The 72,089-nt window shown below is 42.5% G+C and overlaps 1 long non-coding RNA gene and 3 other non-coding genes across 4 annotated transcripts; 2 read left to right on the top strand and 2 right to left on the bottom strand.

The window, feature by feature from the left end:
* Positions 1-12,325: 12,325 nt before the first annotated feature.
* Positions 12,326-12,463, top strand: LOC119948500. Its single transcript, XR_005456891.1, has one exon. It is a non-coding gene; the product is annotated as a small nucleolar RNA SNORA7 (small nucleolar RNA).
* Positions 12,464-31,412: 18,949 nt separating this feature from the next.
* On the bottom strand, positions 31,413-47,999 carry LOC119947804. The gene is made up of 3 exons (XR_005456588.1): positions 47,920-47,999; positions 32,936-33,044; positions 31,413-31,594 (listed from the first exon to the last, which is right to left on the bottom strand). It is a non-coding gene; the product is annotated as an uncharacterized LOC119947804 (long non-coding RNA).
* On the top strand, positions 37,421-37,557 carry LOC119948628. The gene has a single exon (XR_005457012.1). It is a non-coding gene; the product is annotated as a small nucleolar RNA SNORA7 (small nucleolar RNA).
* On the bottom strand, positions 47,590-47,727 carry LOC119948402. The gene has a single exon (XR_005456800.1). It is a non-coding gene; the product is annotated as a small nucleolar RNA SNORA7 (small nucleolar RNA).
* Positions 48,000-72,089: the final 24,090 nt, after the last annotated feature.

The raw sequence follows: 72,089 nt of genomic DNA, 5'->3' as shown, positions 1-72,089 counted from the left end.
AGTTAGACTCTAAGCTCCAGGTGGGACAGGGACACCATCCAATTTGATTATCTTGAAACTACCCCAGCACTTAGTACCATGCTTATCACATAATAAGTGCTTGACATACTATTATCATTGGCAAAATTGGCAGAATGTTCCAAATGTACTGAAGGTAGATGTTTGCCTCAGGGTAGGTTTTTCCCAGGTGGCAGGAATATGGGTGGAAGGGATAAGTGCAACACCAAACCCATGGGGAAGGCCTGGAGCTAACTGCCTCTCTGGGACCTTGTGACTAATGGTCAATCTCCCTGGAGCCATGAAGAGTAGCTCTTTTCAATCAATCATATTTATTGAGTGCTTACTGTGTGCAGAGCACTGTACTTTTCCCTCCTGATTCTGGAGACAATATGCTCCCTGGCTCTGAGGAGAGAAGCCAGCTAATGGGGACCTCTTGCATCCCAGGTGAACACTTTAGAATCATATCCATCATTTTAAACCACATTTTCCTGGCCTAGGAGGGGACATAGCTCTACTTGCCTGGAAACGGCCCACCTTTGCTAACTGCATCCCCCAGACCCAATACTGCTCTCTAGGTAGCTCCCGGATCCAAGTCTGCCTTAAGGGTAGGATCAGGAGACAACAGGAATGTTCTGAGCCCCCTTTAAGCCACTCAGAAGTGCAGCTTCATGAGCTGGAGCCCTCAGGTTCTTTAAATACCCTGGGCAAAGGCAGATAACCTGACTCAAGAGCCCCAAAGGCTCTGCAAACTCTCCCACAGTGTTGTTGCATTCAGGATGAAAAAGGACAGGGAGTCTGTACACCAAGCAGTGAGAGGCTGTCTCTAACTTCATCCTCCTGGGAAGGCCCCCACAGTTAGGGCCCTGTGCACTAGGCAAGCTGAGTGGGCCAGAGAGTAACACCAGTTTCCAAAGCAGAATTCAATAGCAATATACTGAAGCAGGCTATGCCCATGCCTCATCCCCTTGAAGCTCTGCCCAGAGTCCTCGCATTATGGAAATAGGTCCCGCAGGTTTCAGTGAGATAGTCTGATCCATATAGCACCTATCATCACCAATCCCCTTTGCTCAAAAACATTTTGTGATACCTATTCTAAGGTCGGTATAGAAAAATCAATTGTATTACAGTTAGTCTCAGTTATATAACCTGGTCTGATACTAAAGATTTCACAAAGCTTGCTAGGTTATTAGATATTTTGGTTTCCTGAAGGGAAAATACACAGATAAATTGAGAAACAGCATGGCCTAGTGGAAAGAACATGGGCCTGGGAGTAAAAAGGACCTAGGTTCTAATCCTGGCTCTCCCACCTCTCTGCTGTGTGACTTTGGGCAAGTTACTTGGCTTCTCTGTGCCTTGGTTTCTTCATCTGTAAAATGGGGATTAAGACTGTAAGCCCCATGTGGAGGTTGGACAAAGTCCAACCTGATAAACTTGTATCTACCCCAGTGTTTAGTTCAGTGTCTGGCACATTGTAAGTGCTTAAGAAATACCATAAAAATTGTAACAGTGGAAAATAGAATTATTTTTTACAAAATAAATCATTTTTATAACTTTGCTGGAAAAAGAGAACAAAGAAAGCAATGCTGTTCTAAAAATACCCCCCTGAAAATGAAAGAGGAGAAAAATCCAAAAATGGTTAAAGCATTTCCTGTAGTGGAAATATCTGGGAAAATACTATGTGACCCTTTTATGATGCCACCATCAAGCTTAAAAGCTTGCTTTATTGGTTTTCAGAGTGCTAGGGTTTACCTTTCCATAAATTCACAAATTTCTTCTCCTTTTATGTTTGATTTATAATTGCTTCAATGTGCTTCAGTTAAATTAAATTATTTTCCTAGCTTTGGCAAATTGGCAGGCTCTAAAGCCACTTATAAACAATTTTTCACATTTAAATCATTTGGTTTGTCTTTAAAGACAAAGTGCTCGCAATGAATGTCTGTCAGATGAACATGTGAAATTGCAGCAACCGCTATGGATGATTCTTCTTCAAAGCTGACATAGAATTCAGTGAAAACTGAATCTTTGATCATTGAAATGTTGAAAATATCACTCAGTACAGCCCTCATTGGAGAGGGAAGAGACTCTGTCAACTCAAAGTTAAGTTTTGAGATCTACATTTTGGCAGGAACAATATCAGAGATCTTCAATAAATTGTATTTATTGAGGGATTCCTGTGTGCAGAGCACTGTACTAAGTGCTTGGGAGAATACAGCATAACAGAGTTGGTAGACAAGTTCCCTTCCCACAAGAAGCTTACCATCTAGAGGGGGACACAGAAATGAAAATGAATTATGGATATGCACATTGATACTATGGGGCTGAGGGTGGGGTGAATAAAGGGTGCAAATCCAAGTACAAGGGTGACACAGAAGGGATCGGAAGAAGAGGAAATGAGGGCTTAGTCAGGGAAGGACTCTTGGAGGAGATGTGCCTTCAATGAGGCTTTGAAAGTGGGGAAAAAGGTTGTCTGTGACATATGAATGGGGAGGGAGTTCATGTCAGAGGCCGGATGTTCCGTCCTTTCTTCCTTCATTCATTCAATCATATTTATTGAGTGCTTACTGTTTGCAGAGCACTATACTAAGAGCCTGGAAAGTACAATTCAGCAACAAAGAGAAAATCCCTGCCTGCAACAGGCTCACAGTCTAGAAGGAGGGGGAGACAGACATCAAAACAAGTAAACAGGTATCAATAGCATCAATATAAATAAATAGAATTAGAGATATACATGCACAACAGAACAAGTAAAACCGGCATTAATATAAATAAATAGAATTATAGATATGGGCAAGGTGTAGTTAGCAAGATAGACAATACCAAGGTATAATGAGTAGGTCGGCATTAAAAGTGTGAAGTATGTGGGCTGGGTTGTGGGAGGAAATCAGAGAGGTAAGGTAGGAGTGAGCAAGGTGATTGAGTGCTTTAAAACCAATGTTCAGGAGTTTCTGTTTGATGCAGAGGTGTATAGGCAATCACTGAAGGTTCTTGAGTAGTAGGGAAACATGGAATGAACTGTTTTGTAGAAAAATGATCCGGGCAGTAGTGAAGTATGGACTGAAGTGGGGAGAGTCAGGAGGCACGGAGATCAGCAAGGAGACTGATGCAGTAATCAAAGTAGGGTATGATAAGTGCTTGGATTAATGTGGTAGACGTTTGGATGAAGAGGGAAGGATGGATTTTAGTGATGCTGCAAAGGTTGAACTGACATAAATTGGTGACATTGAACATGTGGATTGAATGAGATAGCTGAATCAAGGATAACACCAAGGTTACAGGCTTGTGAGACAGGGTGTCTACAGTGATGGGAAAGTAAGGGGGAGGACAGGGTTTGGGTGGGAAGATAAAAGAATGCTGTTTTGGACATGTTATATGTGAGGTATAGAAGGGAGATGTACTGAAAGCAGGAGGAAACATGAGACTGTAGAGAAGGCGAGAGATCAGGCCTGGAGGTGGAGATTTTGAATCATCCACATAGAAATGGTCATTGAAGCCATAGGAGTGAATGAGTTCTCCAAGGAAGTGGATGAAGATGGAGAATAGAAGGGGACGCAACTCTAACCCTTGAGGAACTCCCAAGTTTGGGGTTGGGAGGCAGAGGAGAAGCCCATGCAAGAGGCTAAAAATGAGTGAACAGAAAGATAGAAAGAGAACGAAGAGAAGACTGTGTCATTGAAGCCAGGTTGGATAAATGTTTTCAGGAGAAGGGAGTAGTCCACAGTTTTGAAGGCAGCTGAGAGGTTGAGGAAGACTATGTTGAAGTAGAGGTCATTGGATTTGGCAAGAGGAGATCATTGGCGACCTTTGAGAGGGCAGTTTCCGTGGAGTGGAGGGGGAGGAAACCAAATTGGACAGGGTCAAAAGGGAGAATTGGAGGAGAGGAAGTGGAGGCAGTGGGTGTAGACATCTCACTCTTTAGCCAACTTTCCTTCCCAATAGAATACAGTTTAAAAATGTGACGCTCTTAACAGCAAGAAATGGCTGGGAGGACAAGAATTCAGAAAAGAAAATTGACTCTGTTATCTCTTACTAGGTATAAAACTACTATAGAAATCAAAGTTAATGTAAATTAACAGCATTAATGTAAAAGATTGGGCTCTGCGCATCGACTGGTAACCTGTCTACCAACTCTGTTTTATAGTACCCTCTCAAGTGCTTACTACAGTACTCTGAACACAGTAACTGCTCAGTGAATACCATTTGACTGACTGATTGAATGAGGAATGACTTTTCAATACACTGAGAAACAACAGAAACCCAGCAAACTTCATTTTGCAGTAATGTGATGCTCTAAAAGGATTAAAAATGTCCCTTCCAGTCTTTATTTATATGTTTATTAGTGAGGTCTTTTATAGAGGGAGAGTGAATAGGTTTTGTGCATACACTCACTCCCTTGGTGACCTCATTCACTCCCATGGCTTCAACTATCATCTCTACGCTGATGACACCCAAATCTACATCTCTGCCCCTGCTCTCTCCCCCTCCCTCCAGGCTCGCATCTCCTCCTGCCTTCAGGACATCTCCATCTGGATGCCTGCCCGCCACCTAAAACTCAACATGTCCAAGACTAAACTCCATGTATTCCCTCCCAAACCCTGCCCTCTCCCTGACTTTCCCATCACCGTTGACAGCACTATCATCCTTCCCGTCTCACAAGCCCGCAAACTTGGTGTCATCTTCGACTCCGCTCTCTTGTTCACCGCTCACATCCAAGCCGTCACCAAAACCTGCCGGTCTCAGCTCCGCAACATTGCCAAGATCCTCCCTTTCCTCTCCATCCAAACCGCTACCCTGCTCATTCAAGCTCTCATCCTATCCCGTCTGGACTACTGTATCAGCCTCCTCTCCAATCTCCCATCCTCTTGTCTCTCCCCACTTCAATCCATACTTCACGCAGCTGCCCAAATTGTCTTTGTCCAGAAACGCTCTGGGCATATTACTCCCCTCGTCAAAAATCTCCAGTGGCTACCAGTCAACCTGCGCATCAGGCAGAAACTCCTCACCCTCGGCTTCAAGGCTCTCCATCACCTTGCCCCCTCGTACCTCACCTCCCTTCTCTCCTTCTACAGCCCAGCCCGCCCCCTCTGCTCCTCTGCAGCTAATCTCCTCACTGTACCTCGTTCTCGCCTGTCCCGCTGTCAGCCCCCGGCCCACGTCATCCCCCTGGCCTGGAATGCCCTCCCTCTGCCCATCCGCCAAGGTAGCTCTCTTCCTCCCTTCAAGGCCCTACTGAGAGCTCACTTCCTCCAGGAGGCCTTCCCAGACTGAGCCCCCTCCTTCCTCTCCCCCTTGTCCTCCTCTCCACCCCCCCGTCTTACCTCCTTCCCTTCCCCACAGCACCTGTATATATGTATATATGTTTGTACATATTTATTACTCTATTTATTTTACTTGTACATATCTATTCTATTTATTTTATTTTGTTAATATGTTTGGTTTGTTCTCTGTCTCCCCCTTGTAGACTGTGAGCCCACTGTTGGGTAGGGACTGTCTCTCTATGTTGCCAACTTGTACTTCCCAAGCGCTTAGTACAGTGCTCTGCACACAGTAAGCGCTCAATAAATACAATTGATTGATATGTTGCCAACTTGTACTTCCCAAGCGCTTAGTACAGTGCTCTGCACACAGTAAGCACTCAATAAATATGATTGATTGATTGAATGATAGAGGACAGGTTAATTATTATGGCATTTGTTAAGCACTTACTATGTGCCAAACACCATTCTAAGCACTGGGTTAAATACAAGGTAATCAGGTTGTCCCATATGGGGCTCACAATCTCAATCCCCATTTTACAGATGAGGTAACTGAGGCCCAGAGAAGTGAAGTGACTCACCCAAGGTCACACAGCAGACATGTGGCAGAGCCGGGATTAGAACCCAGGTCCTTCTGACTCCCAGGCCTGTGCTCTATCCACTGAGCCAATGGAGCAATTTCTATCCACACTGTGAAAATACAACTATATTTTGCAATGATTCAATAAATGCCCAAGTTTTTTTTACATAGATTTGCAGAGGATCATTCATTTATTCAGTCATATTTATTGAGCATTTACTGTGTGCAGAGCACTATACTAAGCACTTGGAAAGTACAGTTCAGCAACGAATAGAGACAATCCCTACCCAACAATGGGCTCACAGTCTAGGGTTTGGATTTACCTTCTAAACCTCTTTGGCTTTCTTCTCTCTTTCTTCCCATGTTGAAAAACAATCTCCAAAGGGCAACATTCTTACCAGGTAATGTCAATAGAACAGACATAGGTATCAATGAAAAGATGCAAATATTTGTGTATAGTTTCCCTGAGGAGTACTAGAAGTTGTGCATGTTCATCCCATTTATCAATCCCACAAAATCCTTCCAAACTCATTTATTTGTTGTATGAGATGACAGCCCAGCCTTTGAGAAAATTAAAACTTTCCTGTCATTGCATCATATGATTAACGTCACTGCCTCATGAATATTTGACACTTCATTAAATCCAACAATTTCCATCTATCTGACCTTGTTTTCCCAGGGTTCTGGTTAGTGTTATGCTGTGGCAGCTCACATAACTATTTTCTGCCTTGGGACAGGGTCTTTAGCCTCCTGATTCCACCTAATGGTGTGTTCCATTTAACCATGTCTCTCAATTATTCGAGCTATAAGAGGAAATAGGTGCTTCATTACTCAGTGTTTATTTGTTCAGTGGTTTCTCCTGCTACATTCTTCTGGATGAGTTGCTGTAATTTTGACAAGCACTGTCTGACAGAGGCCATTTGATGATCAGTACACTACTCCTCAGTTCTGATCTGGACTATACACATAGTATTAGTGTTTCAAAGGGACTGTGACGATTAGGCTGAAAATGAATTCATTTGAGAAGCAGCATGGTCTAGTGGATAGAGCATGCGTCTGGGAGTCAGAAGAACCTAATCCCAGCTCCTAGTCTGCTGAATGACCTTGGGCAAGTCACTTAGCATTCATTTGGATGGAAATTCCTTAAAAAGGTGGTTACATCAATTTCTTAGAATACTGACTCTCTTGGGAAAAGAGACTTCAGATTTAACTTAGCGCTTGAATAACTGCTGCAGTTTTCTTGGAATTGTTGATGTTTTCAGGTGATTTTGCTCTATGGTAAGCTGAAATGAGGAAACTATAAACAGAGGTAACAAGCTACATTTTAAAAGCACAATAAAGGAAAATCTCAATCAATGTGGCAGAGAGTGGACAACTAGGAGACAGCAGAGGAGGACACAGGAATCAGTTGGTACTCAATAAATACAGTTACTACTACTACTGCCCTCAAGCAAGACATAGAGATTCAGGGCCAAAAGTTTTGCCATCTCCTCCTCTTCCCCTCTTCCAGTCTCTTTCCCCATCTCTTTAACTCTTTCTCGATCGCTTCCTACCCTTCTGTCTCCTCATCCTCTGTTCCTCCCACTCTGTCTTTCCCTCCTCCTCCAACTCTGCCACCTACCCTGGGAAAGTTGCTTAAAGATATTTAGTCAATTTTTCAACTTTGCAAGTAATTAATGGCCAACAATTTTTTTTAAAAAAGGTCAGTCCTTCTCTTGTCCCCTCCACCCTCTTTCTCAGTTATAAAATGAATGAAATCACAATTTTTTTCCACTCACTTGGAACAAGATTCAGTTCTTCCCAGTGAGGAGCCAAATGATCATTCCTTGAGCTGCATCTCAGGAAGCTGAAATTGGATACTGTGCAGTTTTCGGACAGTGTCATTTTTCGTGATCACCCAAGTGAAAGTTCTTGTTATGAAAACAGAGAAATCAAACCACCAAATCTTCCAGGGAAATCACTTAACCGAACATGCTTTTTACACTTTAAAGAAGAATTCCTACGAAACTTGGAACTCATGGCCACAGACCACACAACATATCCAAAGCACTGTGGCGGTGGAGGAAAGACACACCACACTGGAGTGGATTCAATTCAAGTTAAAAAGGATGAATTGTTTCTTAACCATGTAAAAAAGAAAAATGGACCCTGAAAATATGTTTCTCGGTGATGTAGCAAACCAACCAGAGGAAAAAAATGATTTTTTTTTCCATCATCACAGTCAAAATGAATTTTATCAACACCAATGAATCCATAAGGTTTCAAAAAGCTGCTTCTGCATCAACCCTTGTGCATTTTTCCCCCGATCCATTTTCAGAATTTTATTGGATTCTTATATTGAGAGGAGAGGGAACACTGTTTCATCATGAACCTCACCATCCCAGGTGCCAATATCAAATGATTAACTTTTCCATTTTAAAACTGTATCCTGTTACTATGTATCTCGGCAAGGAAAGAGATTGGTAGTGCCTGCACTGGCCTGCAAAATTTATTTCCACTGGAAAATTATTTTTTTTGTTCAAATCTAGACAGAATAAATTATATGTTAGAAGAGATGGTACTGGGAAGATAGGACTAACACTTTTAGCATACTGAACCACTAGTCACTAGGGGACACTCTGAGAGCCACGTGATGGTGTCTTGGCCTGATTGGATGTGTTGGGTATTTTTTGAGTCCCACTTCTATGCCCTCATCTATTGCCACTTGGGATCCTCAGGAGGGAAACGAAGGGGGCATCAACAAGGCAGGAGTGGTCGATTTTGTGGGCTCCTGAGCCAATCTGAAGCCACCCTGTCTACATTATCTCAAGGCAATCATTTTGAGTTCTGTGCTTAAGTGTAAAGAGAAAAAAAACCCACTAGTAACCAATGTTACATAAGGACAAAAGACCATTACTGTATCAGACTGATGGTCCAGCTGATCATGTCTACTAACTCTATTGAATTGTACTCACCCAAGCTCTTGGTACAGTGCTCTGCATACAGTAAATATCATTGATTTATTTTGTGAGATTATTTTTTATAATGGTATTTGTTAAGCACTGATTATGTGCCAGACACTAGACTGAGTGCTGGGGTGGGCACAAGCCAATCACGTTGGATGCAGTCCTTTTCCAACACGGGGCTCACAGGCTTAATCCCCATTTTACAGATAAAGTAACTGAGGCACAGAGAAGTTAAGTGACTTGCCCAAGGTCATTCAGCAGACTAGGAGCTGGGATTAGGTTCTTCTGACTCCCAGATGCATGCTCTATCCACTAGACCATGCTGCTTCTCAAAAAATACAAATAGACAACCGATTATAGCCAACAATAATCAAGAAACCCATACCCTCCCTTCCATGACAGGGCTGGTTGGGCTTTGCTGAGTTTTTGTTGTATAATCTACATTATCAGATTAACTGGACAAACTTCTAACATCTGTGTATACAACTGACCTGTAGGTAAGGGAAAGGAACTGGCCATGAGGTTTAACCAGGCTCCTCATTGTTAAACAAGCTTGTTACACTTCTAGGTTTCCTCAAACCCACCATCACCAATTGTTTATTAAGCACGTGATGGCATAGAGAGCATAGATATGATGATGATGGTGGTCAAATAAAATCGATGGTATTTCTTGAGCACTTGTGTGTAGAACACTGTAATAAGTGCTTTTTTTATCATATTCGTTAAGCACTTACTATGTGCCTGGCTCTGTACTAAGCAATGGGCTAGATACAAGATAATTAGGATGGGCACAGTCCCTGTCCCACATGGGGTGCACAGTCTTAATCCCCATTTTACAGATGAGGGTACTGAGGCACAGAGAAGTGAAGCGACTTGCCCAAGGTCACATAGCAAATAATAGGTAGAGCCAGCATTAGAACCCAGGTCCTTCTGACTCCCAGGCCCATGCTCTATCCACTAGGCCATGCTGCTCGATGATGATGATGATGATGATGATGGCGTTTCCATCAGGAATAATGATGAACCTTGCTTGAGCCAAAGACTTCATGGGCATGGTAATAGATCCTAGGGAAAATAATAATGATGGCATTTATTGAGCGCTTACTATGTGCAAAGCACTGTTCTAAGTGCTGGGGAGGTTACAAGGTGATCAGGTTGCCCCACGGGGGGCTCACAGTCTTCATCCCCATTTTACAGATGAGGTCACTGAGGCCCAGAGAAGTGAAGTGACTTGCCCAAAGTCACACAGCTGACAATTGTCAGAGCCAGGATTTGAACCCAAGGCTCCAAAGCCCATGCTCTTTTCACTGAACCACGCTGCTTCTCCAAAATACCCTGAAGACAAAGACCTACATTTCCTCCTGCCTTCAGGATATGTTTATTTGGATGTCCCATCGACACCTCAAGCTAAACATATCCAAAATGGAACCCGTCATCTTCTCACCCAAACCTTGTGCTCCCCATTAACTTCCTATCACTGTGGACAATACTACCATCCCCCCGTCTCACAAGCTCATAACCTTGGCATTATCGTCGACTCACCTCTCTCATTCAACCTGAAAATTCAGTGTCACAAAATCCTGTCAGTTCTAGCTTCACATCTCTAGAATCTGTCCCTTCCTCTCCCTCTAAATTGCTGTCATGCTGAGCTAAGCACATTTCATATCACACCTCAACGGCTGCATCGGCCTTCTTATGGACCACCCTGCCTCCAGTCTCTCTCTTCTCCAATCTGTATTTCACATTGCTGCCCAGGTCATTTTTCTAATAAAAGTTCAGTCTATGTCATCCCAATCCTCAAAAAACTCAAATGGTTGCCCATCCATCTCTGCATCAAACAGAAACGCCTTACCATCAACTTCAAGGCACTCAGTCAGCTCTCTCACTCCTACCTTAACTTGCTCCTTTCCCACCTCAATCCAGTTTGCACACTTGCTCCTCTGACACCAACCTACTTGCTGTACCTTGATCCCATTTCTCTTGCTGTCAACACCTTGCTCATACCCTTCCTCCTGCCTGGAATTCCCTCCCCTTCATATCTTACACCCCACCATTGTCTCCATCTTCAAAACCCAACTAAAAATCAACCTGTATAGCTTGTATCTACCCCAGCGACTAGAACAATGCTTGACTCCTAAGTGCTTAACAAATACCATCATTATATCTCCTCCAGGAAGCCTTCCCTATCTAGTCTCTCATCTTCCCACCCTCTTCTCCCTCCCTTCTATGACACCTATGTACTTGGGTTTGATACCCCAAGTGCATTTTGATACCCCTATAACCACAGCATGTTTATACATATCCTTATACTCTGCTGCTTCCCTTAGCTGTAATGTATTTCTCTTCAAAGACTTATTGAAGGCACATATCCTCCAAGAGGCCTTCCCTGACTAAGCCCTCCTTTTCTCTTCTCCTTCTCCCTTCTGTGTCACGCTGACTTGCTCCCTTCATTCATCCCCCCCGCCCAGCCCCACAGCACTTATGTACATATCTGTCATTTATTTATTCATAGTAATATCTGTCTCCCCCTCTAGGCTGCAAGTTCATTGTGGGTTGGGAACATCCCTGTTTTATTGTTATATTGTACTCTCCTAAGTGCTTAGTACAGTGCTCTGCACACAATAAATGCTCAATAAATATGATTGACTGACTGATGAGCTGACATTTCCCCATTGGATTGTAAGCCCCTTGAGGGCAATGATCATGCCTATCAATTCTATTGCACTCTTCCACATGCTTAGTGTCCATGGTAAGCACTTAAAAAATACCATTGATTGATTGACTCAATACAGTTAGAATCTAAGAGAAAAACAATGAGCAATCCAAAAAGGTAGGAAAAATTATCTCATAAATGGCAAAAATTGATGGTGCAGAAAGTTTAAAATAGAGTTCAAATGGAAAAAAAGTGAAATTACAGCCTCACATAGACGATTTAACTGTCTATAGTGAGCCAAGTCTTCTCTAGCCAGGAAGGGAAGAGGAGCCTGAGTCATAACCCATATTTTTCATCCAGCAATTGCATTACTTTGGGATTTTCTTTGACCTTTCATGTTAGTTTTATGTTCCCACGACATAGGTATGTTAAAAATGCCTTAAGAATGAAGAGCAGTATTAGTATCATTTACATTGTTAGAAGAACATTGATACCACAGAACGTGATGTGGGAAAAACACACTCATTGAAGGCCTTTTCCAAGAGCCCTTCCCTGACTAAGCCTTTGTTTCCTTTTCTCCCACTTTGCACCCTTTATCCCCCTGCTTCCAAGCCCCATAGCACTTACGTACATATCTGTAGTTTATTTATTTATATCTGTCTCCTACTCTAGACTGTATGCTTGTTGTGGGCAGGGAACGTGTCTACCAACTCTGTTATGCTGTACTCTCCCAAATGCTTAGTATAGTGCTCAGCACATAATAAGCACTCAATAAATATGATTGATTTACTGATTGATTGAACTAGGCACCTGACTGAAAGTTCCTATCAAACAAGCACTTGGAATACTGTGGTAAAACAACAGGAATTAATATATTCTCCCTAGAGACAAAGCTCCCCCCTCAGGATAGCACCTGGAGAGTTTCCAGTACTCTACCAGTCTCAGCTAAGGGAGGGATAGTCAAGCAGAGGCATACCCATTTTATTCCTAGGTTGGCCAGTGGCTAGTGAGTGGAAGGCAATCTACTACAAGTCAAAACTCCCCTGTGCTGGGCAGTAGAAGCATGGGAGAGAGTCGAGGGTGGAGACTCAAGTTTACTGTGTGGAAGAAGGCAATGGTAAACCACTTCCATATTTTTACCAAGAAAACTCAATGGATACACTTCCAAAATGATTGCAGATGGAGAGTGTGGCGTTCTGGGAGAGGCATGTCTATGGTGTTGCTATCGGTCAGAGACAACTCGACAGCATAAGACAAGAGACAGAGCATTGGATATGTAATGACTATGCGTACTTCAGCTGTGGGGCCAGGAATAGCTAACATACCAAAGCAGAAACCACAACAATTTAGGCAGAAAGAAGGATCGACCCTCTTGTGAATCTTTCCAGAGATGGTCCTAACCTCCGGACTAGATTCACAGGCCACTTTACATTATTTTACATATTTTCAGAAAATAAAAATTTGTCCATCTTTCTTCATTGCTTTTCTTCAGCCTGGTCAGAAATTTTCTCATGCTAATGAACACTTTTGTGCACTTAAAATTTCAACAAAAATTCATAAAACCTATATGAGTGAAATGGCATCTAAGTTATATCTTGCATTAATATTAGAAAAGTCTAACATTCCCCAAATGGTTCAAATACGAATGTGTTTTAAATTCTCCATTTCCTCCTCAAGCCATTGATGACCACTTCATGGCGGTGATGGAGTTGTTGCCCTCACAGTTTTCTTAGCTGGTCTCCCAGGATTAATGGTAATAATTTAAAAATTGATTATAGTCAATATTATGGCATTTATTAAGCACTTCTGTGTCTCCCCAATCAGGTTCATACTTCATTTCATTGCCTGGATCATCTTTCTGCAAAAATTTTCAGGACATGTCACCACCCCTCCTCAAAAATCTCCAGTGGTTGCCTATCTACCACCATATCAAACAAAAACTCCTCACCATTGGCTTTAAATAACTCCATCACCTTGCCCCCTCCTACCTCAACTTGCTTCTCTCCTTCTACAACCCAGCCCGCATACTTCGCTCCTCTAGTGCTAACCTTCTCATTGTGCCTCAGTCTCACCTGTCTCGCTCCGACCCCTGGCCTGTAAGGCCCACCCTCCTCAAATCTGACAGACAGTTACTCTCCCCACTTTCAAAGCCTTATTGAAGGCACATCTCCTCTGAGGTCTTCCCAGACTAAGCCCTACTTTTCCGCATCTGCCACTCCCTTCTGCATTGCAGTGGCTTTCTCACTTTGCTCTTCCCCCCCTCCCCACCCCCCTGCAGCCGCACAGCACTTATGTATCTATCTATAATTTTATTTATTTGTATTAATGTGTGTCTCCCCACCTCTGGACTGTGAGCTCATCGTGGGCAGGGAATATCACCGTTTATTGTTGTGTTGTACTTTCCTAAGTGCTTAGTACAGTGCTCTGCACATAGTAAGCACTCAGTAAATGCAATTGAATGAATGAATGAATAAATGAATGAAGCTTATCTCCCCCCAAACCTCATCTTCTTTAAAATTCTTGCTCCTTTTTCATCCCCTTACTCAAAATGTGAAGTTAGCACCTCTGCTTTGGGCAATCACTGCCCTATTGACTTCAATGCAGTCCCAATAAATGTCTCTCATGATGTGAAAAAACACCCTTCCCCAAAACCTAATTTACTATCCGGGAGGATTTAGCTGGATTATAATAGTAATATTTGTGGAGTGCCCATTTAGTTCAGTACATTCTACTAGGTTCTTGGGAAGTATACATTCTACTAGGTTCTTGGGAAGTACAAAATGAAGAAGGGTCACATTTCCTGCCCACCAAGAGCTTACACTGTAACGTAAAACATATTTACCACTAGAGAAGTAAAATAATTGAAGTACAAGTGACTAAACATAAACGAGAGGGTTGAAGGTGGGTATAAATATAAAACATTCATGTTAGAGTTGGCTGATGACTCATTATGACCCAGTCATTTCTCATTAATTAGGATAAGTTCACTCAGTGACAGCTGGAGAGGCAGAGTTGCCTAGTAGTTAGAGCATGGGCCCGGGAGTCAGAAGGACCTGGGCTCTAATCCAGGCTCTGCCACCTGTCTGCTCTGCGACCTTGGGCAATTCACTTAAATTATCCGTGCCTCTGTTACCTCATCTGTAAAATGAGGAATAAGACTGTGAGCCCCATGTTGGACCTGGACTACATCCAACCTGATAAGCTTGTATCTACCCCAGAGCTTACTACGGTGCCTGGCACATAATAAGTGCTTTATAAATACTATTAAAACACAATAAACAAAAAACCTGCTGACCAAGAGTAACCACCCAGATGCACTGTGTTACCTAGTGCCCCTGTTGCTTTCTATGTTGTGAGGGATTCTTGGTGTTTCCAATACAGAAACTCTATGAGTTCCATGTAGAAAATGTTTTTTGACTTAGGGGACATGAGTAGTAGGGCTCAGAGAAGACTTGGTTCAGTGACAACTGAGGGGAATTAAGCCACAAATGAAAGAAAACAATCAGCTAATAAAATTGCATTAGGGAGAGTGTGATACCTACTTTTTCTATTGGAGAAAAATCAAATATTAAACAGGAAAGCATGCTCATGTACATTGAGGTCATCATCACATCGCTTCTCCAATAATTCTGTTGCCACCATCAGAATCCTGGGTTAACCTAAGATGACATTTGCTGATGGTCTTAGATTCTTAGACTCTTATACAGACATCTAAAATCAATTGACTCTCCAGCTATTTCCCTCATCCCATTCCTGTCTAAACTCTTAGAATGAGTTATATGCAACTGCTGCCTCTACTTCTTCTCCAACTCCCTCCTTGACCCTCTACAATATGGTTTCCACCCTCTTCACTTGCCTGAGATTGCCCTATCTAAGAACACCAATGAACTCCTCCTTGCCAAATCTAACAAATTCTTCTCTAGTTTATTTATTTTATACTGTGATATTTCTTAAGCACTTACTATATGTAAAGCACTGTTCTAGGCACTGAGGTAGATACAGTTTAATCAGTTTGGATACATTCCCTGTCGCATTTGGGACTCACAGTTTAAGTAAAGGGAGAACAGCTATTGAAACTCCATTTCAATCTAAGCTCCATCCCAAGCGCTTAGTACAGTGCTCTGCACACAGTAAGCGCTCAATAAATATGATTGAATGAATTTTACAGCTGAGGAAGCTGAGGAACAGAGAAATTAAGTGACTTGCCCAAGTCTAGTCAATGCCTCCTTGACTTCTCAACCACCTTCAATGCTGTGGAACACTCTCTTCTCCTGAAAACATTATCTAATGTTGGTTTTATTTTATCTCCCAGTCCTTCTCTTACATCTCTGGCCAGTCCTCAGTTCTTTTACCTGCTCTTGCTCTGCCATCCGACCACTCTCTGTGGGTGTTCTTCAAGATTCTGTTTGGGTTTCCCTTCTCTTCTCAATCTGTGCTAATTCCCTTGGATAGCTCACTGGATCCCATAGCTTCAATTTCAACCACTATGCAGATGACTCCCAAGTCTATCTTGTTAGCTCTGATCTGTCTACTTCCCTGCAATCTCACATTTTCTGCTGCCAGTATGACCTATCTACCTGAATGTCCCAATGGCACCCCAAGCTTGATACATTCAAAGCCACACTCGGCTTCCCTCCAAACCCTCCTCCTCCACCTAACATTCCCATCAGAATGAACAAAACCACCATCTTCCATATCTCTGAAAACTGAAATCTTAGTGTTATCCTTTATTCCTCCATCTTTTTCAACACCCATATTCAGTCTGTCATCAAGCACTTGGTACAGTGTTCTGCACAAAGTAAATGCTCAATACATACTATTGATTGATCCTGTGGGTTTTTCCTTCACAGCATTTCCAGGTTCCACCCCTTTCTCTCTGTCAAGCCACCAAGCTAGTCCAGCCGCTTACCATATCCCAGCTTGACTACTGCATCAGCTTCCACTCTGGTCTCCCTGTTTTGAGTCCATACTTCACTCTGCTGCCCCAATCATTTTTCTAAAATGTCCTTTTCTACACCCCTCCCTGCTCCTCAAAAATCTCCAAAAGTTGTCCATGACTCTCCACCTCAGTTGGAATCTCCTGATCACAGGCTTTAAGGCAACTTATCAGTTCTCTCATCACTACTTATCCACTTTCATCTTCCAGTATACCCCAACTCACAATCTTCATTCCATTCAAACTAATTTATTGTACCTCATTCTCATCTCTTCCACTGCTGTCCCATTCCTTACACACTTCCCCCTGCCTGGAAGTCCCTGCCTCTTTAGATCCATCAGACCGTTGCTCTCCCCATCTTCAAAGCCCTGGCTGAAATCACATTTCCTCCAGGAAGCCTTCCTGCATGGCATAACGGATAGAGCACGGGCCCTGGCATCAGAAGGTCATGTGTTCTAATCCCGGCTCTACCACTTGTTTGCTGTGTGCTCTTGGGTAAGTCAGTTTACTTCTCTGTGCCTCATTTTCCTCATCTGCAAAATGGGGTTTTAGACTGTGAGCTACACATTAGACAGGGATTGTGTCCAACTCGATTTGTGTGTATCCACCCCAGCACTTATTAAAATGCCTGGCACATAGTAAGCGCTTAACAAATACCATAATTATTGTTATCATTTTTCCCCTACAGCCACTTATACATTTCTGCACCTTCAGAGTGCTTGGGTACTCTTCACAAACTCAGGTAGTCCTTATACAAATATTTTACATAAACACCAACTCATGCATGTACCTCTTTCCTCTTCCTCCTGTTTGTAAACTACTTGGTGTGTGTCTCCCCTGCTAGATTGTAAATAATAATAATAATGAAAATATTTATTAAACACTTACTATGTTCCTAGCACTGTACTAATCTCTGGGGTAGATACGAGATAGTCAAGTTGGACCCAGTCCCTGTCCTAAATGGGGGTCACACTCTAAGTAGGAGGGAGAACAGGTATTGAATCACCATTTTACAGATGAGGAAACTGAGGCATAAAGAAGCTGAGTGACTTCCCCAAGATTACACTGCAGAAAAGTGGCTGATCTGGGCTTAGGACCCAGGTCCTCTGACTTCAGGCCCATGCTCCCAGACTAAGCCGTCCTTTTCCTCAGGTCCCCCTCCCCTCCACCTTACCCCAACTCGCTCCCTTTGCTCTACCCCCACCCCGCCCCACAGCACTTGTATATATATGTACATATCTATAATTCTTCTTATTTATATTAATGCCTGTTTTACTTGTTCTGATGTGTGTATATATATACATATATATACACATATACACACACATATATATATGCATCTAATTCTATTTATATGGATGCTATTGATGCCTGTTTACTTGTTTTGATGTCTGTCTCCCCCCTTCAAGACTGTGAGCCCATTGTGGGCAGGGATCATCCCTCTTTGTTGCTGAATTGTACTTTCCAAGTGCTTAGTACAGTGCTCTGCACACAGTAAGCACTCAATAAATATGATTGAATGAATGAATGAATGAATGAATGCTCTTTCCACTAGGCCTTGCTGCTTCTCTTCAGGGTCAGAATCATATCTACTAACTATTGTACTCTCTGAGAACTTAGTAGAGTGCTCTGCACATAGTAGATGCTCATAAAATACCACTGATTGATTGATTGACATAGAAGGAAAGTAGATATAAAATTGAAAGCATCCAATTAATACTACTGATTGTTTGAAAGGGGTGAGAAAAATCTGAGTTTGGCATTTTGGGTTCAGATTTCTCCTCCACATTGTTGCAGATATTCATTCCAAGTATTTTCCTGGGCTAAAGAATGGAAGTATCCAATAAGATTTTAAAAATATCCAACTTTCATTCATTCCTAATCAAAAGAGGTTAAATGAAGGAATCAGAGCTTTAAATTCTGTCTGGGTGTATGTTATTTAAATTCAGCATTGTGGGTTTAATTGAACCCCTTTCTCTCTGTCTTATCTTACATTTTGCCTAAAATGATCTGGGCTTTGGGGAATCAGTATTAATTCAAATGAATGACAAAGAGGTTCATTTTACTTTCTCAACCAACTTTATTATCTATACTTTTTCTTCATTTGATGGGGTTTTTTTTCTGAGTTAGAGTAGTGCTTTTCCTTGAAAGTCAGAATGACTGCTGGATTTTGCTCTCTTGAAAGGCTGATTACTAGCATGGATAAATGTCAGGATTTATTAAATTAGATGGAAACATTCAGTCCGTGACAGCTTTGTAAACAAGATTTTAAAATTTGGAAATATGTAGAAGGTTAACTTTGTGTGTGCATGTACATGTATGCTCATGTTATTTATGTCATACATGTGAATACTATATAGTATATGAATATGCTAGTATATGTATATACATACATATACATATATATATACACACACACTATACACATGTATACACACATGTATACACACACTGTTTCTTTAAACATTTTTTCTAAATTGTGGGAAACTTTGTTTCAGGATGACCAGAAATTCTCACAGCTAGCTGCCATTTTTTATTCTAGTCTTGTTTGAAAAAGCGACAAACAGTAAATGCTTACTGCCTTGCTAAGCAAATTCAACATTATCCAAAATTGGAGTTTGACTTGGTATTTCCTCACTAGGTTTAATTTTGACATTCCACTGTCATGGATTTTTATAATGCCCCTCAGCTAAGTAAAGCTCACATGAACATCTGTTCACCACTAGAAAAGTTTATAGTGGCCTGCAAATTTGATATTTAGATCAGATAACATTTCAGGTTATAAAGTTTTAGATTAAAAAGAGAAAGCTCAGTGTTTTCAGTGAACTCATGTTGGCAGAACAATCTTCATCCACTACCTTTTACTCTTAAAACCAAAAGCATGCAGTTTTGCTAGCCAATTTCATTTTCCCTATTTGGTACCATTGTTTACATCTGTTATTGTAATACAAATGATGACCCTTCGTTCAACAAGATGCATCTGTTGGTAAGAAAGTTTCCAATCTGCTATTAAAGATGTAAAATGTATCCCCTTGGGTAATATGGTTTCAAGAGCTAGATTCAAATTTCAGAAAAGGTTCAAATCTGCTCTTTTCACATGCCACAGCTATCCTGCATGAGATAGATGATCCCTTTTTCACAAGAGAAGGTTCCTATGACCTAAGCCAGACTCGATCTTTCAAAGCAAGTTGGATAGGGAGAATAGACATAGAAATAGAATAGTTCCCCATCCCCAGAAAGTTATAAAAAGTTGGTCCACATTTTGTTTTTTGCCACACAAAAAATGTTGTAAAACTTTTCTTCCAGACCACAGATGCACAAACACACAAAACGAGTCTGATGAGTAACATTTCAGTTCAAATCTTTAATAATAAACCTGGGAAAGCTATCATGTAGAAGCCTCAATTTTTGAATCCCATAATTAATAAAAAATCATGGCACTATGCTTTTCCATGTTCATTAATATTTTTGAACCTATCCACTCACCTTTTCTACTTACAGAACCATTTTCTCTAAGCGCTTTCCCACCTTGGAAATCAGTCCAATGTATTCAATATCTGTTTTCTTTGATCGCATTTGGGGTTTCCAAAGGTGAAGCGTATCATCACACTGCCTCTACTGAGACTCCTTGCAGCTCAGTCACATAAATTGAGTTAGTCTAGTCAAAAACCAAAGGAAAAAAACCATTTAATTAAAAATAAGCTTTGTACATTTTGCTATTTTGCTTCCTCTTTCCCTTTATAATGTAGCCTTGAGGTGAAGGAGGAAAGCTCTGATAAGAGGGTGGTATCAAGAGGGAGAATAAGAGGAGAAAGAAGCAAAAGAGAAGGCAGAGCTGGTGAAGAGGGAAAGCTGTGAGTGGAAAGTACACAAAGAGAGAAGTGAAGAAGAATCAAAGATAGGGGATTCCTTTCACAAAAATTACAGTTCATTTTCATTTCTGCACACAATTCTCTGTTTCATTGAAGGAATTAGAATCTTGATCATTCTGCGTAAAGTTTATTTTGACCCATTGTCTCCAACGTTTTATTTCATCTGTGGGATCAAGCAAGGAGTTGGGAAGAATAAGGGCATGCAACTCAGCTGTTGGGGAGACCTTATCATTTCAGTGGCATTTGTGTATGTGGCTGTGGTTGAGAGAAGATGGGGAAAGCATTGTGTAGGAGCTTGTGTTAAGGAAAAGAAAAGGAAGAAGCCATGGGATTCCCTTGGGAAAGATGGATTTCCTTTGGGAAATTGGTTGCCATGGCAAACCATCAAAATTTTATTTTAATGCCTGTCATTCATTCATTCGTATTTATTGAGTATTTACTGTGTGCAGAGCACTGTACTAAGTGCTTGGGAAGTACAAATTGGCAATATATAGAGATGGTCCCTTGAGGGCAAGGACCATGTCTATTTTACTCTCCCAAGCATTTAGTACAATGCTCAGCACACAGTAGGGCTCAATACATACCACTGAAGCAATGACTATCCAATTATCGATCGAACCAATTGTTGATGGGGTAAGGATGGTGTCATCCTAGAGTAAGCCTTACCATGAGCCTGCATAAAACCTCACCCATCAAGATCTATTGCAGTTATGGAAGTGGAATTAAATTCCAACTTAATCTGGAATAATGATGACATTCATTACGTGCTTAGTAGGTTCCAGGGACTGTGTTACGCAGCAGTATAGACACAAGATAATCAGATTGGACTCAGTTCCTAAGCCACATAGACTGAGTGTTATTTAATGCCCATTATACAAACAAGGAAGCAGAGTTACAGGGAGGTTACATGACTTTCCCAATGTTACCCAGCAGGAAAGTGATGTAGCTGGGACTAGAACCCAGGTCTCCTGATTCTTAGTTCCGTGGTCTGTCCACTAAGCTGCTACAATTGCATGTGTCACTGACTCTGATAAAACAGAGGGTATTGAAGCAGTGAACAGGCTGTGCTGATCAGATCTGGTGGGCGATTTATCAAGGATGAGGACTGGGTCTGACTTTGTCAATAATAAGCATCTGTCATAGATGGACTTTTTGTTGCTTTAATTTGTAACATCTTTTGCATGGTTTACCATTCCTTTCATGAAATTTCTCTTGCCCTGTGCAGATATGGCAGAAGGTGTTGAATGCCCATTCCCAATTATCATTCTAGCTGAAAATGTATCTATGGCGCACAATCTTGAATAGGATCACATGCATTTAACCAGAAGAAATGCATGTTGAGAATAGATGTAATAGGAGTTAGCTTTACATGGAAACATTCCATCTGTAGCTTATAGAGATAAGGGTCTGTTTAAGGAAGATGTCTGAAGGAAAGAGATCTGGTGTTGAATGCCCATTCCCAATTATCATTCTAGCTGAAAATGTATCTATGGCGCACAATCTTGAATAGGATCACATGCATTTAACCAGAAGAAATGCATGTTGAGAATAGATGTAATAGGAGTTAGCTTTACATGGAAACATTCCATCTGTAGCTTATAGAGATAAGGGTCTGTTTAAGGAAGATGTCTGAAGGAAAGAGGTCTGGTGTCATGTGACGAAGATCCTACAGTATTTTCAGTCATACACGCAAGTGTATACATGATTAAAGGAGAAAATTAGGAAAATAGAGATTGAGGGAAATATATATAGGACATAAAAGGATGTGTACGTTTTAATTTTAGGCTGAGCTCTGGAAATCCTTTAAAGGCTGAAGTATACCTCTGCTCTCAAAGAGGGAGCTAGTGGAAGATCTTTGTAGAGTTTCTAGCTGTCATTAATTTTTGTCTTTCAATGACTAGCTGAGGAATTAGGTCCTGCATTAGTAGGTAATTATGAATTTTTCCACTCCTATTCCCTGGATTTCAGTGTATTTCTTGCTCCTCCTGTTTTTGAGAAACAGATTGCCAATTTCACAATTTGTGGCTGTTATTGAATACTTACTTTGGGCAGAGCACTGTACTCAGAGCTTGGGAGAGAAATAATAATAATAATAGTATTTGCTAAGCACTTACTAAGTGTTGGGGTAATATGAGGTTATCAGGTTGGACACAGCCCCTGTCCTGTATGGGACTCACAGTCTAGGTAGGAAAGAATAGGATTTAATCCCCATTTTACAGATGAGGAAACTGAAGCACAGAGAAGTCATGACTTGCCCTAGATCACCCAGCAGACAAGTACCAGATCTGGGTTTAGAACCCAGGTCCTCTGACTCCCAATCCCATGCTCATTTTTTTTAAAATGGTATTTGTTAAGCCCTTACTCTGTGACAGGTACTGGACTAAGCTTTGGGGTAGATAAAAACTAGTCAGGTTGGACCTAGTCCCTGTCCCACATGGGGCTCACAGTCTTAATTCCCTTTTTACAGATGAGGGAATAGAGGCATAGACAAGTGAAGTGACTTGCCCAAAGTCACAGAGCAGACAAATGGCGGAGTCAGGGTTAGAACCCAGATCCTTCTGACACCCAGGCCTGTGCTGTATCCACTAGGCGATGCTGCTTCTCTACAATACAGCTGGTGCACATCGTCCCTGTCCTCAAGGAGTTTACTCTCTCCCCTCTGTTTATCCTTGCTGTTCTGTCACTGCATCCTATCTCACTTGCTTTGTTTCTATCAAGCCAACCTCCTCACTGTACCGTATTCTCATCTCTTCCACTGCTGACCTCTTGCTCCTGCTCTCCCTCTTCACATCCTGCAGACAACTGCTCTCCCCATCTTCAAGGCTCTTCTGGAATCACATCTCCTCCAGGAACCCCTTCCCCTGATTAATCATGTATTTCAAGACACTTTATCCCCTTCAACTGCCTTTTCAGCACTTCTGCATCGCCAAAACACTTGGGTATTCACACCCGTCTGTTGCATTTATGTACGTATCTTTAGATACTCTATTGCTTCCTCCTACCTGTAATTTATTTTAATGTCTGTCTCCCCCACTGGACTTCAACCTCCTTTCAGTCAGTGACATGTCTACTAACTCTTTTGTACTATGCCAAATGCTAAGTACAGTGCCTTGCACTCTGTAGACTCTCAATAAATACTATTGATTGATTGTATTGGGGTTCTGTGCATCAATCAATCAATCAATCAAGCAGTCGTATCTATTGAGTGCTTACTCTGTGCACAGCACTGTACTAAGTGCTTGGGAGGGTACAGTATAACAGAGTTGGTAGACATGTTTGCTGTCCACAGTGAGCTTACAGTTTAGAGGGGGAGACAGACATTAATATAAATAAATAAATTACAGATACGTATATACAAGTTGGATATTTATGTGCTATGCATCTTGATCTTGGCACAGAATACAGTGGTTTGACATTAATGAAACTTGTAGAGACTGAGCTTTATATAATAGTGTGGTTTTCACTTTCTAAGGAGATTCTACACTAGCCCCTTTACCCGAAAGAAACTAGACAACGAGGTTGAACAGTGTGATACATAGCTTATGGAAGGTTAGTATCCCTGCTCTCCACTATTTAGAGAAGCAGCATAGCTCAGTGGAAAGAGCACGGGCTTGGGAGTCAGAGGTCATGGGTTCTAATCCAAGCTCCGCTGCATGTCTGCTGTGTGACCTTGGGCAAATCACTTAACTTCTCTGAGCCTCAGTTACCTCATCTGCAAAATGGGGATTAAGACTGTGAGCCCCACATGGGTCAACCTGATCACCTTGTATCCCCCAGTGCTTAGAACAGTGCTTTGCACATAGTAAGCGCTTAACAGATGCCATCATTATTATTATTACTCCTATGAGTTTGAAGCAGTGAATGTGGTTACAGCTGAAGAGAAGAGTCTCTTTTCAGTGGCACTCCTGAACTCAACCCCATTTTGTCTCCCAGTTGGGACATTTCTTTCTTTAGCAGAAGGCAATGCATTACATCATTCATAATCAAGGCATTGGTATATAAGTATGGTGAAATCTAGTAGTTAATTACATGAGTACCACTTAAAGTCATCTAATCTTGTTTGAAGATTTATTTATTTGATCTCTCAGACACAGTAGTAATTCCATTTATGTTTAGTTTTCACTTCAGCATTCTAATCTTCCAATTACACCTGTTTGCTGCAAGGAGAGATACAAAGTGGTACATGACAGATCATCAGGACAACATGCAGACCTATTTGTCTTTGACTAAAGAATTATCAGGGCACAGACAGAGAACCTAATAGACTTTAGAAACTAATGCTTTTGTTGGGGGATGGTGCCGGCGGGGGTGGGCAGGGAGAGGCAAGTAAGTAGGGAGGGCAGATGGTACATGCTATCATTTAAATGAAAAAGGCAGACCTTCTAGAAAAGAAGGCTGGCCCCTAAAAATATCAACTGATGATGATCCATTATCCATTATGCATAACCATGATAAGAAACCCCAGGATAACAAATACAGCGTATAGCCATCTACCAATTAGAATATTTCAAGTTTCTGGCTTCAACTTTGAAGGGGGCATTTATCATTTTGTAAATCTTTTTCTTATGTTTGAGGGGAGAGAAATTTCCAACCTTAGCAGAAATTTTCAATAATTCAATTTTCAATTCAACAACAGCTGAATGATATTGAACTCACCACCAGGATTTGAGCAGAGATAAATCAAACTTGCCATCAGCGCTTTATACCTAATTTTCTACTTAGAAGCAAATACCAGAGTCTTCCATTTCTGATCTATCTATTTTCAGTGATCTCCAGTGTTCCTGCACTAACTTACTGATAACAGCCATTACATTTTTTAAATGGCAAACACATCTCAGAGCAATGAATCACTGAGAAATAAATCATTTTGGACCAAAATCTACACTGAAATGCAAGTGGACTGTAAAAATTCATGACACTGAAATATGAACTGTAGGAAATACATTTACACCTTGAGAAAGCATTTGTATAGTGCCACAAAGAACATGGTCAGTCTTTGCTATTGTTTTTAAATCCATAAGGGAATGATTTTGCCCTGAATTGTGAAGGGAACAAGCCAAAAAGTCTTTATTTGATCATAAGACTGAGAAGCTTTCATTGGATTGGTCAGCCCATGACCTCCATGTCATCTAAAGCAAATATAATTCCCCTATGCAATCTCATTCAGTGGCTTCTATCAAGCATATTCTGATGCTTGCTGCTGAATTGCTGTGATGTTTTAGAAGGGTAGATGATTAATAAGTCCATGGATTGCTTTTAAGTGGATCTGTAATTTCTTTTAATGTATTCTCCTCCTCTAGAGAGTACTTTACTTGTGGTCAGAAAATGTGTCTACCAACTCTGTTGCACTGTACTCTCCCAAGCACTTAGTACAGTGCTAAGCACACAGTAAGCACTCAATACCATTAATAAACCAACAAAGCTCTATTGTACTCACAATTAATAATGATAATAATAATAATAGTATTTGTTAAGCGCTTACTGTGTGCCAGGCACTGTACTAAGTGCTGGGGTCTCTGTCTCCCCCTTTTAGACTGTGAGCCCACTGTTGGGTACGGACTGTCTCTATATGTTGCCAACTTGTACTTCCCAAGCGCTTAGTACAGTGCTCTGCACACAGTAAGCGCTCAATAAATACGATTGATTGATTGATTGATTGGGGTGGATACAAGCAAATCAGGTTTGACACAGTCCCTGTCCCACATGGGGTTTCCAGCTTCAATCCCCAGTTTACAGATGAGGAAATTCAGGCACAGAGAAGTGAAGTGACTTGCCCAAAGTCACATAGCAGACAAGTCCCACATGGGGTTTCCAGCTTCAATCCCCATTTTAAAGATGAGGAAATTGAGGCACAGAGAAGTTAAGTGACTTGCCCAAAGTCACATAACAGACAAGTGGAAGAGCCGGGACTAGAACCCACGACCTTCTGACTCCCAGGCCCGTGCTCTATCCATCCCTGCTCCGCCACGTCAGCTGTGTGACTTTAGGCAAGTCACTTAACTTCTCTGTGCCTCAGTTATCTCATCTGTAAAATGGGGATTAAGATTGTGAGCCCCATTTGGGACAACCTGATAACCTTGTATTTCCCCCAGCTCTTAGAAAAGGGTTTGGCACATAGTAAGCACTTTAAAAATACCATCATCATCATCACTATATCATGCTGCTTCTATTCCTAGTACAATAGTCAGCACACAGCAAGCACTCATTAAATACCACTGATCGACTGATTGATTGATCATTTGAATCTTGGCAACACAGAAAGCTTCCCAGTTTTGGGAATTGGCTACTCTTCATAGGGATGGGCAAGGTAAGTATTCTTGGCCCTTGGTCTTGAATGGGGAAATCAAGGCAGTGGAAGGTAGGCAACTCCCCCAGGGAACCGGTTGCAAGGAAGAGGTTAGAAAAGCATGAATTGGCACAGTTTGACAACATGTGTGTGGCTTCTACCACAGTGGTTGCTCCACTGAGTGCTGGTCTCCATAGTTCTGCAAGAGAGCAGCCCTATATTCTTTCTGACCAAGCCTTACTCCCCAAGTTCAATCACTGAGCAGACTCTCCTACCCAATGGGCAGGTCCCTAAGGAACTAAAATGTCTTCCAAGTCTTTATCTCACCCCCACCTCTCTCCAATCAACACCCCCAACCTGAGTCGAGGTTGGGTGCAGACAGGCCACGGGAGTAAGAGTTTGGCTGTGGATGGGGTCATGAATGTGTTTAAATGAGATATTATGGCCCAGAATTTGCAGCTGCTTGATCTCTGGTTATCATAAATTTTGACATGGTGACTGGGCTTAATTGAGACTATGGCTCAGTGAAATCCTGTTCCTGGAGTTGGACCCATGGTTGAGAAGTTGCTGACTCTGGAAATAGAGCCACATAAGAAAAATGATCTCATGGGAGTTTTGATGCTCTCCAGCATAGGCGCCAACTTTACATCTTGAGCACAAAGATGAACTTGAGGAGGGGCTTCTTGGGGACAGGGCAGAGAGTTGCACTCATAAAAATCATCGTAATAATAGCATTTGTTAAGTCGTCACTATGTACCAAGCACTGTACTAAGTCCTGCAATAGATAGAAGATTATCAGGTTGGACACAGTCCCTGTCCATATTGGACTCATAGTCTGTGAGGATATGTAGTCCCCATTTTGCAGATGAGGAAACTGAGGTGCGGAGAAGTTTAGTGACTTGCCCAAGACAACACAGCAGGTAAGTGGCAGAGCCGGGATTTGAACCCAGGTCCCCTGAGTCCCAGTCCCGTGCTCTTCCACTAGGCCATGCTGCTTCTTAGGTCTAGAACTGGAATCCTAAAACAGGGAAACTGAGAGAAAACAGAGAACAAAGCACAACAGAAATAGGTCAATCAATCAATAGCATGTACTGAGTGCCTATGACATGTAGAGCACTCTACTAAAGACTTGAGAGAATACAAAAAAGTCCAAAGACATGATCCCTTTATGTAAGGATCTTACAGTCTAGACAGAAAGATAGATACTGAAATTAATTAGACAGCAGAAACATTGAACATTTCAAAGCAAATACAATATTAGAACCGATACATACAGAGATAGAGACAAGACAGAGACCAGTCTGAAACAAGATAGAGACAGAGACAGAGAGACAAAAGAGACACACCCCCCCCCCCCCACCCAGACCCTTCTTTGATAGGTGCTAATTATGGGTCTTTCATTGACTGCAGCAATGGCAGGTCCTGAATTTGATAATAATAATAATGATGATAATAATAGAATTTATTAAGATGGGTTAGATAGAAGATTATCAGATTGGACACAGTCCCTATCCTATTTGGGGCTCACAGCCTTGGGGGTGGTACTTAATCCCATTGTACAGATGAGGAAACCGAGGCCCTGAGAAAGGAAGTGATTTTCCCAAGGTCACACAGCATGCACATGGCAGAGCCAGGATTAAAATACAGGTCTTCTGACACTCAGGCCCATGCTCTTTCCACTAGGTCAGTTCTCTTCAGTTCATCCAGGATGACTCCTGGTCTTTTCATTCATTCATTCATTCATTCATTCATTCATTCATTCAATCATATTTATTGAGCGCTTACTGTGTGCAGATCACTGTACTAAGCACTTGGGAAGTACAAGTTGGCAACATATAGAGACGGTCCCTACTCAACAGTGGGCTCACAGTCTAGAAGGGGGAGACAGACAACAAAACAAAACATGCGGTCAGATGTCAAGTCATCAGAATAAATAGAAGTAAAGCTAGATGCACATCATTGACAAAATAAATAGAATAGTAAATATGTACAAGTAAAATAAATAGAGTAACAAATCTGTGCAAACATATATACAGGTACTGTGGGGAGGGGAAGGAGGTAGGGTAGGGGGGATGGGAAGGAGGAGAGGAAAAAGGGGGCTCAGTCTGGCAAGGCCTCTTGGAGGAGGTGAGCTCTCAGTAGGGCTTTGAAGGGAGGAAGAGAGCTAGCTTGGCGGATGTGTGGAGGGAGGGCATTCCAGGCCAGAGGGAGGACGTGGGCCGGGGGTCAATGGCGGGACAGGTGAGAACGAGGCACAGTGAGGAGGTTAGCGGCAGAGGAGCGGAGGGTGCGGGCTGGGCTGTAGAAGGAGAGAAGGGAGGTGAGGTAGGTGGGGGCGAGGTGATGGAGAGCTTTGAAGCCAATAGTGAGCAGTTTTTGCTTCATGTGAAGGTTGATAGGCAACCCCTGGAGATTTTTGAGGAGTGGAGTGACATGCCCAGAGCATTTCTGTACAGAGATAATCTGGGCAGCAGAGTAAAGTATAGACTGAAGCGGGGAGAGACAGGAGGATGGGAGGTGAGAAAGGAGGCTGATGCAGTAATCCAGTTGGGGTAGGATGAGAGATTGAACCAGCAAGGTAGTGGTTTGGATGAAGAGGAAAGGGCAGATCTTGGTGATGTTGTGGAGGTGAGACTGGAAGCTTTTGGTGATGGATTGGATGTTTAGTGCAGCCCTAAGTCCTACCCTTAGAACCCGGGAATCCTGGCCTTTGGTGGCCTGCTGGGTTGGGGCTATCTAACTCCATCCCACTCTAATGGGGCTGGCTTTGGCTGTCTGCCCTTCCCCAAAAGCTTTGGGGGTGAAGATAACAGCTTCCATTATTCCTCTGGAATTGGCATCTATGCTCCCTGGGGTGGAAGACCCCTCCTCTAATGCATGGGTCTCGTCCTACTCTCCCTGGGCAGGTGGATTCCATGGCTTTGAGGGGGTGCTTTGAGGGGGTGCTTTGAGGGGGACATCCGAAGCCAGGGCTGGCTTTAGTGGCTTATCTCTGCCAATTCAAAAGACATCAGAACCAATGAAAGTAACAGGCCATAATACCCCATATACAGGTTGAAGCTTCCTAGGACTACTGTGGAGATCTGATAAGCAGGAATGGGCTGCTATAAATGAAGCCTAATAATAATAATAATAATAATAATAATAATAATAATAATAATAATGATGGCATTTATTAAACGCTTACTAGGCAAAGCACTGTTCTAAGCGCTGGGGAGGTTACAAGGTGATCAGGTTGTCCCTCGGGGGGCTCACAGTCTTAATCCCCATTTTACAGATGAGCTAACTGAGGCCCAGAGAAGTGAAGTGACTTGCCCAAAGTCACCCAGCTGACAAGTGGCGGAGTCGGGGTTTGAACCCATTACCTCTGACTCCAAAGCCCGTGCTCTTTCCACTGAGCCACGCTGCTTCTTCTAATATGGTCTAAGCACTACACTTAGCCCTGGGATAGATAGAAAATACCATCTAACTACCTCATTGTCATCTCTTCTGACTCCATCTCCTTGCCCACACTCTTTCTGGAACTCCTCAAATCATCCCGAGAAGCAGCGTTGCTTAGTAGCAAGAGCATGGGCTTGGGAGTTGGAGGTCATGGGTTCTAATCCTGCTCCGTCACTTATCAGCTGTGTGACTTTGGGCAAGTCACTTAACTTCTCTGTGCCTCAGTTAACTCATCTGTGAAATGGGGATTAAGACCGTGAGCCCCACGTGGGACAACCCGATTGCCTTGTATCTACCCCAGTGCCTAGAACAGTGCTTTGCACATAGTAAGCGCTTAACAAATACCATTATTATTAGGATTATCATTATTATCCCAACATCAAATAGACCACAGCTCTCCCCACAGTCTAAGCCCTCCTAAGATTTGACCTTCTCCAACAAAGTTTCTCCAATTAGTTCCCAACACTCTGTCATTCAAACCCTCCAGCGATGGCCAGATTTATGCACTTACTTTTACCCATTCTGAGAACTTTGAAATATATGTTATTCAATTACTTCCTCTGATTATTTGTAAATATTTTCATGTTTGTCTCCTCCATTGGAGTGTAAGTTCCTTGTTGCCAGGACATGCAACACTTGCTTCTTTTGTACTTCCCACATGCATAATTCATAGTTTTTTTTTGTTTTTTATGGCATTTATTAAGCGCTTACTATGTGCAAAGCACTGTTCTAAGCACTGAGTTACTCTTACAACCACTACAGGGAGATAGTGGTTGCTAATAAATCTACTCTCCCCCATGATTTCTTCACACTCCACAACTAAATTTCCTTGTGCTCCGGTTTCTACAGAATACTTCCATCTTCCCCTTCATCTCATTTCATTGTAGTATCTGTGTGTTTGTATGTTCTTCTGAATGTTTATCCATGTAAATGAGACTGAATTAGATAGTGTACTGACGGAAGGCAGGTATGAATTCTGCTTGACTTAATTTTAATAGCACCGAGCCTGGCTGTGATGGCAGGGACCGTCTCTATATGTTGCCGACTTGTACTTCCCAAGCACTTAGTACAGGGCTCTGCACACAGTAAGCGCTCAATAAATATGATTGAATGAATGAATGATGGAGAACACTCACCCTCATGATGAACTCACTATGATAAGGAGGGTGGTACCAAGGGAATGAGATGACTAGGGAAGTATTGGGAAGGGTGTATAGGCAGATGCATACCCTCACTTTAGCTAATTGGTTGGTACTAATTGAACAGTCACGTGGTCATGGGGATAAAAGTCCAAAGACTGTATGTATATGGGATAGGGAGGGTTTTTAGGGCTGGACTCAGTTGGCACTAAGTCATCCCAATTTCTATCAATCTGGTTTTCAGCTATCCAGTTCAGATTTGGCATTGAACGTCTTTATATATTGATATTTTCCATGCCCATCCTCCTTCTGCCAAGGCTCCTGCTGCCGCATTCCATGGCTCGGAAGCTCCAGTGATGTTCACAGGAACCTTCCAAATATCACATCTATCTGACCTCAATACATGATGTCATGTTTATAGTCGCATGTAGATCCCAGGAACCTGAATTTGCTGTTTTCAGCAGATAGATGTGTCTGAGGCAGAAAGACTCTGTTTCCAAGAGAAAGAACAAAAGACGCTCCCTCAGTTAAAGCAGACCAGTTCATGAAGATATATTTATCTGACCTTTTCAGTGTCCTGGGGCATAAAAATCCAACCAGCAGTCTCTAATGACTGAGTTGCAAATATTGAACATTAAAGACCATTAAAGTCATGTCCTTTTTAAGCTTCTGGGCCAGCATCCTTGCTGTTAGTATGTGCCACAGATAAGTGGCAATATCAGAATTCTGTGCTGCTCATTGCAGAGAGTGTATTCTCAAACAAGTAAACCCTTAAATGTGGACCAGAGACACACCCATCAACTCACCCTCTTCCCTAAATTTGTTATTTCCACACAGCTGGGAAAGTGGAATTTTAGCCAGCTTAGGGATCTTGCCAGGGACGGGGTGATCAGATTTCAGTTCAAAAGAAATTTGAACAATGTCAGGAAGTTTGGAGACTATGATAGGATAATGTTGACAAACAGCCAACTACTATTTCCTTTATGATATTGTCTAATTCAACTATTATTTACATATTGGTCTTCTGGCAAGATGAGAGAGGGGCACTTGTTTATTATCCACTGAGAGATTTAGCTGAAGTCCTAGTGGTGGTCAGTCTCTGCTTTTGTTGTTCAGTGGATTTACTTATGTCTGGAAAGGTAGATATCTGACAGTATGACCCAATGGCAATATTAGATTGTAAATTCCTTAGAGATGAGGGCCACATCTTTTACTATTATATATTCCCAAACATTCAGTATGGTGCTCTGCACACTTTAGGCACTCAAAAAATGCTGTTAATAAGGAAAGCACTCATTGAATGTTACCATGGCCAGTCCAGTATTCAGCTGGCCTGGACTCTGTCCAGTATGGACTTAGTACACAGGGCATTCTTATATCAATTATTTAAATTTTCAGGGTCTAGTCTCTCTCTGCCATGGCTTTTATTCCCAAGATCTATGGCTCTTAGTTCACATGGACTAGGAGGGGAACACAAAGAGGTTGGAATGATTTGAAGGTCAGAGTATCCTGGAGAAATATTCTAGGTTGGGGTGAACACCCATAAAATGTAAGCGTATTACAAACACAATGGCACATTGCTGACAGCATAACATGGGTGGTGTTTTTGACTCTGGTTTTCTTGAAGTGCCACTGCTGGCCACCCTAGCGGTGGATGATAATGAGATACAAATGCATTTAAAGGCTAAGTGTTGCAATAGATGAATGGTGATCTTTTTCAAGGCTTTTTCTACTTTCCTCTCATTTCCTTAATTTTCCCTCTGAAAACTGGTGCCTTGAATCACAGCATTATCAAGCTTCTTTTCAAGGCCAAATCTGACTTATTTCTCACAATCTGCATCTTCCTTGATATGTCAACCATGACCATCCATGCCTTCTGCTTCTTCTCAGACAGATTATGGTGCTTATTTTGATTTGTTGCCCTTCAGAAAGTGGTGTACCTAAAAGAAAGAAATAGAACACGTAGTCATAACCTGAAGGCAGATTGAGTGAAGTTTTTAACTTCTCCATTTGGACCACATCCCTCTAAAGCCATTGGGTTGAAGTTGCACAATAGCTCAAGGAGAAAAGAAAATACACCTAATTAACTCACATTCCTGAATGCTTTTATGTATTAAATGGAAGTGAATCTTTTCGCATACATTCTTATTCTTTGCTTAACCAAAATAAATGCCATCACTTAGGATCTATTTGACATTTATTTTGTGATGTAGATGGAAGTTGAATTTTGGCACTTCAGAAAGCACGGATTGCTGAAAAAATTAAGTGTTAGAAAAACGCAGTAACGTAGCACAGAAAGAGAAAACCATTAACTAGAATTCAATTCAGCCCAGCAGTTTTGACATTTAAATGGAATTCCTACAGCAAGTTCTGTAAAAACATCAGCACTGTAGCTGGAGGCCTAAACTTGTGGTACTAGTGAAAGGGTAATTCATGGCAGTAAAGAAGGATGGCTGAATCTTTAGACATAAGAAAATAACATCGTCTGCTTACTTCATTGGTCTATTTTTATAAAAATTATAGTGGTAGTAGTAATAATAATAATGATTGTGTCATCTTTTAAACAAGTACTATGTGCCAAGCACTGTACTGAACACTGGGGTATATTTTGTCCATTTCCCTCTTTCCTTCCCTCTCTTTGCCCCCAGGCAGTTGTATAGATCTACACTTGCTCTTGATGAAGTTTGATCTTGGCTTGGGACAATTCACCCCAACCATTATCCTTTTAATGTTACACTGCACTCTCCCAAGAGCTAATTAGCACTCTGTGGGGCATTTGGCAGCATACAATAGAAATAAAAGATATAAACTCTGCCTTCAGAGTGTTATTAATCCCACAAGGGGCTGAGAGAAGCTGACATAAATGGCCAAACATACAATAATTGTAATCATGAACACAGAGACACAAATGATAAAAAGAAAAGTAAGTAATTAAGTAAAAAAGGATAGACATATGTATGCTTGAGGGCTGTGGTGACTGGTGTGGCAGCGTGGCTCAGAGGAAACAGCCCGGGCTTTGAAGTCAGAGGTCATGGGTTCAAATCCTGGCTCCACCACTTGTCAGCTGTATGACTGTGGGCAAGTCACTTCACTTCTCTGGGCCTCAGTTCCCTCATCTGGAAAATGGGGATTAAGACTGTGAGCCCCCTGTGGGACAACCTCATCACTTTGTAACCTCCCCAGGTCTTAGAACAGTGCTTTGCACATAGTAAGCACTTAATAAATGCCATCATTATTATTATTATTGTGTATAGATCTATAATTCTATTTATTTTGACGCTATTGATGCCTGTTTACTTGTTTTGTTGTCTGTCTCCCCCTTCTAGATTGTGAGACTGTAGTGGGGTAGGGATTGTCTCTATCTGTTGCGGAATTGTACTTTCCAAGCGCTCAGTACAGTGCTCTGCACACAGTAAGCACTCACTAAATACGATTGAATGAATGAATGACCAGGAGGAAGGATTAGTCAATGAATGCCTATTGAAGGAGGTGGATATTTAGCAGGCTGTGAAAGTGTGGAGGGTTGTAGTTTGGCTTATTTGAGAAGGAAGGGTGTTCCATGAAGGGGAAAGGGCTTGGGCAATTGGTCAGAGATAGAATTACAAGCTAGAAGCAGTGTGACCTAGTGGATAGAGCACAGGACAAGGAGTCAGAAGGACCTGGGTTCTAATCCTAGCTCGGCCACTTGTATGCAGTGTGACCTTGGGCAAGTCACTTAACTTCTCTGTGTCGCAGTTACCTCAGCTGTATAATAGGGATTAAGACTGTGAGCCCCATGTGGGACGGGGACTGCGTCCAACCCAATTTGCTTGTATCCACCACAGCACTTAGAACAGTGTCTAACACATAGTAAGCGCTTAACAAGTGCCACATTTATTACTATTACCATTACTTTCCCAAATGCTTAGTACAGTGCTCTGCAGACAGTAAGGGTTCGATTAATGATTAACAATTAATTAATATAATTTAATATATAAATAATTAGTAATTTAATGATTGCCTGACTGACACAAAGAGGTAGGCTTGAAAATTGACACAGGCCCAGCATGGGACTAACACATTTATGGAGCAAGTTTCTAATTTTATTCAGAAAGAATGCGAAGCAGCATGGCTTAGTGGAAAGAGCACGGGCTTGGGAGTCAGAGGTCATGGGTTCTAATACCGCCTCTGCCACTTGTCAGCTCTGTGACTTTGGGCAAGTCACTTAACTTCTCTGGGCCTCAGTTAACTCATCTGTAAAATGGGGATTAAGACTGTGATCACCTTGTATCTACCCTAGCGTTTAGAACAGTGCTTGGCGCATAGTAAGCGTTTAACATATACCATTATTATTGAGAAGCAGTGTGGCTCAGTGGAAAGAGCATGGGCTTGGGAGTCAGAAGTCATGGGTTCAAATCCAGGCTCTGCCGCTTGTCAGCTGTGTGACTTTGGGAAGTCACTTAACTTCTCTGTGCCTCTGTTCCCTCATCTGTAAAATGGGGATTAAGATTGTGAGCCCCACATGGGACAATCTCATCACCTTGTATCCTCCCCAGTGCTTAGAACAGTGCTTTACACATAGTAAGTGCTTAACAAATACCAAAATTATTATTATTAAAGAATGCGAAATTTGTGGAGTGGGTTGCAGTGGGAGAGAAGCAAGGATAGGTAGGAGGGGGAGAGCTGATTGAATGCCTTAAACCCAAATTTAAGGACTTTCTGGTTGATGTGGAGATTGATAGGAAACCATTAGAGGTTTTTGAGGACTGAGCAGACATGCACAGAACAATTTTTTTAGAAAATCAATCTGAGCAGCAGAGTGAAGTATTAACTGGAAAGAGGAGATGCTGAAGGTAGGGAGGTCAACAAGGACGCTGATATAGTAGTTGAGGCGAGATATATATGCTTCAACCAACATTATAGCAGCTTGGATGGAGAGGAAGGGGCAGATTCTAGAGATGTGAGGGTAGAAGTGACAGGATTTGGTAACAGATTGAATATGTAGGTTGAATGTGAGAGATGAATTAAGGATAATGTCAAGGTTGTGGGCTTGTGAGATAGGAAGGATGGTGTTGGTGTCTACAGTTATGGGAAAGTCTGCATGGAGGAGAAGGTTTGGGTGGAAAGATGAGGAGTTCTGTTTTAGATTGAGGTAGGTGTTTGAGGTGTCTATGGGACAGTGAAGTAGAGATGTCATGAAGACAGGAGGAAATGCAAAACACCAGAGAGGGCAGGACTGAAGAAGCAGATTTGGGAATCATCCATGCTGAGATGGTAGTTGTAGCTGTGGGAATATGTTAATTTTCCAAGGGAATGGGTATAAATGGAAAATAGAAGGGGACCCAGAACTGAGCCATTAAGGACCCTCACAGTTACCTCCGTGACAGGATGAATAAAGTTCAAGGAGAGTAAGGGACCCAAAACTGAATTTTGCAAAACACACACGGTTAGGGGTAGAGGGAAGACTGAGCCAGGAACAAAGGGGAAGAATAATTCAATCATATTTATTGAGCTCCTATTGTGTGCTCCCAAATGCTCCACTGCATGAAGCATTTGGGAGAGTACAAGGAAGGTTAAAGTCAAGACAATTACAACTGAACTATATAAGCATCATGAAGACTTGCATGTACACTGACTTCAGGCAACTAACTTGCCAGTTTACTTGTTTTGATGTCTGTCTCCCCGCTTCTAGACTGAGCCCGTTGTGGTCAGGGATTGTCTGTATTTTTTGCTGAATTGTACTTCCCAAGTGCTTAGTAAAGCACTCTGCACACTGTAAGTGCTCAAGAAATATGATTGAATGAACTTCAGGACTTTGGAACATTCTATCTCACCGCAACCCCTCACCCACATCCTGCCTCTGACCTGAAACTCCATCCCCCTTCATATCTGACAGACGATCACTCTTCCCACCTTCAAAGTCTTATTCAAAGCACATCTCCTGCAAGAAGCCTTCCCCGATTAGGCCCTCACTTCCTCTTCTTCCACTCTCTGTGTCACCCTTGAACATGGACTTGCATCCTGTATTCACCCCACCCTCAGCCCAACAGCACTTAATGTACATATCCCTAATTTATGTATTTATATTAATGTCTGTCTCTCTCCCCCTCTAGACTGCAAGCTCCTTATGGATCGTGTCTACCAACTTTGTTATTTTGTTCTTTCTCAAGTGCTTAGTTCAGTGCTCTGCACAAAGAGCCCAATAAACATGAATGATCGATTGCAAATATATCCTCATCTTTGTGGGTGTTTCTGGGGATGTATGAAAAGAGGTAGGGAACATGAGTACTCTATTCATTTGGGAAAACTCAAATTTAGAGCTACGTAGACTGTCCCATCCCTCTCAAGATCACACCTGGAGAGTTTCCAGTACTCTACCAGCCTCAGCTATGGGAGGAAGAGTCCAGCAGAAGCATACACTTTCCATTATTAGCTTGGCCGTGGCTAGCAAGTGGAAGGCAATCTGCTACAAGTCAAAACTCACTCGTGGTGGGCAGCAGCGGCAGAGGAGAGTAGAGGGTGGAGACTCAGGTTGACTGCGCAAAAGGAGGCAATGGTAAACCGCTTCCATATTTTTACCAAGAAAACTCTATGGATACACTACCAGAACGATTGCAGATGGAGAGCGGGGCGTTCTGGGAGAGATGTGTCCGTGGTGTAGCTATGGGTCGGAAACAACTCGACGGCATAAGGCAAGACTATCCCAATTTCTCGGTTCCTCCTTTCTACTTGACCTTTCTCATTTTCTGTCCAAGCATTTCTCTTTTTTTTGGCTGGCTCCCTTTTTCATCACAGTCTCTGCTTTCCTTAGACCACTGATGATTTTTCATACTCGATTTGCCCTGGGGCCACTGATCATGCTTGTTAACTATTCTTGAGGATGGTTGGGGGATAGTTTGCTGTTAGCTTTGTTTTTGCAGAGAAAGAAACTGAGGTTAAGAGAGATCGAAGTAATCAGTCTTTAGTCATACAGCAAGCACTGGTTAGTCCAAAATGACTAGAGATCCTTGAGTTGTTAGTTACCCTGCTGTCACAGATCCTCACTCTTTGACCCACTCTTTGGCTCAGATTAGCCAAGACGAGCACTGTTATTCTGAATTCAGACTATTGGTTCATCCTGGCTCAGTAGTCTGTCACTGATGCAGATGACAGAAACCGTGTGATGCCTGGGCCCTCTGGGATATCCCACCTAATGGCAACTGATCTAACAGCTCCTAACTGTCCCCCCAGTACTCTACTATGGAAGGCTCCCCCATAGATTTATCCAAGTCTCTCTTGAACCAGCTGCTATTTTCAGTTGCCTGGATTTCTGTGGGCATGAATTCCATCTACTTACAGCCCGCTGGGTGAAGAAGTATTGCCTTTTTTCCTTCAAGGTTCAGTGAGTTCTCCCGGTCCCTTTCTCCCTTTGAGTTTGCTGTCTCTATCACTCCTCCACTGGCTCATTTTCTCTTTCTGACTGCCCCTCACAGCCAGTACTTTCAGAAACACAGAAATAACAAGAAGCTTCTCAACCCTATGGCTCTTCAAGGTGCCTGACATAAAGGTATCAACATACTTGATGAAGGCGGAGGTAAAAGCATGCATTCAACAACTAAAATCAATAAGACATTTGCCAAAATGAGCAGATTGATTTTATTTACACCTGCAGCCATGAGATTTTCACCTACCCTGCTCAGAGCACACGTTGTTCAGGATGCCAATTGTGACAGGCCTGCTGAAGGATCAATGAAAACATAAAATATATGTAGCAATGGCAGACTGCATTTTAAGATTTATTCATTTGGAGTTAAAGGGTTTAAAAATAAAAGTTTAGATTTTCACACCTCTTTTTTTAACATCATTCCCCTTGATGAACATTCCCTATTAGCTTGATAGATTTGGTTTTAACAACAGCAAATATTTTCCTTCTGAAAAAGAAAAAAAAAACTTGTGAAAATCTGAGGACTGCTAAAGAAAGAATTCCAGAATAAGAAGACCCTCCTTTTGAGGGGTAACCACGAGTGAGAAACATGGTAATAGGCTACCTGGATGAAAATATAAGGGGCCCCCCAAACTGGGGGAACAAGAGGTAGTTACAAAATCTATTAGTAGCTTCCTGAATGAATATTGCTATTAAAAACAATGAACCAGTTGCATTTATTGAGTGCTTACTGTTTGCAGAGCACTGTACTAAGAATTTGGGAGAGTATAATACAATAGATCAGGTAAAAATGATCCCTGCTCTCAAGGAACTTTCTTCCTTCAAAGCCCTACTGAAGGCTCACCTCCTCCAGGAGGCCTTCCCAGACTAAGCCCCCTTTTTCCTCACCTTCCCTCCCCTCCCCATCACCCCGATTTGCTCCCTTTGCTCTACTCTTGATGCTCTTGATGCCTGTTTACTTGTTTTGATGCCTGTCTCCCCCCTTCTAGACTGTGAGCCCGTTGTGGGCAGGGATTGTCTCTATTTGTTGCTGAATTGTACTTTCCAAGTGCTTAGTATGGTGCTCTGCACACAGTAAGTGCTCAATAATTATGATTGAAAGAAGGAAGGAAGGAAAGGAGCAAGGAACTTGCAGTGTAGCAGGGGAGATAGACATTTAAAAACCTACAGGTAGGGAGAGAAAAGGGCTTAGAGGGTATGGACCTAAATGCATAAGTGATGTAGAATGGAAGGAAAAGAAGGAAAATAGTAATTTGTTTTGTCCCCATAGCAGACTGAAGATGGACATTTCCCAGCTTGTCCCTACCTTGAAGAGTCTAACTAAAAAAAATCACAAGGCTTAGACTGGATTATAGAGACACAGATTCAACATTCCTTGAATTGCATAAACCAAGGTTGGGAAGGAAGATACCAGGGAGAATCAAGGAAAGGAAGGTAAGAAGAGAGGAGGGATTTTTTTTTTTACTTAATTCCAGGAGTCATTTGCTTAAATACCATTGACTGATTATCACTTTGTGGCATTTTGAGACATCTGTTCCAGAGAGACTGTGGAGGGGTGACTATTTTGGGCTTTCTTTTTGTTTCAAAAGAAACAGGAGAATTTTGTTGGATTTATTGTTTGACAGATTAGCAAGTTTGAGTGTTTTATGCTGTCAGGAAGGCAATTATTCTATGAAAAAGTGTTATATGTTTATTCATTCAATCGTATTTATTGAGCACTTACTGTGTGCAGAGCACTGTACTAAGCACTTGGGAAGTACAAGTTGGCAACATAAACCACATGTTTATGTGGTTCTGATAGAACTCTGACAATTGGTAAGTAAATCTGGCTGCCTGAGAAGTTCACTGGAATCCTTAGGCTACTCCACAATGATATGGTTGATGAAAGTGCCCTGTCTGATCCTCTCCCCATGACTGTCTGAGTGAAGCAGAGCCATGTGGAAAATCCAGTCCTGTTCAACCTACTCTTTGCTGTAGCCACGTTGAGGATGCAATGAGGAAAAGAAGCTTGTCCTAATGGAAAAACTACAAAATTGATAGCCAGAGGACCTGGGTTCTAATCCTGGCTCTCCACCACTAGCCTGCTGTGTGACTTTGGACAAGTCATTCAAATTCTCTGTGCTTCATTTTCCTCATCTATAAAATGGGGATTCAATGCCTGTTCTCCCTCACCTCTTAGACTTTTAGTGCCATGTGGGAGATGGCGACTGTGTCCAACCTGATTTGAATTTGTTAAATGTTTCCTATGTGCAAAGCACTGTGATCAGCACTGTGGTAGATACAGTTTTAATCAGATCAGACACAGTCCCCGTCCCACATAACTGCAATCTGTTGTCAGAACACAATACAGGATAGAAAAACCAGACCTTGTTTTCCAGTAAGTGGTCAAGTAAGTAATAATAATATCATTATTATTATTGTTATCATTATTATTATCATGATATTTCCTAAGGGCTTACTAAGTGTTATGTACTGCTTTAAGTGCTGGGGTAGGTAGAAGGTAACCAGGTCAGGCAGAGTCTCTGTCCTATAAAGGGATCGCAGTCTAAGTGGGAGGGAGAACAGACATTGACTCCCCATTTTACAGTTGAGGAACCTGAGGCCCAGATAAATTAAATGTCTGGTCTAAAGCTACACAGCAGGCAAGTGGCAGAACCGAAATTAGAAACCAGATCCTCTGACTCCCAGGACCATGCTATTTCCACTAGGCCAGCCTGCTTCTCCCACCTTCCCTCCCGAACTCTTTCCTCCACTCAACTTTCCCATGACAAAGCCACCATCCTTTCTGTTTCACGATCTCACAACCTTGGCATTATCCTTAACGCAGCTCTCTCATTCAACCCACATATTCTGTCAGTCACTAAATGTTATCAATTTCTATCTCCCCAGCATCTCCAGAGTTCACTCCTTCCTCTCCATCCAAAATGCTACCACACTGGTTCAAGAACTTGTCATATCCGTTCTCATTTACTATATCAGCCTCCTTGCTGACCTCCCTGCCTCCAGCTTCTTGTCTCTCCAGTTGACACTTTGCTGCCTTGACCATCTTTCTAAAAAATCATCTGCACATGCCTCCCCATTCCTCAAGTGCCTCTAATGATTTCCCACTCAACTCTGGATTCAAGGCATTCAGTCCGCTCTGTCCCCATTACTTATCCTCACTCCTCTACTGGTTATAACAATAATTAAGGTATCTGTTAAATGCTTACTATATGTAAAGCACTGTTCTAAGTGCTGGGGTAGATTCAGGGCAGACCCAGTCTTTGCCCCACATGAGGCTCACAGTCAAAAGAAGGAAGATCAGGAATCGAATCCCCATTTTACAGATTAGGAGACTCTGGCACAGAGAAGCTAAGTCACTTTCCTCAGGTGACACAGCAAGCAAATGGCAGAACCTGTATTAAAACCCAGGTCCTTTGATTTCCGGCTCCAAGCTCTTTCCATTAGGCCATGCTGCTCCTTTCTCACTTCAACCTAACCCTCACCCTTCACTCATTTAATACCAACCCACTCACTGTCCCCTGTTCTCACTTCACTTTCTGTAGACCCCTTGTTTATGCTCTGCCTCCTGCCTGGAACTCCCTCCCCTTACATAGCCAACATATAATAATTATGGTATTTGTTAAGCGCTTACTATGTGTTAAGCACTATTCTAAGCGCTGGGGTAGATACAGGGTAATCAGGTGGTCCCACGTGGGGCTCACAATTTTTCCCCATTTTACAGATGAGGCAACTGAGGCACAGAGCAGTGAAGTGACTTGCCCAAAGTCACACAGCAGACAAGTGGCAGAGGCGGGATAAGAACCCACATCCTCTGACTCCCAAGCCCGGGCTCTTTCCACTAAGCCAAGCTGCTTCTCTGCATATCAGCCCTCTCCCCCTCTTTAAACCCCTACTGAAATCATATTCTCTCCATGAAACCTTCCCTGACCGAATTCTCATCCTCCAACCCTATTGTTCTTCCCTATTACTTCACACCTGCACTTAGTTGCAACCCCTAAGCCCTTAAGTACTCCCTCCATCTTCACCCCCACGGCACTTATGTACATATCCTTATACTTGGTTGCATCCCTTACCTATAATTCATTTTAATGTTTGTCTCCTCAAGGGCAGGGTTCAGGTCTACCAACTGTAACATACTCTCCCAAGTGCTTAGTATGGTGTTGAGCCTGGGAGTCAGATGATCTGGGTTCTAATCCCAGCTCTCCCACTTGCCTATTGCATTTGTTACTATTTAAGATTTATTCATTTGGAGTTAAAGAGTTTAAAAATTAAAGTTTATATTTTTACACCTCACTCCTAAAATTATTCCCCTTGATGAACATTCCCTATTAGCTCGATAGATTTGATTTTAAAAACAACAAATATTTTGCTTCTGGGAAAAACAAACAAACAAAAAACTAAAAACAAACTTGTGAAAAATCTGAAGTCTATTATAGAAAGAATCCCAGAATAAGAAGACCCTACTTTTGAGGGATAGTCAAGAGTGAGGAACATGGTCATAGGCTACTGGGATGAAAATATAAGGTGTGTCTCAAACTAGGGGAACAAGAGACCCTGTAGTGACCTTGGGGAATTTGCTTAATTCCCTCTCTGTGCCTCAGTTTTCTCTACTGGAAAATCAATCAATTAATGGTATTTACTGAGCACTTACTGTGTGCAGGGCACTGCACTATGCACTTGAGAGAGTATAACGTAACAGAGTTGGTAGACACGTTCCCTGTACACAATGAGTTCAATACCGTTTCTCCCTCCCACTTAGACTGTGAGAGCCATGTGAAACAGGGGCAGTTTTCGAGCTGATTAATTTGGATCTAGCACAGCACTAAGAAAAGTCCTTGACACATAGTAAGTGCTTAACAAACACCATTTTAAAAAAACATAAATCCAACTGATGGATTGTTACCAAGGGACTTGGAAGCTGGAGTCAAATAGGCTTCTGAGTAACTGGAAAGCTTTTCCAACTCAACAGTCTACAAGTACCAACAAATATCTTTGAGCTAGTAATGATAATAATTGTAACCATGGTATTTATTAAGCGCTTACTATGTGCCAAGCACTGTTCTAAGGTCTGGGGTAGATACAAGGTAATCAGGTTGTCCCACATGTGGCTCGCAGTCTTCATCCCCATTTTACAGATGAGGTAACTGAGGTACAGAGAAGTTACATGGCTTGCCTAAAGTCACACAGCAGACGAGTGGCAGAGTCTAGGAGGTTTTTTGTGTTCTTTAAGCATATACCCACAATGACATACAGATGATCCTGAATCAGTTTGTAGAGTCATTAGAGTACTAACGATAGACAATGAGACTGAATAAAACCAGATTTATGTGCTAGCCTACACCCAGCAAGTCCTTAACACAGCAAAAAAAAAAATACACTTGAGAACAGGGAACATATTCATTGAGGACAGAGAACCTAATGCTATTACCAAATTCTGCTGCCTCAATATTACAATTTCCAATGATGCATGCATAGACAAACTAGTGGAAGACAAGATTATAAAAAGCCAGCATGGATTTTGGTAGATAGGGGACTGTGGGACATCAAATTTTGCATGAAACTGAAGGTCAGTACTAACTGTGATCCCCTCAGGATTAAACCTCAGGATTAAAGTGCAGGCTTACTCCAGTTTCAGCTATGGGAGTGAAAGTCAAGCAGAGGCATACCCATTTCATTCCTAACTTGGCCAGTGGCTAGTGAGTAGAAGGTGATCTGCTATAAGTCAAAACTCGCCAATGCTGGGCAGCAGCGGCATGGGAGAGCATTGAGGCCAGAGACACAAGTTTACTGTGAGGAAGAAGGCAATGGTAAACCACTTCCATATTTTTACCAAGAAAATTCTATGGATCCACTACCACAATGATCGATGTGGAGGTGGGGGATTCTAGGAGAGATGTGTCCATGGAGTCGGTATGGGTCAATGACGACTCAACAGCATAATACAAGAGAAGACTAACCATGATAAAGTAATTTTGCTGTTTGAAACATTGGGTAGAATCCAAGGACATTGATTCAGAGACATTCCTGGCCCAAATGCGGCTCACTGTTCAACGAGTGGGGAGGACAGAGTCATAGAGAAAAGAGAGGGTGAAAGAACACCAAACAGACTAAGCATAGCAATAACAATAGCAATGAAAGTAGCTGTTGATAATTGGTCTCGACTCCTCCCTGCTCCATTGCCAGCTGCCCATTCCAAACTGCAACAATTTTCCCAACATTCCAAATGTTATGCAAGGGCACTGAACACCCTCTACTCTTTTCAGGGGAAGGGGATTCACTGCAGACCTGTAATGCAGGAGAAGGGAGACAGCCCTGGTCACTAGTTGTCCCCTTGTAGATCCTGTAGCCTCAGTTAGCATGGAGGCTATGGGAAATGAAGGTTCCCACATCCATTGCTCAGGGAAGGAGACTCTGTTGCGTCCTTCATGTGGATGCTCAGCAGAGCCCCTGTCCGGGACATGCCCCTATAGACTCTTAGGTAGCTAGGCCCATTTAGGGGATCAGCCTAGGTCACTCCTGTGTCATGGAGGATGGTTGTTACCATAGCAGCTGCTGGACCACATCCCTGCACAGTTCTACCCTAGTACCCTTCTGGGAGTATTTCGAGAATATGTGGGAGGGGGGAGAGGAGGAGGGGCGTTTCAAGGATACCCAAGGGCCAGCTCTGCCAAACTCCCTTGAGATCTCCCAGGCTTGTCAAAGGCCTGCTCCTAACAGCAGGTGACCTCAGAGAAATCCAGGCTGAACTATAATCTCTTCTAAATTCAGGGGCTTTTTTAATCAAGGAAAGATGAAGCCAATTTCATGTCTTCAGACTAGAAAAACAAAAGTATATTTTTGAGGGAAATGCACCTGCATGTTTTTGGATTAGGTTTCTATGTCAAAGCCCTTTGACATTCTATGAATGTGGGTCATCTCATAAACTCGCAAAGTCAAAGTTGATGTTACCACTCCAACTCTAAATTGGACGTCATATGGAAGAAACATATTTCTCTATGGTTTTGATTAGTCTAAATAATTTCCAAGCCATTGCGTCTGGCCCTCTGATAAAAATGAACCGAGAAATACTTTGGATTCCATTGCCAATTAAACCTCAAATTCTGTTATTCCAGATGTTTGTCCTCTGACCAGAACTGGTTTCCTGGGAAAGAATCCCTAAATTCTGCAGGGTCTTTGTTTTCTCTCTTGGATTTACTTTCCTTTTTGTTTCTAGGTTCAAAGTCTCATTATTGTGTTTGATTTCTATTTACACACATGCCTTTCAAATAGATTCATCTCCTCAGCTTGAGTCTGCGTGAGCAGATCTAGCCAAGGAAAAGGCTCCTCCGGCTGCATTTTCCCATCCAATTCCCACCTTTCCTCTTTGCATTGGAGATTTATTTCTAAGAGAAGCAAATAATCCTGGCATTTTCTGCACCTCTTTATTTGCCTTTGAACACTGTGAGATAGTTTTGATGCTTTTCTTTCTAACTGGTGGAATGTTGACTGGGGCTGCTTTTAAAAAGGGCAATTAAGGAATTAAGATTTCAGATGAGAGGAAAGCAGGGCTCCTCAGCATCCATACTGGTACTCTTGCAAAAAAGCTGAACATCCAGAAAGGGACAGATGACACATTTATTCTAGTGCTGTCGAGGGAAGGAAATGATCCTTCAAAGAATTGAAATGGATAGTTCTTTCCCATCCCACATCTTCTGGGGCAAGCTAGAGGTTCCTGAAATTGCAGGTTAGGAATAATAATCTCGGTGATTGGCGATCCTTAAGGTTGTTGACATTTACACGTTATTTGATCTGCAGAGACGGGTGGCTCTTCAAATGACATTGCTACAGTTCTTTGTCGGGCTGGCTCAGGGAAATGATTATAGCCACTGTCTCCCAGGTGAGTGGTTCTTTTGCCCACTACCTCCTTCCCCCAACCTTTGAAGGGTTCTCATTGTTTAATATGGTAAATTTTCAATTGTTCACAGCTGAATGTTTCTGTTTGTAATTCTGAGACATTTTCCTGCATTTGGGTACTTGATTGTCCTGTGTGAGACACTGAAAAATCCGTAACTCTTTATGCCCCTTGCTTTTCAAAGCACGCATGGCCCCTTAATATGCTGTTCTCAAGGCAAGTTCTTGAGACAGGGCACATGTTTTTATTACCTGTAACCCATTTTCTGTGTTAGATCATTGTCATAGAACTTTGCTATTGGTAACCTCTGTGTGATTAAATTATTTTGAACACTGAATTTAACTGCATTTCTGATTAAACTTCCCTTTAGAATGAAATTTGGGAGCTTTGATCTCACTGAGGGGATTATTCTCTCTTGCTATTTAAAAATGTTACTTCATTCATTTTTAATTCTTTAGAAGCACAAAAATACTTAGTAGACATTGGAGTGTTCCCGACTGTAGTATATGGTGGTGAAGAGCGGGAGAAAGACAACAGTTAGATTTCTTGAAAATTGGGTGAGTTAATTAATTCAGTCACTGGCAAAGAAATTACTTGAAAATGATTTGCTGTATTTGCCCTTGACCTCAGACAGGCTTCCCATTCGAGGCTTCTTCGTCAGTTTGATCAATGAATGTTTTTTATTGAGCTCTTACTGTGTGTAAAGCACTGTACTCTCAGAGTGCTTAGGCGAGTACAACAAAGAGTAGGTAGGCAATATTCCTGCCATGGAGGAGCTTACAATCTAGAAGATTGCTCTCTTCTCCAACTTGCAATTCCCTCAAGGGGTACTTGATGTGATGACTTTTATTCTTTTCCAAGGTAAGATTGGCACCTAGTCCCTTGCCTGTGTCCCTGGGTTGGGGGTGATAAGGTAAGTCCCACCCATCAGCCCAGTCCTAGGTTGCCCCATAGCTCTTTCTTGTCTTGTCATATGCCGTTGAGTCCTTTCCGATCCATAACGGCACCACGGACTCATGTCTCCCAGAAGCCCAGCTCTCCATCTGCAATCGTTTTGGTAGTGTATTCAAAGAGCTTTCTTGATAAAAATATGGAAGTGGTTTACCATCGCTTCCTTCCGCACAGTAAACTTGAGTCTCTGCCCTCGTCAATCTCCCATGCTGCTGCTGCCCAGCATGGGTGAGTTTTGACTTGTAGCAGCTTGCCTTCCACTCGCTAGCCACTAGCCAAGCTTGGAGTGGAATGGGTATGCCCCTGCTTGACTCTCCCTCCATTAGCTGAGACTGGTAGAGTACTGGAAACTCTCCAGCTGTAATCCTGAGAGGCACCACAGCTCTTTACAACTTTCCAATTTGAATTGTACTTTCCAAGCACTTAGTATGGTGCTCCACACACAGTAAGTGCTCAATAAATATGATTGAATGAATGAATGAACTTTTGCTGTTATCCCACAATCCCCACCCCCATGGTCACCTTGTAGATCTTCTTCTATCTCCTCCACTGCTTTTTAAATTTTTACCTTGTTTTGCTGTCACCAGTCACTTCCCCCACTCACAGCCCTCCTCCCGGGAACTCCTAATCCACTGGGCCTGGGCCAGAGCCAGACCAGGGCAGGTAGAGGTGGCTGCCTGAGGAGGAAACACAGTCATTATCTCCCCCTTCCCAGCCTCAGTCTATCACCATTCCTTCAGCTCTGGCAGTTCTGAAGGTGTGTGTGTCTGTTGGGGTGGGGGGCGGTGCTGCAAGCCAGGGAAGCTTGAGAAGCAGCGTGGCCTTGTGGAAAGATCCCGGGTCTGGGAATCAGAGGACCTGGGTTCTGTCACTTGCCTGCTGTGTGACCTTGGGCAATTGGCTTCACTTCTTGGTGCCTCAGTTCCCTCATCTGTAAAATGGGGATTCAATACCTGTTCTTCCTCCTACTTAGACTGTGAGCCCCAGGTGGACCCTGATTCATTTATTCATTCAATCGTATTTATTGAGCGCTTCCTGTGTGCAGAGCACTGTACTAAGCACTTGGGAAGTACAAATCAGCAACACATAGAGACGGTCCCTATGCAACAACGGGCTCACAGTCTAGAAGGGGGAGACAGACAACAAAAAAAAACATGTAGACAGGTGTAAAAACCATCAGAATAAATAGAATTATAGCTATATGCACATAATAAAGTTAATAGAGTAGTAAATATGTACAAGTAAAATAAATATGTACAAATATATACAAGTGCTGTGGGGAGGGGAAGGGGTAGGGCAGAGGGAGGGAAGGGGGCAATGGAGAGGGGAGGAGGAGTGGAAAAAGGGGGCTCAGTCTGGGAAGGCCTCCTGGAGGAGGTGAGTTCTCAGTAGGGCTTTGAAGGGAGGAAGAGAGCTAGTTTGGCGGATGTGTGGAGGGAGGGCATTACAGGCCAGGGGAAGGACGTGGGCCAGGGATCGATGGTGGGACTGGCGAGAATGAGGCACAGTGAGGAGGTTAGTGGCAGAGGAGTGGAGGGTGTGGGCTGGGCTGTAGAAGGAGAGAAGGGAGGTGAGGTGAGGTTGGAGGGGGTGAGGTGATGGAGAACCTTGAAGCCGAGAGTGAGGAGTTTTTGCATGATTCGTGGGTTGATCGGTAGCCACTGGCGATTTGTGAGGAGGGGAGTAACATGCCCAGAGCGTTTCTGCACAAAGATGATCCAGGCAGCAGAGTGAAGTATAGACTGAATCAGGGAGAGACAGGAGGATGGGAGATCAGAAAGGAGGCTGATGCAGTAATCCAGTCGGGATAGGATGAGAGATTGAACCAGCAAGGTAGCGGTTTGGATGGAGAGGAAAGGGTGGATCTTGGCGATGTTGTGGAGGTGAGACCGACAGGTTTTGGTGACAGATTGGATGTGTGGGGTGAATAATAATAATAATAATGATGGCATTTGTTAAGCACTTACTATGTGCAAAGCACTATTCTAAGTGCTGGGGAGGTTACAAGGTGATCAGGTTGTCCCACAGGGGGCTCACAGTTTTAATCGCCATTTTACAGATGAGGTAACTGAGGCACAGAGAAGTGAAGTGACTTGCCCAAAGTCACACAGCTGACAGTTGGAGGAGCCAGGATTTGAACCCATGACCTCTGGCTCCAAATCCCATGCTCTTTCCACTGAGCCACGCTGCTTCTCTGAATGAGAGAGTGGAGTCAAGGATGACACCAAGGTTGCTGGCTTGTGAGATGGGAAGGAAGGTAGTGCTGTCTACAGTGATGGGAAAGAGGACAGGGTTTGGGAGGGAAGATAAGGAGCTCAGTCTTGGACTTGAGTTCAAGATGGTGAGCAGACATCCAGGTGGAGATGTCCTGAAGGCAGGAGGAGATACGAGCCTGGAGGTAGGGAGAGAGAGCAGGGGTGGAGATGTAGATTTGGGTATCATCAGTGTACAGATGATAGTTGAAGCTGTGGGAGCAAATGAGTTCCTCAAGGGAGTGAGTACAGATAGAGAACAGAAGGAGACCAAGAACTGACTCTTGAGGAACCCCTACGGCAAGGGGATGTGAGGGGGACGAGGAGCCCACGAAGGAGACTGAGTACCCCAGCACTTACAACAGTGCTTAGCACATTGTAAGCACTTAACAAATAGCACAATTATTAGGGAAATGACCAGTGGCATCAAAACCAGGTAGAAAAGTAGGGGAGGAATATGGGGGAACTGTGGTGTTGGGGGGAGGTGTTAGTTCACAGAGAGGGTCAGCATATATAGAAGCTGCAGGGAAATGGGGAAAGAAGGTTTTATAGAGCCAGGGAAATGTAGGACCGGGCTTATGTTTTGTCACTAGGAGATGCTGATAGGGGACAACATGACAAAATTCCTTAGAGCAGAAGTATATTGCCATGCTGTCATGGAACCCTATCATCCTAACTTCTTAATTACCCAATTTATTCACATAATTAGCTCCACTGCAAAATCTGCCCTCTCTGATTTTTGAGGAGGAAATACAATTTTTTTTTGCATTACATTATTGAAGCAGTTATAGTGGCATGCATGGGGGTAGGAAGCAAAGAAGGGTCAAATATGCTAACACCACAGTGACAGGCTCTCATTGAAGGTGGGAGTTTTTTCACTGAGACATTTGAACTCTGGGGTAGGAAGAGGTGTGGGAAGAAAAATTCACTGAGTGCCTTTTTCCATAGCATTTGGTAGGGTGCAAAAATGATAAGAGGTACAGTCTCAAGTAATAATAATAATAATAGTAATAGTATTTGTTAAATGCTTACTATGTGCAAACCACTGTTCTAAGCCCTGGGGGGATACAAGATGATCAGATTGTCCCACGTGGGGCTCACAGTCTTGATCCCCATTTTACAGATGAGGGAACTGAGGCACAGATAAGTTAAGTGACTTGCCCAAAGTCACACAGCTGACAAATGGCAGAGCCAGAATTAGAACCCACGACCTTGGACTCCCAAGCCCATGCTCTTTCCACTGAGCCATGCTGCTTCTCTAGTGTACTCTTCCCTATCTCTTCCCTCTCCTTTCCTTTCTTCCTCCTTTTTTCTCCTTTCCCCCTTATTGTTAGACTCAGTTCTAATGTGACCCTGCCTAATAGCCCTACTCTTGTTTATGTGTTGCAAAAATAATGTAAAGATGAGGCAGTTATGTGAGTAAATACAGTAGAACTCTCCCTTCTTCAACCCATTGCCCTCAGTACTCCCCCTTCCTGAAACCTCCTCCCCTTAGATCTGTCAAACCTCATCCCACCTTAGCCCCAAAGCCTCCTAAAAAAAAATCACACTGTCTCAGAAGTCTTCCCTGATTAATCTCCACCTTTCTGGCCATTATTATTGTATTTGTTAAGCACTTACTCTGTGTCAAGCACTGTTCTAAGCACGGAGGTAAATATAAATTAATCAGGTCAGACATAGTCCCTGTCCCACATGGGGCTAACAGTCTTAAGTAATTTACCAGTCAATCAATTGACTGTATTTATTTTAAATATGAGGGAGAACAGCTATTGAATCCTCACATTTTTCAGTTGAAAAAACTGAAGCACAGAGAAATTAAGTGACTTGCCCAAAGTAACACAGCAAGCATTTGGCAGAGCCAAAATTAGAACCCAGGTCTTCTGACTCCTAAGCCATGCATTTTCTACCAAGCCATGCTGATACTACATTTGCCGTCTTAGTACTAGTGTTTATCTTTTTTAATTTATTTCCTTATTTGCATATTTGTACTTATCATTTCTAAGCATAACAATCATCCAAAACAATTGATTCGCATACCTGCTATGTGCAGCTTACTGTACTAGATGATTGGGCACATAATAGCCATGAAAAATATGGTTCCTGCCTTCAAAGAGATTTTACTTTTACCTAATGTATATGTGGTCATTTGTTTCTACTTGTCTCCACCATTAAATTGTAAGCTCAACAAACAATGTTGATGATGTTGATAAAATTTCTAGCTTCAAAAAGGTTCACTTGGTTGAAAACACAGCTCTCTACAGAGATCATTATTCCCATTTGAATCAATATACCTTTTGTTGATTGTTCCAATTATGCTTCGTATTTACTGCAATTGTACACTTTAAATTCACATCACCGAAATACATTCCCTTCCTGTTTCAATGGAAGGTACTGTTATTGCTGAAAATAGGTACAAGAGATTTTTTTCCATAGCCCCATAGCAGAGGATTTAATAGGTCAGGTTTACATCTCAATGTTTTCACTTTAAATCTTGTGATCATTTTCCATTCAGAGGATAGAAAGCAATTTCTGTAAATGCTTCAGTTAACTGGTTTCCATCCAGACATAGAGCTCTTCTTTATCCTTCATTTTGTACGAGGCTATATTCCGCCTTCCTAGAAAGAATGCTTCTTATGAAATCCAATCTCGGATCCTTTTGCTCAGCCTTAGGAAAGTCTGGGAGTGAGCAAAGCTGTTCTAGCTCTGGTGAAGATTGAGGAGGTTCAGAACCACTCCTGAGTTGGGAGTCTGTTTATTTGCATTGATGTCTGTCTGCCCTCCTCTGGACTGTGAGCGCCTTGTGTGCAGGGATTGTCACTATTGTTGTATAGTACTTTCCCAAGCGCTTAGTACAGCGTTCTGCACACAGTAAGCACTTAATGGATATGATTGAATGAATCACTGAATGAGTCCCCTCATTCCAGAAATGGTAGGGCATTCTTCTTCCTCTTCCCCTGCACAATGCAACAGTTGCCTCTGGCTCCAGGCTACTAAACTCTCCCTTAGTCAAAGCCTGGATTCCTGCACTCTGGTTGGTGTTAGAGAGGCCAGGGGAGGAAGAAAGCACATCAGCTCTTTTCTTCTTAGGTATAACTCGCTTCTCCCACTACACCCCTGCTCACACTCTTCCCTCCTCAATCAATCAATTAATGTCATTTATTGAGCACTTACTGTATGCAGAGCACTGTACACATGCTTGGGAGAGTATGAAACCACAGAGTTGGTAGACACATTCCCTGCTCGCAATGAGCTCACAGTAAAAGCTAACCTATTACTGTGCCTCATTCTCATCTGATAATAATGGTACTTGTTAAGCACTTACTATGTGCCAAGCACTGTTCTAAGACCTGGGGTAGATACAAGGTAATCAGTTTGTCCCGCATGGGGCTCACAGTGTTAATCCCCATTTTACAGTTGAGGTAACTGAGGCACAGAGAACTGAAGTGACTTGCCCAAGGTCACACAACACACAAGTGGCAGAGCTGGGATTAGAACCCATGTCCTCTGACTCCCAAGCCCATGCTCTTATCACTAGGCCATGCTGCTTCATCTCTCCTGCCTTCTACCCCTTTACTCATGACCTCACTTCTACCTGAACTCCCCTCCCCTTTCAAATCCACCAGACTAATGCTCTCCCCATCTTCTAAGCCCTTCTGAAAACCCAATTCCCCAGGAGACTTTTCCCCAATTAATTTTTCTACTACCTAGGTCACGTCCTCCCAACTTCCACCTTAGTACTTATCAACTCACAACCACCCACAGCACTTCCATACTTATCGATTTAAAGTCTCGACTATCTACTCATTCATCTGTCCAGTCTCTTCTTCCTCCTATCTATAATTTATTTTTTGTCAGTCTCCCCCAACTAATTTGTATGTGTCCCCATGTGGGACAGGGACCGTATCTGGCTTGACTATCTTATATCTACCCCAGAACGTGGCACACAGTAAGTACTTAACAAATACCAGTTATTATTAAGGGCAAGGATTATGTCTTCTAACTCCTAAGTACTTAATACGGTGCTCTGCACACAATAAATGCTTAATGAATATTATTTATTGATTAATTGATGGTAATAGCTAGAAGTTGTTGGGGGTCTCTTGAGGGTAGGAATCAATGTGGTCTGTTGGAAAGAGCATTGGCCTGGGGATCAGGAAACCTGGGTTCTAGTCCCAGCTCTGTTACTGCTGTGTGCTTTTGGACTAAACACTGAATGTCTATGGGCTTCCTTTTCTTTTTCTGTAAAATGTCAATCTCTAGACTGTAAGCTAGTTATGGGCAGGAAATGTGTCTGCTAATTCTGCTGTATCTCCTAAGCACTTAATGTAGTGCTCTGCACTTAATAAGCACTCAATAAATACCATTGATGGGGGAAACTGACATCTGGGAGGACAAGCCTCAGACAATGCTACATTCCACCTGAAAACTGGGAGTGAATTTCAGGGAACAGATCTGCCATCAAGAAGGCAGTGGCTCTCTGAGCAAAAGCTTCCCATAGAAAGAGACAAAAGAGAAAAAAGTGCCAGGCACTACAAACATTAAGCAAAACAACAGAAGAGATAAGATTTTTGTATGCCCAATGTGGCCAGGACTCACCATTTCCTTGGATGCGGCTTCACTTACCAAGTCTCAGGTTGGGTTACATTGTCAGGATTATGACATCATGGCAATGTACTAGCCAATGATCCAGCTGTGCCTTCAGCTACCCCAATCACAAGGAGCAAACCTGAAACTTCTGCTTACAAGTGTTATGTTTACTCCATTAATAAATTCAGTTGCGGACAGTAACTACTTACTCACTCTGGGACAGTAAAATGCTTCTAGTATGTTCTTGCCTGCCCTGCCCTCTCCCTGACTTTCCCATCACTGTTGACGGCACTACCATCCTTCCCGTCTCACAAGCCCGCAAACTTGGTGTCATCCTCGACTCTGCTCTCTCATTCACCCCTCACATCCAAGCCGTCACCAAAACCTGCCGGTCTCAGCTCTGCAACATTGCCAAGATCCGCCCTTTCCTCTCCATCCAAACCGCTACCCTGCTCGTTCAAGCTCTCATCCTATCCCGTCTGGACGACTGCATCAGCCTCCTCTCTGATCTCCCATCCTCGTGTCTCTCCCCACTTCAATCCATACTTCATGCCGCTGCCTGGATTGTCTTTGTCCAGAAATGCTCTGGGCATGTTACTCCCCTCCTCAAAACTCTCCAGTGGCTACCAATCAATCTGTGCATCAGGCAGAAACTCCTCACCCTGGGCTTCAAGGCTCTCCATCACCTCGCCTCCTCCTACCTCACCTCCCTTCTTTCCTTCTACAGCCCAGCTCGCACCCTCTGCTCCTCTGCCGCTAATCTCCTCACCGTGCCTCGTTCTTGCCTGTCCTGCCGTTGACCCCCGGCCCACGTCATCCCCCTGGCCTGGAATGCCCTCCCTCTGCCCATCCGCCACGCTAGCTCTCTTCCTTCAAGGCCCTACTGAGAGCTCACCTCCTCCAGGAGGCCTTCCCAGACTGAGCCCCCTCCTTCCTCTCCCCCTCGTCCCCCTCTCCATCCCCCCGTCTTACCTCCTTCCCTTCCCCACAGCACCTGTATATATGTATATATGTTTGTACATATTTATTACTCTATTTATTTTACTTGTACATATCTACTCTATTTTATTTTGTTAATATGTTTGGTTTTGTTCTCTGTCTCCCCCTTCTAGACTGTGAGCCCACTGTTGGGTAGGGACTGTCTCTATATGTTGCCAACTTGTACTTCCAAAGTGCTTAGTACAGTGCTCTGCACACAGTAAGTGCTCAATAAATACGATTGATTGATTGATTGACTGGAGTGAGGAGAGGCAGGAGGCTGGGAGGTCAGCAAGGAGGCTGATGCAGTTATCCAGGTGGGATAGGATAAGTGATTGCATTAGTGTGGTACCAGTTTTGATGGAGAGGAAAGAGTGGATTTTAGCAATGTCGTGAAGATAGGACTGACAGCATTTAGTGAAGGATTGACTATGTGGTGAATGAGAGAGAGAAGAGTTAAGGATAACGCCAAGGTTATGGAATTATACAGGAAGGATGGTGGTGCTGTCTACAGTGATGGGGAAGGCAGGGGGAGGACAGGGATTGGGTGGAAAGATAAGGAGTTCTGTTTTGAACATGTTAAGCTTGAGGTAGAGATGTCTTGAAGGCAAGAGGAAATGTGAGACTGCAGAGAAGGGAGATCAGGGCTTGGGGGACGGGTCAAAGCTATTGGCTCTGACAACCTAGGTGCCAACTCCTTGGAGAGTGTCTCCCTCTTTGCCCCCATGAAGTCAGCACCTGTTTAGGGGTAGAAGAATGGTAGCCCATTTCAATTACCTACTCCATATGGCAGAAAGCCAATTCCATTAAAGGAAAGGTGCTTAAATATTTGATACCACCACTGCTACTGTTTCCAATTGAAGAAGGAAGTGGCGATCCTCCAAATTTTTACCATTTATGAGATCTTGTTCAATTTTTGTTTGATCACTCTCTTGATACATTTTCTCCATTCAATCAACACTAGTTTCAATGGAAATAATGATAGATTACTCTTGGATTGGTCATATTTAGTGATTGCCCTAAATGCGTATGATGGATCGCATAAGATAGTTTGAAACTTTGAAATTCACCAAAGCCAAATATGTATCTAAACAGGGATAAAGAAGAGGGAGGTGCTGAAATAAAGTTTGAGAAAGTTATGAAGCTGCTTTTCTGGGAATTGGACTTTAGGAGCTGGGAGCTTGATAACTTTTTAAATCAATCAATAGTATTTATGGAGTCCTTTCTCTGCTCAGAGTACTGTACTAAGCTCTTGGGAGAGTACAGTATAACAGAGTGGGTAGACATGTTCCCTACACACAAGAATCTTACAGCCTAGAGGGCTAGTTTTAGTTTGCTTCTAATTTTTGGAACCACAAGCTGCTTGTTGATACAACTTTCTCTAGATTCTGAGTATGTTTGCTCAGCATAGACCTCTGCCATATTAGAGTTTTATTGCTAACTAAAATTAGTCATCCTAGGCCACAAGTATTCAAATTAGAAGCAGCATGGCCTAGATGACAGAGCATGGGGATGGGAGTCAGAAGGACCCGAGTTGTAATTCCAACTTCACCACTTTTGTGCTGTGTGACCTTGGGTGAGTCACTTAACTTCTCTAGGCCTCAGTTATCTCATCTGTAAAATGGGGATTAATACTGTGAGCCCAAACTGGGACATGGACTCTGTCCAGCCTGATTAGCTTATATCTACCCCTGTGCTTAGTAAAGTACCTGGCACATAGTAAGCACGTAACAAGTACTGTGTAAAAAAAAAAGAAAGGAAACGAATCACTTGCTTCATGGCAGCACTGATTTGGAGACTCATGATTTCATCAAGCATTTAGTGTTGTCCTCCTCCTCAGGTTCTCTTCTCCAGAAAGATAAGTGGCCATTTGGAGAGTATGGGACCCCAAAGCTCAGTGACTCTTTTCATGATTGCTGACAACAGCATGCCCCCATCATCATGGCCTGGGGACAAAAGGTTACTCTCAGGTATGTCCCAGACCAATAGGCAATCCAATCCCTCTGCTCTTGTCTAGATTGTTCAAAAAACACCCATCACCCCTAAAAGGGAGAGCACTAACTTACAAAAACCCAAAAAGACAAAAAACAACTGCATAGCAATAACCATTCTGCCTTGCATGGTATTGCCATTTCTGACCAGTGAACTTCTTCAGAGACAGTGGGGTGAATTTAGTATGGAGGAACAGTTGGAGAAGTGGAATCACAGCTGATCAGGTTACAAAATATTGGAAGGTCAAGTTTACCTGTGAGCTAGAAGGCCTATGTGTGGTTAGTAAATGAATGATTGCTAAAAAAATCCCTTTCATGGGCCCAGATGATCTAATATATAGAATAGGAAAATTTTTACTGTTTGGTAAAGTGTTTTACAGTCATCAATAATCCTCATAACACACCTTCAACCTTCATAGGCACCAGGCATTTTGTTGTTAAATAAACCAAAATCCTGTATAGCATTTTCACAAATGCTTGGTGAGCCTTTTTGTAGGCTATTTCTATCACTGCAAACACTTTGTTTCACCAACTAGAACCTCTCCTGAGGTTTTGCTTTGTTAAGTGTTTAAACTGTTTATTTTGCCCTTGTTTGGCTTTCACCACTTTACCTCATGATAGAACAGCTGTAAAGGTAGGTCGTACAAGGAGAACAGCCACCCAACGAAGTTGTGATATAATGAGGGTGAGTGGACTGCATTCCAAGACCTCATTGTCTCTGATCCTTTCATGTCATTTGATTTTTTAACACTGCCTGTAGATGGCATTGGGGAAACAGCTCCAGAAGTCATATGTGGAGTCTTTGGTAAATCCAGATCTCACAGCCATATAGAAGGCTATGTAGACTCTGTAGACCTGTAGGCCACACTGTGTCCTCCAAGGGGAAAGCAATCTTTCTTGATTTGCTTTTCTATCTTTTTGTCTATCTTTGCATCATTGGAAATTGTGCTGCCTAGCTAGAAGAATTATGTGATTATGGTCAACTCTGTATTGCCAAGGAGATCAGTCAATCAATCATTTGAGTGCTAACTGTGTACAACATATTTTTCTCCAGCACTTAGTACAGTGCCTGACACTTAGTAAGCACTTAACACAACAGTATAACAGACACATTCCCTGCCCACAACGAGCTTACACGCTTGATAATTTTCTCAAGATAGTCCCACTTGTTAAGTAGTTGCCAGAGCCCAGGTTTCCCTTAAATTTGAACATTTATTTTTAGAGCCTGTTAAAAAATCAATTCCTGCCAAAGCCCTCATTAAAAATAAAAAGATAATTTCCTAAAATTTTCCCTCCTTATTTGACATAAGATCTTTTCTTAAATTATCACCAGTGCCAATGGCTCATCTTAGGATTCCATGCTCTCTGGTTGTTTACCCTACTGCTTTTTATTTTAGCATGCCTTCTGGCTGAGCAGAAGACATTAAAAACAAACAAACCAACCAAACCCCACCCCCCCCAAACCAGAAAGGCACATACAAGCCCAGCATGTATTCAGGTTTGAGAAGCATCAGCACTCTAAAACCCCCTTCAAGTCAACTCCCTCTCTCCCATTCTCCTTCCCTTACTGGCAGAAAATGTCATATCCTAGGTGAATTTCAATTTCCCACAATTCACACTTTCGTCACTACCTACAACATTGATGCGCAGCCCAAGAAAAGTGTTGTTTTACTGTCATTTTAATGAAAAAAGATTTTATCTGCACATCTGATACAATGCTAAGGAGGTGATATATGAAAAAACATATTCTGAGTCAATCTTTTGCTTCCACTGGGTTACATTTCAAATAGATGGTGGAAGTATCCTGGTAGCCAGTCAGTGAGTGACATGGCAGTCCCTGCAGCTACACTGGCAATAGCTTATGGCCATTTCAGTTTGGTTATGGGTGCATGGGAGGGCACAGAGTAACAATCAACAGAGAAGTGAAACCCATATTTGGTCTAAGAAATAAACATAGAGGATCAACTTTGAGAGGGTGAAAGAGTCAAAGTTTATCTTGTCTTCAGTTTTGAGGACCCCAGCCAGCAGCAGTTAAGCTTGTTATTCTCTGCAGACTAACAATTCGTTCTACTCTTTGTATACTGTGCACGTTCTGTTCTTAAGTAAAATTTGATTTCCTAACGAAGAATCTATCGACACAAAAGAAAACTCCACAGGTATTGCCTCACAAACTTACGAATACAGGATCTGAGAATCCACTTAATTATGTAGGGCATGGAAAGCTTAATAATGCGCAGCTCTTCAAGGATCCTTGGGTAAATCACCTCAAAACGGTCACAAGACACTGACTACCATTGCAGTTCTGATGCAGTTCTGAATCAATGTGCTTCATAATGGAGGAAGTTGGTCTCACTTTGTGAGATGAGATAAAAGCATGGCAAAAGGACAGCATTCATTTGTTTAAAGCAAAGCAGAATTGGCTTTATTGGTGGGATAAGCTTACACAAAAGCAATGCTGTGAAGTATTGGTATAGTCTTGAAAAAGTCCCAACAGCTAAGTATATCTAGTTCTCCTTCTACTACATCTAGAGAAGCAGTGTGGCTTAGGGGAAAGAGCATGGGCTTTGGAGTCAGAGGTCATGGGTTCGAATCCCTGCTCTGCCACTTGTCAGCTGTGTGACTTTGGGCAAGTCACTTAACATCTCTGGGCCTCAGTTATCTCATCTGTAAAATGGGTAATAAGACTATGAGCCCCATGTGGGACAACCTGATAACCTTGTATCTACCCCAGCGCTTCAAACAGTGCTTTGCACATAGTAAGCACTTAACAAATAACATCATCATTGTTATTATTATTATTTGGTTTTTTACTTTACTTTCGTATCTTTGGACAGTGTGCTGTCTATGTAGCAGAATTCTATGACAGCATTCAATTTTGTTCCCAGTAGAGAACAATTCAATAAGAGTGGTTAGAGGTAATGGGAACACTACCATTTTTATAAAATACTTATATCCTAAACACCTAAAACCTAACAGCATTTATTAAGCATCTAATATGTGTGGATTACTGAAGTGGACACTTTGACACAAGGACTCAGCACAAAACAAAACAAAAACTAGAGTTAAAAAAATTCTTATTACGTGATATGTATTAAAGAACAGGTAGGGAAGCTAGAAACAGTATCATTCTAAATAAACTGAAACTGACCACTGAGGTTTCATTGAAAGTAGACTTCTATGGGATTTCCAGCGTACTTTAAAAAAAAAAACCAGGAAAATCCTGCTAACTAAAGGGAAACAGCTAAGTAAATGGAAGAAATTGTTAATTGTTAATGAGAAGCTCCATGGCCTAACGTTAAGAGCCCGGGCCTGGGAGGTAGAGAACCTGGGGTCTAATCCCAGCTCTGCCACTTGTCTACCATGTGACCTTGGGCAAGTCAGTTTACTAGGCCTCAGTTTCCACTTTTTTGTGGTATTTGTTAACAGCTTACTATGTGCCAGGCATTGTACTAAACACTGGGGTAAATATGAACAAATCAGTTTGCATGAAGTTCATGGCCCACATAAGACTCATAGTATTAATCCACATTTTGCAGAGGAGATAACTAAGTCACAGAGAAGTTACAGGCAGACATATGGTGAAGTCAGGATTTGAACCTGGGCCCTTCTGACTCCCAGGCTGGTGCACTATCCACTAGAACAGGCTGCTTCTCATCTGCTAAATAGGGATTCAGTACCTGTTTCTCTCTCCTACTTAAACTGTGATTCCTGATTGGAACAGGGACTGTGTCTGACTTAAATACCTTGCATCTACCCCAGCATTTATCACAGTGCTTGGCATGTAGTAAGTGCTTAGCATATGCCACAATTATTAATGTTTATTGATCCCCTGCAGTATTCTTGGAATGCTACAGAATATAGAGTAGATGCAGTCTAAACCCAGCAATTTTGCTCATCTTTTACTGTATGTTGTTGGACCAGTGTTAAGCTCTCTGAAGACCCTCACTGAGGCATGTGACCAGCGTGTTTCCATGGATTCCTAAAGGAAAACTATTCCCAAATACCCCAAATCAAGCCATTGAGACCTGATATTTTCTTTTTCATGAGGAGTTCAACACTCGAAGAGAAGCAAATTCCCAGCTTCCTTTTGAATGTCCATAGAGCTGCGATGCAGAGTTTCCCAGTCCCTGACTTGACTGGTATTCTGCAAGAGGTGCATAGTTTTCTTCAGTGAAATAGAGAGAGAAAAGCCAGGTCCAATAGCCAAAATGAAGTAGAGGGTTAGGATAATTACCCTGATAATTAAGGAGGAAAATCCAAACCTAGTTTTACTTGAGTTACATAGGGCTTTTACCTGAATTGCCCAGTTAATTACCTCATGTCTCCATTTTGCTTTGGCTGTGGAGACTGGCCTTCAGTCTCTGAGGGGTTTTACATTTCCCACTTCCATATCATCCTCCATTTTCCAAGGTGGACTGGGGATGAAAGTGATTAGAGCTCTGTTGAAAGCATCGCTCAAACTCAATCTCTTTCAGGATGTCTAAAATGAAACACAAAGGCCATAGGAACTTGAGGAATATTTCAGTGAATATGTTTTGGTTAGTAAAGATTGCAAATTGGAAGTGATTTCCAGTAACTCCTTCCATTTAAATACACAGAGATCACTTGGCTTATGCCAATTTCTAATGACAGGAGATCTAATTCCCTTTAGGAGGAGATAATTTTGCAGTTCTTCGGGACTCATAACTTTCTTCACCATTAAGGAACATGGAACATCTGCTTCCTGCTATAAATCTGCCATGTCACCAGTAAATCCCAACAAGACGGCATTACCAGTTTATAACTCCAAAACCATAATTATATAGAGACTCTGCCCTACAGTGCAGCTGCAATGTCACCTCCAGTGTATTTTAAAAGTATAATAGTCTAATAAGGAACACTTACCTTTCTCATTTACAGAGGCTACACTCTATTGCAGATCAGCATGCTTCGTATCACCACATCAGCCAGCACTCATGCATGAGTTGAAGCCACAGATAGCAGTTCAGCCTTAGAAGGTGATCTTGTTATCCAGGCTAAGAGGCTCTAACCATCCTATTTTATAGCTACTATAATTCTAATATTCAGGTAGAGGCCACCGATTTAGAGTAATGGTACATTAGCTTCAGTTTCCTGGTCAAAGACTGTTAGAGGATTTCTTTTCTATTTGCTCAGTTGGGGGCTAGGCTTTGCTTGTCAGCCTGCTCTCAGAGGATAAGGTCATTTTTCATGGGCTCTACTCAGAAGATCTGAAAAACCCCATAAGCCTGCTCCTCAAGACCTCAGAGAGATGCTATCTTTGAAATAACGTAAGGGGAGGGGGCTGAATAAAAGAAGCTTCAGGCAACTTGCTTATACAAACCTTCCTTTTCTGTTTTGCCCTGAAATGGGGAATTCAGAATGCTTACTCAGTGTCAGATGGCCTCTTTAAGAAAAGAATAGAAGTCCACCTAGCTCCCAAACCAGTAGTCTCCAAGCTCTAATTTATGACCCTCCTTTCACTGCTTTTCCCAGCTTATTAAACATGTCTTCATAAGTGGAGGTAGATGGACTGTGATATGTCTCCAGACTATTTTTCACAGCTGGAATGGTGAGAGGGGATGTTCCCAGCAATTAGTACAGCCACATGGCCCTAATAGGCTAATCTCAATGGTGGGTACTGTTACTGCTTCAGCCATGAAATCTTCTCAATCAGGGTTCTGTGGACTATTTCATGCAGCATTTGAAGCCAGTGCTTCTGTCTCTGTTGTACACAATCCTAGCCATTTCATACACCTGGATGGGATCCTCTGGGAAAATCCTTGGAGATGACTACTCTAAGTTAGTCTACTCTTCAGAATTTTAATATGGACACTTTTGGGATAGGACCGAGCAGGGATTATCCTTACTAGTTGCAATTCTTACTGTGCCTCCTGATTTACCGGAGACCTGTGACATGGTCACCATCTTGAAAGGTTCCATAGCCAGTTTTTCAGTCCACCGAAAAGTCCCCTACCTGAAATGAACCATAATTAGGTAACCGAAGGGGTTATGAACAATCGCTGAAACCCAGCAAAACAGGCCTTTATGCAAAGAAAAATGATACAATTAAGAAACATGAACAATCCTTACTGAGTCTTAATTCTCAGAGTTAAGGGAAGCATTGTGGCATAGAGGGCAATAGCAAGGGCCTGGTAATCAGGAGACTTGGGTTAGAGTTCCAGTTCTGCCGCTGTACCATTTTGAGCAAGTCATTTACCCCCTCTGTGCCTTAGGCTCCTCATCTATAAAATGAGGTGTAATAAAACTTAACTCACAGGAATGTGGTGAGGACATAATGAGATAAGTCATTTCCATCCCCTTCACGCCAAGAAAACTGCACTCTCTACGGTCACCAATAACCTCCTTCTTGCCAAATAGAATGGACTCTACTCCATCCTAATCCTCCTCAACCTCTCAGCTACCTTTGGCACTGTAGGCCACCCCTTTCTTCTGGAAATATTACCCATCCTTGGCTTCGCTAACAGTATCCTCTCTTGGTTCTCCTCCTATCTCTCTGACCATTCCTTTCCAGTCTCTTTGGCAGGTTCCTCCTCTGTCTCCCACTCTCTAACTCTGGAGTCTTTCATGTCTCAGTTCTGGCCCACTTCAGTTCTCCATCTACACCCACTCCCTTGGAGAACTCATTCACAACCATAGCTTCAATTACCATCTCTATGTGGATGATTCTCAATCCACCTCTTTAGCCCTGGCCTCTCTCTTCTGCAGTCTTGCATTTCCTCCTTCATTCATTCATTTCATGGCATTTATTGAGCACTTACTGGGTGCAGAGCACTCTACTAAGTGTGCTGAGGTCCCAACAAGCTGCCTTGTTAGTGACTGTTTGTACTCCCATGAACAAGGGAGAAACTTTGCAAAGGCTTTAATGGGCTCTGAGACAGGTGATTGCTGGCCTGTGGGGATGGAGCATGGAGGGAGGCGTGGCTTTCTCTCCCTGTTCTACCCAGTAATGGGCCTGGACCAATCAGTGACTGCCACATAGAGCCAAAGCTGCCACACCTAGAGCAGATAACAGGCGATTGCATTGAACCATCCAGTCTCTTGCAGGAAGTAGCTGCAGTAGCAGATAGAAGAAGTTTTGGCAGAATGGGCTCCTTTGACCACAGACTGGTATTGGACCCTTTGTGGAGTGAGTTGTGTGTGTATGTGTCACTCCCTTGCACATTGCTAAAACTAAGTAAAAAGCTTTGCACTTTAACCTTGGTGAGCAGAGGTGTGGTTTGACTTCTACTATGTGTTATTGAGGCTCCCCTAGTCCAGGAAACACCTGGTTGGTATGAACCGGGGGCTTGGTACACTAAGTGTTTGGGGAAATACAGTACAGAAAGAGACAATCCCTGCCCACAATGAGCTCACAGTTTAGAGGGGTGGATTGTAGTAGGAAATCAGGGAGGTGAGATAAGAGGGGGGCAACTGATTGAATGGGCAACCAGTGGAGGCTCTTAATAAGTGGGGAGGTAACTGAATGTTTCATTAGAAAGATGATCTGGAAAGCAGAATGGAGTAAGAACTGGAGTGCTGCCTTCAGAACACCTTTACTTGGATGTCTCACTGATACCTCAAACTTAACATGTCCAAAAGAGAACTCCTCATCTTCCCACCCAAACCCTGTCCTCCTCCTGTCTTTCCCATCACTGCAGATAACACCACAATCTACCTCATCTTATATCTCTCATTTAAACCATATATTAAATGTCACCAGATCCTGTCGGTTCTAACTTCACAAAATCTCTAAAATATGCCCCTTCCTCTCCATCCAAACTGCTACTGTGCTGATTCAAGCACTTGTCTTACCCCGCCTTGATTACTGCATCTGCCTCCTAGCTGACCTCCCTGCCACCTGTCTCTCTGTACTCCAGTCCTTACTTCACTCTGCTTCCCAGATCATCTTTCTAATAAAATATTCGGTTATCGCCCCACTTTTAAAGAACCCATGGTGGTTGTCCATTCAATCAATTGTTCGTCCATTCAATCATATTGAGTACTTACTGTGTGCAGAGCACTGTACTAAGCACTTGGAAAGTACAATTTGGCAACAAATAGACAATCCCTACACAACAATGGGCTCACAGTCTAGAAGAGGGGAGACAAACAACAAAAGAAGTAGGCAGGCATCAATAGCATCACTATACTTAAATAGAATTATAAATATATACACATTAATAAAATGAAGAGAATAATAAATATGTACATATATACACAAATGCTTTGGAGCGGGGAGGGGGTAGAACAAAGAGGGAGTAAGGGCGATGGGGAGGGGAAGAGGAAAAGGGGGGCTAAGTCTGGGAAGGCCTCTTGGAGGAGATGAGTTTTCAGTAGGGCTTTGAGGGGGCGGGGTGGGGGGATATGCTAGTTGTCCCCTTCTTATCTTACCTTGCTGATTTCCTACTATAACCCAAACTTCATGCTTCACTCCTTTTATGCCAACCTGCTCACTATGCCTATCTCGCTGCCAACGTCTTGCCTACATCCTCCCTCTAGACTGGAACTCCCTCCCCCTTCATATCTGACAGACCACCACTATCTCCCCATCTTCAAAGCCTTATTAACATCACATCTCCTCCAACTAAGTCCTCATTTACCCCCCACCCCTTCTGTTTGCCTGGACACTTGAATTTGTACCTTTTAAGCACTTGAAGTTCACCTCAACTTACAGACCTGTAATTTCTTTTGTCTGTCTCCCAATCTATATAGTAAGCTTTCCAATCACTGTAGGTGACACTACCATCCTTCCCGTCTCACAAACCCACAACCTTGGTGTCATCCTGTACTCCGCTCTCTAGTTCACCCCTCACATCCAATCCATCACCAAAACCTTCCGGTCTCACCTCCACAACATGGCCAAGATCCACCCTTTCCTCTCCATCCAAACTGCTACCTTGCTGGTTAAATCTCTCATCCTATGCCAACTGGATTACTGCATCAGCCTCCTCTCTGATCTCCCATCCTCCTGTCTCTTCCCACTTCAGTCTATACTTCACTCTGCTGCCCGGATCATCTTTGTGCAGAAACACTCTTGGCATGTTATTCCCCTCCTCAAAAATCTCCAGTGGCTGCCTGTCAACCTATGAATCAAGCAAAAACTCCTCACTCTCGGCTTCAAGGCTCTCCATCACCTTGCCCCCTCCTACCTCACCTCCCTTCTCTCCTTCTCCAGCCCAGCCCGCACCCTCCGCTCCTCTGCTGCTAACCTCCTCACTGTACCTCGTTCTCACCTGTCCTGTTGTCGATCCCTGGCCCATGTTATTCCCCTGGCCTGGAATGCCCTCCCTCCACACATCTGCCAAGCTAGCTCTCTTCCTTCAAAGCCCTACTGAGAACTCACCTCCTCCAAGAGGCCTTCCCAGACTGAGCCCCATTTTTCCTCTCCTCCTCCCCCCATTCCCCCCGCCCTACCTCCTTCCCCTCCCCAAAGCACTTGTATATATATATTTGTACAGATTTATTACTCTTTTTTACTTGTACATATTTACTATTCTATTTATTTTGTTAATGATGTGTGTATAGCTTTAATTCTATTTGTTCTGATGATTTAGACACTTGTCTACGTGTTTTGTTTTGTTGTATGTCTCCCCCTTCTAGACTGTGAGCCCGTTGTTGGGTAGAGACCATCTCTATATGTTACTGACTTGTACTTTCCAAGCGCTTAGTAAAGTGCTCTGCACACAGTAAGCACTCAATAGATATGATTGAATGAATTAATTAATTGTGGGCAGGGATTGTGTCTTCCAACTCTGTTGTACTCCCCCAAATACTATTCACACAGTAAGTGTTCAATAAATACCAATCAATCAATCGTATTTATTGAGCACTTACTGTGTGCAGAGCACTGTACTAAGCACTTGGGAAGTACAATTTGGCAACATATAGAGACAGTCCCTACCCAACAGTGGGATCACAGTCTAAAAGATTGATTGATTGAAGGAACATTGAAGTTTGTATACTTTAAGAAGCACTTTTGAGGCCAGGGTTACTTTTGTCTGCCAGTTGGGGCATGTCATTGAATCTTTAGAAAAATATTTGAGCACTGGTGTATAAAACTGTATTCCAGGGTGGGTGCGTTTAATATACTTGGTGAGATCTAATACTGATCATTACGGAGAGCACCCCAACATCTCCCCATTTCAGCCTTATACTGCTAGCGACCACCTACTTTCCCTTGCCTCAAGCCAAAACCCCATACTGTTGCAATCAAGGCTCTCCACCATTTTACATATGGTAAGGGCTCTCTTCCCCTGCTTACAAACCCTCTCACACTCCTCATTCCTCTCAAGCACACTTGCTAGCCCTATCACTCTTGACTCTCCTACCTCTTGCACTGACCTCCCCAACCCCACACCCTCTCCTCTGACTATCAACAGTTTTTATGTGTAGAGAAGGACAATGAAAGTTTTTGGAGAGTCTGTGTTCGCATTAAAATACATTTACTCTTTCACTTTAGAATACTAAAGCCATCCAAGATTCCAGATGAAATTGTTTTCCACTGACAGCAAAGCAATTTATATTTTTTTCTGTCATGAAAATGAGTCAAACCATTATCTTTTAGATACTTTATCTGTCATGCTCCCCCTGTCCTCAGATGATGGCATCAGCTGTTTTTTTAATCCACATGTGTAGGTATGACAGAAAAAGACTGAACAGTGAGGTCCAGGTGGTCGGTCTGTCTGTCTCTGTTTCCCAGCATTCCATCTCTCCTGGGCAGCCTTATTTCTACTTAAGTTTAACAGCAACTTGGCAATACTGCAGCCCATTATCCTCTACCCACAGAGATGGTTTTCAGTGAGTATCACTTCATTGTCAATAGATGGATCACTTCATTGCCCACTTTGGCTTACCATTGCATGTGTCTTCTAATTGTCAAGGTGATATTGCTCAAGAATCCGGATTCCATGGCTGTGGCAGATGCAAATACTATCTCTGCAGCTCATAGAAAGTGACTACCATCATGCTAAAGGCCTTTAGTTTAACCTGGAATTTAATGACATATTGGTGCCATGCTCTGTCAGCATCTTCAAAGCCATGTCCATCTTCAACATTATCTTAGAAAACATGGGCTTCTATAAGGACCCTTTTAGAACAATTGACTAGAGGTTGAAGACTAGGAGAACATTTCAGTAATATACTGATAAATCACTAGTCCCCAGAGAACTCTGAAGCCTTAATATTTAGAATAGAAAGTATTTATCCCAAGCACTTAGTACAGTGTTCTGCACACAATAAGTGCTCAATAAATACAACTGAATGAATGAATTTATCTTGTGTACTGAAATGTTAGATTTGCTAGCCCTAGCTTGGACATGTGACATGAAGCCACTTGGGAATTGTTATAAACTGATCCTTCTAGGGCAGAGATGTAAAGGAGCTCATCTCAAAATATTCAGGGACTTCTAAACAAAGCCCATTTTGGTAGGGAAAGCAGAGTGATGTAGATATACACAAGGGCACTTTTGTGATCAAACAGCATATCTGAAAATAACTATCATCTGGAAGTATTTAAGTCCAGAAATGAGGACTGGGGTACAGGCAACATGAGAATCAAGACAATCATTGGTGCCTCCTTTTGAGTGTTCTTTTTGCCCTTAATTATACAAATGTATTGTCTACGCTGATGAAATTACAGCCCAGTAGCATATTTGGTTCACATCTACATAGAGTCGGTCATCTTTTCTGTCCATCAGTGGTACTCATGGCCTGTCAGGTGATGTTGGACTAGTCCCCTTGCTGAGTGGGAGAGGGCAGGGGAGGAAACTTAATGGGGCCTAGAGGGTTGAGAAAAAGAAGACTATACTGCATGTTTTACATCCTGGTAATAATGTCATCTGTCTTCAAAGCACATATCTGAGGCATATTCTTTCCTCTCCGTCTCCAAGATTGGTCATGCCAAATTGACTATTGAAGAAAAATGTCCGTTTTGAAAGTGGTTCAGTACTCTCAAAATGGTGTCAAAGCACTGTTAAAAATATGGCATGTTAGCTCAGTTGATTAGAGCATGGTGCTGATAATGCCAAGGTCATGGGTTCAATTCCCTTCATGGGCCATGAATCTTGAGAAGCAGAGTGGCTTATTGGGAAGAACATGGGCTCAGGAGTCATAGGACGTGGGTTCTAATCCTGGCTCTGCCACATGTCTGCTGTGTGACCTTGGGTAAGCCACTTAACTTCTCTCTGCCTCAGTTACCTCATCTGTAAAATGGGGTTAAGACTGTGAGCCCACGTGGGACAGCCTGATTACCTTGTCTCTACCCCAGGGCTTAGAACTGTGCTTGGCACATAGTAAGCGCTTAACAAATATCATTATTGTTGTTATCATTTTTATTATCAATTCACTGTATTTTTTACAAGTTCACTGACATAAAAAGATATAGCAACGACAGAAGGTACTTTTCCAGCCAGTCAATCAGTTGTATTTGACTGTAGAGCACTGTATTAAGCGCTAGGGATTGTCCATCCACCCCGGCATCAAACAGAAACTCCTTTAAAGCACTCAATCAGCAGTCCCCCTCCTACCTAACCTCACTGATTTTTCTACTACAACCCAATCCACGCACTTCGCTCTTCTAATGCCAGCCTACTCACTGTACCTTGATCTCATCTATTTTGCTGCAGAACCCTGGCCTGGAACTCCCTCCCCTTCAGCTGTGATAGACCACCACTCTCTCCACCTTTCAAGCCTTAATTCAATCACATCTCCTCCAAGAGGCCTTTCCTGACTATGCCCTCACTTCCCCTACTTACTCTCCCTTCTGCATCACCTATGCACTTGATATATGCCCCACCCTCAGCCCCACAGCACTTATACACATGTATATAATTTATTGTAATATCTGTCTCCCTGTCTAGACTGTAAGTGTCTAGTGGGCAGGGATCGTGTCTCCCAACTCTTTTGGAGGGCTCTCTCCCAAGTGCTTAGTCCAGTGCTCTGCACACAGTAAACATCCATTGATTGATTGATGGAGGAGTACAATAGAGATAGTAAACGAAATCTCTGTCTTGCCATTTAGGTGGGGATATTCTCTCGGTTATCAAGGGAGAGGTCACATGGTAGATAACACACATGCACACACCTATATCTTTCTGAGGCGAGACATGTCTCTAATCCCTGGTTTGAACTCTCAAATTCCACCTTTGGGTTCAGGGGCCTGCAAACTGGGATAAGGCAGAGTGGTGGTTGTGGGTGGGAGGAGGTAAGAAGTCAGCCATACTGTGGAAGTAGACGCCTAGGGGAATTGGAGAGATGGGTGTGAAGAGTCAGTAATGGGAGTAATCCTTAAACAGATACTGAGGGGTTGCTGTTTTTCTTTCTCTCCTGTTCACTTCCACTGCCTTTCTGTCACCCTGGGGCACATGTAACATTGTTCAGATGGGTCCCTGCTACCAGACATGAGTTATTTTCATTTCAGTCCAACTTCTGAAAATCAGAGGGCAACTGTGATTATTTTCAGTTCCTTTGCCCAGTGAAAACAGGATATTAACCAGGGTTTAAACATACTGACTTCTCAAGTTTTTTTTTTTTCAGCTCTATCTTTCTATGATATGTTATTACACTAAAGCATCCTCAGAGAGTGCATCAGGTGTTTGGTATGAGACCAGTCACTTCTTCTGATTAGTCCACTGATTCTTAACTCCCCTTGGGACCCTAAGCTCTTTAATAGATTGATATATAGCTCATCATGGAGATGCAAAAGCCCTGCTTCCCAATAGTCCTTGAGAAGTGTGATTTTCTGGGGAATATAGTGAGTGATAAGGCAAAAATCAAAGCAGGTTGAAATTTTGAATGATCTCTCTCTAAGGATTTTTCAATCATAATTCCTGTTTCATTGCAAAAACTTTTATCCCTGCAACAGTATTGAGACTTAGGTGTAGAATGTTACCTATGTGACGTCTAATAAACTTTAAGGAAAGAAGAGGCTTTGTTCAGTGGGTTACATAATAGTTTGTAATTCTAATAGAGGGCAGGAGGGGATAGATTTTTCTACTTGTTTACTAAGAAAATGTTTCTGTTAATTTCATAATTCCCTTTTCATTGTTTTTTTTCACGTTTTCCCTTTTCGAGAGCTCAAAGCAGTAAACTGGGCGATAGCATTTCCTTAGAGATAATTTGCTTCTCGAGTTTTACTGAATATATTATCAAATTTGTTCACATTTATATTGAAATTTGAGGTATTTCAAAATCATGCAGGATATTTATTATAAATCAGTTTAAATTTGTGCATGCAATAAATAAAAGTGGTTTTAATAATGGAAAAATTCTTCACTAAAGTTGCAAACCTACTAATGGTCAGTAAAATTAGCTTCTATTTTGGCAGGGTTCTGCAAAGATTCATCATCATATTACAACTCCTCATTTATTGAATATTATGATGCTATACTTTGCTTTACTTTTTTTTATCAAGATAGGTAATCGTTTAGTGATGTTCACCATTTCAGTGTATGGCTTGGAAAGGAATTTCATATTGTTTTTCCAGGGGTTCTGGAGTGGGTCCTAATTTATAGCATAAAGTCTAGGGGAGAGCATGCCTCACTACAAAACCATCTTTTTGAGGACCACAACCTGTTTTCCAGTTTAAGACCTTGCGGAGGGGAGATTTCTCACTTTCCAGATATTATATGGTGGAACAGCTCAATTAGTGGAGGCGTTATCATTGTTACTATCATTTTTATTGGCGTTCATTAATTGCCTGTACAGATCTCTGGGGTAATTACATGAAAATCAGTTTAGGCTCTGTCCCTGGTCTACAAGAGGCTCCTAGTCAGAGCTAGGGAGGACTGACATACAACAATGAGAATCTCATTAAATGATGAAAACAGGTTAAAATTTTCCAATCCAAAATATCGATTGTAAGATAGGTCAGTTGAACATTGATTGGAGGGGCGGTCTCAGAATACCTCACCGCTCCAAGCAAGCAGTGCAGG

Source organism: Tachyglossus aculeatus, chromosome X4 (assembly GCF_015852505.1).
Source record: "Tachyglossus aculeatus isolate mTacAcu1 chromosome X4, mTacAcu1.pri, whole genome shotgun sequence".
Taxonomy (NCBI): Eukaryota; Metazoa; Chordata; class Mammalia; order Monotremata; family Tachyglossidae; genus Tachyglossus; species Tachyglossus aculeatus.
Note: the sequence above shows the minus strand (reverse complement) of the source record. Positions and strands in the feature narration are given on the sequence as shown.